The sequence below is a fragment of the Budorcas taxicolor genome, chromosome 18 (genome assembly GCF_023091745.1).
Source record: "Budorcas taxicolor isolate Tak-1 chromosome 18, Takin1.1, whole genome shotgun sequence".
Classification (NCBI taxonomy): domain Eukaryota; kingdom Metazoa; phylum Chordata; class Mammalia; order Artiodactyla; family Bovidae; genus Budorcas; species Budorcas taxicolor.
In genome coordinates this window covers 58,286,465-58,356,319 of record NC_068927.1, presented here as the reverse complement: position 1 = coordinate 58,356,319, position 69,855 = coordinate 58,286,465, and the positions used below count along the sequence as shown (strand labels likewise).

The window sequence follows — 69,855 nt, the reverse complement described above, 5'->3', positions numbered from 1 at the left end:
CTTCTTGCTATTCTTTGGAACTCTGCATTCAGATGCTTATATCTTTCCTTTTTTCCTTTGCTTTTCACCCCTCTTCTTTTCACAGCTATTTGTAAGGCCTCCCCAGACAGCCATTTTGCTTTTTTGCATTTCTTTTCCATGGGGATGGTCTTGATCCCTGTCTCCTGTACAATGTCACGAACCTCATTCCATAGTTCATCAGGCACTCTATCTATCAGATCTAGGCCCTTAAATCTATTTCTCACTTAGAGTGAGAACTTACAGTTAGAGATGTATTTAAAACTCAGGTTTATCTTTCTCCACAGCAACTTTTGAGAGTATAGAAATTATATAAACTCCTCACATTCTTTGGCCAACTGGCACTATTTGTACTGTACAAATTACTATTAAATGTTTATACAGGCTCACCCTCAACTCAGATCTTCCCATGTGGCTCAGTGGTAAAGCATCTGCCTGCAGATGCAGGAGATGTGGGTTCGATCCTTGGGTCAGGAAGCTCTCCTGGAGAAAAAAATGGCAACCCACTCCAGTATTCTTGCCAGGATAATCCCATGGACAGAGGGGCCTGGTGGGCTACAGTTCATAGGGTCACAAAGAGTCGGACAAGACTGAGTGCACACGCAGCAATGCAGCCCCCATCTCGCGCAGAAAAGGAAAAAGTGAATCACTTAAAATTTAGGAAACGTCTCTAAATCAAATAAAATCATGTTCAGGAGGAAATCAAGAATCAAGACCTCAGAGTTTGTTGCCCTAAAGGTCGGGGAGCAAGTAAGGAGAATGAAAACAGAACGTGAAATCTGGTGCAATGGGTCAGGGGACCTACAGCCTCTATTGGACTGGGGTGCAGAGTCCACTCTGAGTCCAGCTTTTATTCCTGATTGCAGACTACAAGACTTTCTTTGATCTATCTTTCCTAAGACACTATACTGACATAGTCCAGCTCTCCTTGTTTTTACCCCAGGCCATTCCCTTCTGGGATAGTCTCGGGAGCATGCAGCAAGTGCGTAGGCAGTGTTCCTACCTAATGCCAACCCGGCGTTCCAAGGTCCGTGCTTTCATGATGCCAGTCACACTCCCTTCTGGGTCTGGCCTTGGGGTCTGTAACAAGGCTATTATTCTAAGAAAACCATGAAAAAAAAATCATCAACACAGCTTCTTGATATATGCTGTTCTTCCAGGTGCTATTTCTATGAAATTTCTCAAGGCTGTGAAAGTACCTTGTTAGGAATTCTCCCTACAAGAGTCCACCTTGACTATTCTTCTATATGTCAGAAAACCCTGTTGGTGCCGTTTTCCAAAATATATTCAAAGTCTGGCCACTTCTAACCAGCTGTCCTGCTGCCACCCTGGCCCAAACCACCACCCTGTCACCTCTCACTCTGCTTGGCCAACTCCTGCTTTTCCCTTAATCCCCAATGTCCTTCTGGATAAGAGCCTCATCACACTGTGTTTTAAACAGGTTATATATTTCTGTTCCTTCTCCAACCCTTACCCCGTGAACTTGAACTCCTTTGAGACAGAAACTGTATCTTTCTTCTCTCAGTTATTCTTAGCGTTTCATGCACACTGGGAGAGACAGCAACCAAAAAAAGTTTGGGGAACAAAGGAATGAGGAGGCAGTGTAAAAACTTCCCAAGACTCCCCTCCTGAACGCAAGGCAAAGGAAAGGAACTGAAATACACTTCATGGTTTTGAAACTGACCAGGAATAAAGAAATGGTGCTTGCGGTGACTTTAAAAAAGAAGAACTGGGGAAAGTTTGCAGTTCCATTGTGAAAGCAGAGAAGGGAGACTGTAACCCACTGGGTCTCAGCTGGGGGTCGGGGCTTTCCGCTCTCCCAGGGGCATTTGCTAATGGGCATTTTTGGTTGTTGAAACCGGACATCGAAAGTTCCTGACATCTCATGGGTAGAGAGCAGAGATGTTCACTGATGTTCTGCAGTGCACAAGACCCACCCCATCAACAAAGAATCATCCAGCCCCAAATGCCCACGTATCAACAGTGCAGAGGCTGACAAACCAAGCTCTTATCCACCCGTGGGCAACTGCAGGGGTGGGAACAGTGTAAGACAGGGAACGTAGCTTGTCTGAGGGAACGTGGACCCCAGTCTCAAAGGATAAGCATGCATCACAAAGATGGAGACAGGGGGCAATACTATAGTGGGGTGGAACCATGTGAACCAGGGTTGGAGAGACAGGAAGAGGTGCAAAGTCCTTAGAAAGTGGCAGCGATGTGGCTGAGGCATGTGAGGGGGTGGCTGAGAGCTGGGGAAGGGCAGATGATGGTGAGAGTGTGAACGCTCTTGGATAACTGTCACTGAGGTTGATGCTTCATCTTGAGGGAAAGGGGCAGGCGTGGAAGGACACTGAGGAGGGGAGGGACAGGGTTGGAGCTGGGTGTTTGCTCCCTCTGCTGCTGGTGGTGGGGATGGGCTGGAGGGAGTGAGACTGGAGCTCAGGCTTTGAGGAGAGGAGGTGTTTTAAGGCTCAGGGGAGAGAGGTCACGCTGGGATAGAGACAAGGGGACAGATCTGGGAGTTGGTGACTCAGTGGAAACTGGCGATGGGGGAGGAGGGAACTGAAACAGAAGCCTGCAGTGAAGAGTTGAGATAAGCCTCATACTTCTCCTTTGCTAACTCATGTGTCAACATCCTTTCCCCATAACCATGCAAACACCCACCTGGTCAGAGTGCCCCGGCTTTATAGCCTCGAGTCTAATGGTTACCTGGGCAGTGTTTGGCTGTGTGGTGCACTCTGATCGGCCACCGGGAGCTGACTGTCTCTGTGGGCTCACTGAGCGCAGAGCACCGTGCCTATGGACGCGAATTCACTGAATCCACAAAACAACCAAACGAGCCAAGAAACGCTGTCATCCCCGTTGGATGCAGGAGCAAGCGGCAGTAGCAAGAGCTTACGTGGTGAAACAGGTGCCTGAATCCTGGCGGAGTGACTTTGAGCTTCAATTATTATTATTTTAATGAAAATCCTCATGACATAAAATTAACCAATAAATTACTTTTTTATCTTTTGGCTTTGCCGCATAGTGTGCGGATCTTAGTTCCCCAACCAGGGATGGAACCCTCATCCCTGCCTTAGCTGTGAGAGTTTCAAGCACTGGACCACCAGGGAAATCCCCTTGTTTTTTTTATCTAACTGTAATCAAATTAACCATTTTTAAATGAACGGTTTAGTGGCATTTAGTATATGCACAATGTTGTGTAACCAGTACCTCTATCTAGTTTCAAAACATTTTTCCTCACCCCAAAAAGAAGTTCTGCACCCATTAAACAGTTACTGTCCATTTCCTCCTCCCCCAAACCCCTTGTTGTTTGTTGTTCAGTCACTCAGCCATGTCACACTCTTTTTGACCCCATGGACTGAAGTACGCCAGGCTCCTGTGTCCTTCACTATCTCCTTGAGTTTGCTCAAACTCATGTTCAATAGGTTGGTGATGCCATTCAACCATCTCATCCTCTGTCACCCCCTTCTCCTCCTCCCCTCAATCTTTCCCAGCATCAGGGTCTTTTCCAATAAGTTGGCTCTTCGCATCAGGTGGCCAAGGTATTGGAGCTTCAGCTTCAGCATCAGTCCTTCTAATGAATATTCAGAATTGATTTCCTTTAGGATGGACTTGTTGGATCTCCTTGAAGTCCAAGGGACTCTTCAAGAGTCTTCTCTTTCCCAAAGCTCCTGGCAGCCCCTCATCAGCTTCCTGTCTCTGTTGAGGTAAATATCTTGGATGTTTCGTATAAATGGGAATCATACAATATGTGACCATTTCTGTCTGGTATCTTTCATTTAGCATATGTTTGAGGTTCATCCATGATGTAGTGTGTATCTGTGTTTCTACTGCTGAATGATGCGCCATTGTACTGCCTAGTCACTCAGTTGTGTCCGACTCTTTGTGGCCCCATGAACTGTAGCCTGTGTGGCTCCTCAGTCCATGGGATTCTCCAAGCAAGAACACTGGAGTGGATTGGTGCCATTGCATGGATGGATCATATTTTGTTTATCCATTCATCCACCAATAGACATTTGGATTTTTTTTTTTTTTTTTTGGCTATTAGGAAGGCACTTAAAATTTTTTTGTTTTCCATTATGGTTTATTACAAGATATTGAGTATAGTTCCCCATGCTACATGCTGCTGCTAAGTCACTTCAGTCGTGTCCGACTCTGTGTGACTCCATAGATGGCAGCCCACCAGGCTCCCCCGTCCCTGGGATTCTCCAGGCAAGAACACTGGAGTGGGTTGCCATTTCCTTCTCCAATGCATGAAAGTGGAAAGTGAAAGTGAAAGTGAAGTCGCATCCGACTCTTCACGACCCCATGGACTGCAGCCTACCAGGCTCCTCCGTCCACGGGATTTTCCAGGCAAGAGTACTGGAGTGGGGTGCCATTGCCTTCTCCTCATGCTACATAGTAGCATGTTTTTATCCATTCTATATATAATAGTTTGCATCTGCTAATCCCAAACTCCCAATCCATCCCTCTCCCTGCACTCTCTTGAAAACCACAGATCTGGTCTCTATATCTGAGTCTGTTTCTGCACAGCAGTGATTCAGCCATATATTCTTTTTAATGTCTTCCCTGGGCTCAGTGGTAAAGAATCTGCCTGCCAATGCAGGAGACCTGGGTTCGATCCCTGGGTCAGGAATATCCCCTGGAAAAGGAAATGGCAACCCACTCCAGTATTTTTGCCTGGAGAATCCCCATGGACTGAGGAGCTTGGCGTGCAACAGTCCACAAGGTCACAAAAGAGTCAGACACGACTGAGCAGCTAAACAATGACAACATTCTTTTTCATATTACTTTTCATATTCTTTTCCACTGTGGCTTATTACAAGAAACTGAATATGGTTCCCTGTGGTATACAATAGGACCTTGTCACCTGTCTTAATGTTTTTTCTTTTTTTGAAATACAATTGATTGACAACGTTGTGATCATTTCTGGTATGGTAAGGTGACTCGGTTATACATCTCTGCACATTCTTTTTTACATTCTTTTCCATAATGACTCACCCCCAGGACACTGAATACAGTTCCTTGTGCTATACAGAGGAACATGTCACCTGTCTCACTGTCGTTGGGCATTTGGGCAGGTTCCATTTTTTCAGCCATTACAACAAGCACGTTGTGAAAACTTCTGGATACATTTGGTGAACATGCATACACGCTTCTGCTGAATGCATACCTAGGAGTTGAATGGTTATCTCATGTGCTCAGTGTTAGAGTGACAAGCATTTTCCAAAGTTGGTCGTACCTACTCTCACTCCTACCAGCACTTTGGGAGAGTTCCAATTGCTCCACATCATCACCAACACTTGATATTCTTTTTTTTTTTTTTTCTTTTAAATGCTGTTTATTTTTTGGCCATGCCTTGAGACATGTGGAATCTTAGTTCCCCAACTAGGATTGAACCTGTGCCCCCTGTATTGGAAACAAAGTTTTAAACACTGGACCCCCAGGGAAGTCCCAACACTGGATATTCTTTAAGAAAGCATTTTTTTTAATTGTGATGAAGTACCCATGATATAAAATTTACCAATGTAACTATTTTCAAGTGTGCAATTAAATGGTGTTAAACATGTTCAAGTTGTATAACCATCAGCACCATCCATTTCTAGAACTTTTTCATCATCTGAAACTGGAATTCTGTACCCATTAAACATTAACTGTCCACTGACTCCTCCAGTCCCCAGCCCCTGGAATCCACTTTATAAGGCTTTTCTTTAAAAACTGTGATTTAAAAAAATTATATAAAAGTTACCATCTTAACCATTTAAAAGTGCACAATACAGTAGTGTTTATTATATGCATCTTGTTGGCCATCAAATCTCCAAGAATGTTTTCATCTTGCAAAAATGGAACTCTCCACCTATTGAATAGTAACTTCCTATCTCCCCAACCTGTGAGTATCCCCCCGGACCCCTCTGCCTTCTGTTTCACAGTTTAATTTCTTTGAATACTTCCTATAGCTGGAATCATGCAGTATTTGTCTTTCTGTACAACTGGCTTATTTCACTTCATGTAATATCCTCAACACTCAAGTTCCTTGATATTATTTTTATTATCTTGCCAATGTCACTATGCAACTGGCATACCACTGTGATTTTCATTTGTATTTCCTCGACAGCTACAGAAGTTGAATACATTTCTGTATGCTTGTCGGCCATTTGACTATCTTGCCATTCTATTTGCTTGTCTCTTTCTTATTGATTTGTGGAAGCTCTTTATATATTCCTTTAAATTTTTAAAAATTTATTATTTTTTTATTATTTTAAAATACATATTCTTTATATTCTCTGCATGTCCTTTGTTAGACACATGTATTGGGAAGTATCTTCTCCACCCAGAGAATTACATTTAGATTTACTTAAAAAAAAATAATACATGTCACACCCCACCAGAAAAGAAAAACAAAAAACTAAAATAATATATGTTGTTAAGAATAGTCAAAAACTAGTCAGGCAAAATAGAAGTATGTGGTAGAATCAAAAGGTGACATCTGCCTCCATTCTGAGGTAAATTACAAATATGGTTAACACCCACAGTGCATGTGTGTGTGCGTTAAGTCACTTCAGTCATGTCCCACAGTACATGCTTGCATGAAGAAAGCTGAGCACTGAAGAACTGATGCTTTTGAACTGTGGTGTTGGAGAAGACTTTTGAGAGTCCCTTGGACTGCAAGGAGATCCAACCAGTCCATCCTAAAGGAAATCAGTCCTGAATATTCATTGGAAGGACTGATGTTGAAGCTGAAACTCCAATACTTTAGCCACCTGATGTGAAGAGCTGACTCATTGGAAAAGACCTTGATGCTGGGAAAGATTGAAGGTGGGAGAAGGGGACAACAGAGGATGAGATGGTTGGATGGCATCACCAACTCAATGGACATGAGTTTGGGTAAACTCCAGGAGTTGGTGATGGACAGGGAGGCCTGACATGCTGCAGTCCATGGGGTCAAAAAGAACCAGACATGACTAAGTGACTTAACTGAACTGAACTGAACTAAGGAATATTATCCTCACTTTACAGAGGTGGAAACTGAGGCACAGAGAGGTAAAGTTTTTTGACTTGCTTGATATAACACCCTTAGCATTACTCAAGCTTGGATTTGAACCCAGGACTCTCTAACTGTGACCTTCAGCCACTCCAAGGAACCTCACCTTCTCACTTATAAGCTTTGGCTCAGCAGGCAGCCAAGTCTTCAAGAATCAGTATCTGACACACATGTCCCTCAGAGGTGCATATTCTGGGGGTGGAGGCAGGGTCCTATCACTTCCCAATCTTGATCTCTGAGTACTCGGTGGTATCCCGGACCTGAAAGTTGTGGGTCCTTGGTCTGTGGAAACTGAGGCTTGCATAATAGAGCTCTTGTTCCTTCTCTGAGGTGGAAGCAGCCGGAGTTGGGGTCTGGTAGTCAGAGGGGCTGTGTGACCAGGATTCATTGAAGTGACCCTGAGTGGGAAGAGAGAACAACTTGAGCTGGCCTTTGGGGTCTGGAGAAGGGAACCCAGAGCTTGAGGAGGGCATGTATTCACTTATCCATTTTCACACCCATTTCCTGAGGATTTGCTCATTCAGTCACTCCTTCATTCATTCATACCTTTAATCACAATGGTCTGTTCTTCTTATTACTCATCTCACTGAATCCTTACAACCTCCCTCCATAGATGATATAAATGCTATCCCCATTTTACAGATAGGAAAATAGAGGGAGCAAAGTGAAGTGATTCTTCCACAGACAAGGTCCCTGACCTTGGAATGTCTATCAGGACAAGGAGACAGTATGAAGTTGTCACACACTCAAAACTTAGCAAACTGCAAATTGTGTTTTGATGGACAGAAGCAGGGTGCTGTGGGCGAGAGTCACAGAGGTCTGCAGGAGACCTGCACTGCCCTCCCGGAGCTCGCGATGTTAGGGGAACAGGCCTGTGGCTATTATAGGGAAGTGTGACGACAGTCTGCCTGGTGTAGGGCAGGGGAATATTTGAATGACATAAATTGGCATGACACTTAAAAAAGAATGAAATAAAACAGAAACATACTCACAGACATAGAGAACAGATTTGTGATTGCCAAGGAGTGGGGTGGGGTGAGGGAGGGATGGATTGGGAATTTGGGATTAGCGGATGCAAACTATTATATATAGGATGGATAAACAACAAGGTCCTACTGTACAGCACAGAGAACTATTTTCAATTACCTTGACAAACCATAATGGGAAGAAATAAGGGGATAAAGAATGTATATATATTCATATGTGTATGCATAACTGAATCACTTTGCTGTACAGCAGAAATTAACATAGCATTGTAAATCAACTATACTTCAACAAAATACTTTTTTTAAAAAAAAAGAATGAAATAAAGCCATTTGTGGCAACATGGATGGATCTAGAGGTTATCATACTAAGTGAAGTAAGTCGAACAAAGACAAATTCATGATATCGCTTATATGTGAAATCTAAAAAAATGATACAAATGAACTAATTTAGACCCCAATGCTGGGAAGGACTGAGGGCAGGAGGAGAAGCAGGCAACAGAGGGTGAGATGGTTGGATGGCGTCAATATGAACTCAATGAACATGAGTTTGAGCCAAGTCAGGGAGATAGCAAAGGACAGGGAAGCCTGGCGTGCTGCCATCCACGAGGTCCAAAGAGTTGAACACGACTGAGCGACTGGACAATATTAACTTAGAAACAGCCATATGGAAGAGATGCTGAGGGCAACGTATAGGGAAAGGACACAGTTTCGCCTTCTCCAACTTGTTCACCAACCTGAAAGCTCTCTAAACCTCATCCTTTGAGGGTTTTCGGGAGGCTTCACACCATAGACATGATTGACTAAACCACTGGCCTTTGCCGACTGAAATCCTCCAGCGCCTCTCCCATCCCTGGAGGTCAGAGGGTGGGACTGAAAGTTCCAGTCCCCTCTGCTTGGTTCTCCTGGCAACCAGGCCTTATCCTTAGGTACTTTCCAAAAGTCACCCCATGAAAATAACAAGAGACCCCTTTAACACTCCCATCACTGCAAGGTTCAAGTGTTCTAGGACTCTGTGTCAGGAATAGAGGATAAAAATCAAATATATATTTTTTATTATAGATCATAATATCGTAGAATACAATAAGCTCATTTGTGGGGAGGGACAAGATGCTGGCAGGAGAACTTGGCAGGGGGACAGATTACAGAACACCAGACTGAAGAATCTGGCCTTGATTCCTTAGGCCTGTGCTGTCCAATACAGGAGCCCCTAGCCATGCATGGCTCTTGAGCCCAAGAAATGTTGTGAATCAGCCAAAAATGAATACTCGAGGTCAAAGTTTATGTAGAAAGAAAGAAAAAGAGAGAGAAAGAAAGGGAGGGGGGACAGAGGAAGGAAAGAAGGACGGGAGAAAGAGATACGGAAAGAAAGGGGAAAGAAGGAAAGGAAGAGAGAAAGAGAAAGAAAGAAAAAGGAAGGAAGGAAGAGAGGAGAAAGAAAGAAAATATCCCATTAATATTAATAATTTGTGATGACATGATGTTTGAAATGATAATACTTTGGCTACATTCAGTTAAATAAAATATTATATAAAAAGTGATCTCACGTTCCTTTCTCCTTTTTTTTTTTCTTTTAACATGGCTAGGTTTCAAGTTGTACTCATGGCTCATATCGTATTTCTGTTGGATCTAGACTGTGGGGGGCAAGCACAGGGTGACTGTAAAGAAAAGCTGTTTGGGGAACTTCTTGCTGAGAGCTTACTGGGGGAGGAGAGAGGGAGCCAGTGACCCAGGAGAGAGTGAGGGCTCAGCAGGAAAGGGGCCAAAAGGAGAAGAGCTTTGCTAAACGGAAGATGGACAGGACTCGGTGAATTCTAGGCTCCAGGGAGTGGCGGAAAGACGAGAGGGTGATTTGAGTGCAACAAGAAACTCGAGAGGAAAAGCTAACGTGGAGGCGGGTGGGGGACATCACGTTTTTCTGAGGTGATGAGTAGGCTGCTGCAGCCCCTGTGTGGGCAGTGGGGTCCAGTGGGGACACTGGACGGCAAGCCGCCCATGTCACTCACCCGGGACGTGGGACGCAACGCTGGGCAGTCGCCATCTTGGCTCGATGCTCTCTCCACCGACTTGTTCCTGTACATCTTCACGCTGAAAAAAAGAGACCAGGGTCTTTAAGAGGGCTCCTCTAGGGAGTCCAGAGGGACTTCCTGAGCGCAGGCCGGTGTCCAGCTGCAGAGACCCTGACCAGAAAGCAAGCGCCCTCCTCGCGCACGGCCAGCGCCAGGGTCCACACTGGGCCAAGATGTCAGGAGGCTGCACTCTTGATGCCACTTCAGTCAGCCACCTCTTTTTCAACACTATCACTCCACCAGTGCCCTCAACTCTGGGCTTTGAGTGTTTTGTTTTGTTTTTTAATAATTAGTTTATTTTTGGCTGTGCTGGTCTTCCTTGCTGCCTAGGGGCTTTCCCTAGTTGGGGCCAGTGGGGGCTACTCTCTAGGTGCCCTGCGTGGGCTTCTCACGGCAGTGGCTTCTCTAGTCGAAGAGCTCAGGGCTCTAGGCGAGCAAGCTTCAGTAGTTGTGGCACGTGGGCTTAGTTGTCCCATGGCCATGTGGGATCTTCCTGGACTGGGTATCGAACCCGTGTCCCCTGCACTGGCAGGCAGATTCTTAACCACTGGACCACCAGGGAAGTCCTGAGCTTTGAGTTTTGAAGATTCTTTGAGTCTTCACCCCTGTCATCCCCCCTTGCCCCCACCCCCATAGTGGTCCCCAGCTGAGGCCACCACTCACACAAAGAAGATGAGACAGAGAGCAAGCAGGGCTGTGACACCAGCTCCTCCGACAGCCCCCTGAACCATGCCGGTCCTGGGTCCTGGTCTCCCTGGAGATATGAGTCCTGGGGTGACATCCAGCCCACTTCAAGCATTCGCCTGAGCCCCCAGCCTTCTCATATCCATGACCCACGAGTGTGCCTAGTTTGCCCCAGGACTTGGTGCCGTGTCCACCATCCTTTGATAAGACTGCAGCCTCCTGTGCTCCCCTCCCCAGCTACCACAGAGGACCCTGAATGCTAGTCCCTTTTAGCCCAGAATCATGCCCATTTCTCTTCCTCTCCATGTTTTCTAGGACCCAGATGCGTGACTTCCCCTTTCCCCGGACCTGGCAGCAGCAGGATCTTCATGTTCTGTTTCCCATGGGCGTTCTGGGCCTCGCAGCTGAGTCTGAGGCCGGAGCTGAGCCCCTCGCGGAGCCTCAGGGAGCTATTAGCCCAGGGCCCGGCGGAGCTGGAGGCGACCTCAAAGGAGGCGTTACTGAAGTTCCCCTCCAGCAGCCCCTCGCCCAACCGCCAGTGCAGGGAGGGGGCCGGCCAGGCTCGGGAGGAGCAGCTGCAGCTCAGACCCTCGTCCTCCTGGGAGCAGGAGGGGCCCAGCAGCTGTAGGGGTGCTGTGGGGAGAGATGGGAGGGATCAGGGCAGCTCTCCCCTCCCATTAACCGCGGCCTCCTTCCCCCGGGTGTGTTCCAACTCACTTCTCACAACGAGGTTCAGAGATGCTTTCTTGGAGCCCAGTGGATGCTGAGCTTGGCAGACATATAACCCGTGGTCCCTCAGTTCCACCCGGGGCAGCTCAAGGACCCCAGGGTTCGAGGAATTTGAGGGGCTCAGGGTCAGGCTCTCTCGGGTCCAGCTGATCATGGCAGGAGGGTTGCTGTCAGGAACACAGTCCAGGCGCAGGGACTGGCCCTCCTGGACTGAAAGAGACTGGCTTTTGCCCAGAGTTTCAGGTCCTGGCAAGACAGAGAGAAAGCTAGCCTCACTCTGCCCGTCTCTTCCATTGCTTAGTGGCTCATATTGTCCTGGTTCGGAGCATTGTCGATTTCCTCTGTGTAAAAAATCCCATCGTGGCCAGTTTCAAACACCTCATTTGAAGCCACTGAACCCAGAAGTGGGAAAAGATGGACACAGTTGCACAACTGGCTCTTGCCGACCAGTGAGAGCCAACCCCTAAGGAGAGAGAAGGCAGGATTTGGGAGGAAGATAGAGCCCAGGCAGTGGGGACAGTTACGTCCATTTGGGAAGGAAGAGGCCAGGCGACATCCATGAGAACAGGGTCAGCAGAAGGGAGAGGCTGGTTTGTAAGCCCACGAGCCAGTGTGGAGGGGTTCCCACCCCTGCTGTTCCCACACCTTCTATCTGAGTCCTGAACCCCAGATCAGCTCAGAAGGCCAGAGACAGACCCCATTTCCATCACTGCCCCAAGAAGAGAGGTTTTGACGTATACCTGTGCCTTCTTTCCGGTACACTCTGATGGTCAGCTCCTGGGGTGCATCTGGACAGACAGACATAACTGTCCCTTTTCAGGGGCAGGAACATAGGCCCTTCCTCCCGGAAACATCAGAAATGGGAAGCAAGTGGAGTGGGGTGTCCTCATCCATCCTCCCCAGTTCCAGCAGCCCAGGCCCTGCCTCCCCCTCCCCAACACCATCGGGGACCCAGCCTCTTGCCCGTCCCCCGACCTCACTCACAGGACACATTGAGCCTGATGGTCACCTCTGTGCTCACACCAGCTCCAGGGAAGGTCACACGACACGTGAGGTTGGTGCCGTGGTCCTGGGGCCTCGGGGTGAGGGTGAGCACCGAGGAGTGGGGACTCCTGGAGTGCAGGGAGGTGAGGGCGATCCTGGTCCAGGAGAAGGTGGGGGGCGTCCCCCTCTCACAGGCCCATGGCACTACACAGGTGAGGTTGGTGGGGTGGCCGGATACTAGGGTCCCCTGGACGTGGATGTCAGGTATGTCTGTCAGAGCTGGAGAGGCGGAGACGCAGACCCAGGACTGCAGGGGGGACCTCTGTGTGCCCCTCAGAGCAGTCTGTTCCCCAGCATCCTGTACCCCTGGGTTCCCCCCAGGATGAGAAGACAGGGTTCCCCTCCCACCCTGCCCTGGGGTTCCTAAGGACCCGTATATGTATGTCCTCCACTTGGCCCCATCCTTACCCGTCACATGGATTGAGAGCGGATGCCATTTATAACTATATCTCACGGTAGGCCCTCTCTCCACCCTAAAGATGTATGTCCCTGTGTCCCTCCTCTGGGCGTCTCTGATCTCCAGGGAGCAGTCTTTGGTCCGGGGGTCTCCAACGAGGAGGAATCGGCCCTGGGTCTCACTGAGCACCGCATGCTCTGGGTTGTTTGTGGCCACTGCGAGATCTTCAGTGGTATATGCCTTTTCCCGGAACCAGTAGCTGTGAGCTGGGTCAGAGTCTTTCCAGCCTTCCCGGGGATAGGAGACGAAGCAGGCCACGCGGACACACAGGCCCTCCTGCACCGACACAGACCGTGGCACATCCAGCTGGTATCTCAGATCCTGAGCCAGGGACCCTGCGGGGAAACGAGGATTAGTCGAGCCCTCACCCCACTCACCTACCCACAGCAGTGACTGCAGCAGCAGCAGCAGCAGCATCTTTGGGGTGACACTCTTGGAGCCTTGGTGTCACAGGATTGAGAGGAAGCCCCAACAGGAAGCCCAGGGCTGAGGTCAGAAAGTGACAGACCACAAAGAGGAACTCGGCACCCACAGGCTGCCGGAGCCGCGCGAGTCCTGGAGAGGAACCGTCTAGATGAGGCCCCGCCGAGGGTCACAAGCAGCGAGCACTGCCCAGGGGAGGCTCCCAGCTCCCTGTTCGCCACCCGACCCCCCTGCACCTCTGTCCACAGCTGGAAATCAAGCTGGTCAGTCCCCGCCGGGTGTGGGAGTCAGGAGGGGCAGCTGGGGAAGCTCTAGGCGTGAAAGATGGGGATCGGCACCCACCCCCCTGGATGAAGGAGGTGGTGATTAGTTACTGAGATGAACGTGACAACGGCACACATGTGCATCTCTGCTTTCAGGGACTGGAGCCCCAGGAAGAACGGGACAGACTGTCTCATCCTGGAGAACTTCTCCGGTGCCCCAGGTCCTGTTGATACAGTATGAGCTGGGGGTAGCCAGCTCGGGGTTCAGAGGAAAAACTTGATCACTCTGTGCAGTTAGAAGGTGAGTTCCCGGGTGTAAATGGCCAGAATGGGTGGAACCAGGATGAAGGTGCTATGAGAACATGATCCCAGGGGAGCATGGGGCTTCTTGACCTAGTAACAGCCACCTGCCCTGGCCCCCCTGGTGTTGACTGCGCACGCCAGGCCTGGGAGCCGGGCACTGAGAGCAAGATGACAGCCTTTGGGGGCAGGTGGGCCTGCCCTCCTTCCCCTCCAAGCCTCAGCTTTTTCATCTGTGCTGCTGCTGCTGCTAAGTCACTTCAGTCATGTCCAACTCTGTGCAACCCCATAGATGGCAGCCCACCAGGCTCCCCCGTCTCTGGGATTCTCCAGGCAAGAACAGGCTGGAGTGGGTTGCCATTTCCTTCTCCAATGCATGAAAGTGAAAAGTGAAAGTGAAGTTGCTCAGTTGTGTCCAACTCTTAGCGACTCCATGGACAGCAGCCCACTAGGCTCCTCCGTCCATGGGATTTTCCAGGCAAGAGTACTAGAGTGGGGTGCCATTGCCTTCTCCTTTTCATCTGTACATGCAGGAATAATAATGTTCAACCCTCGTCCTGGGCATTTTCTACAGTCTGTGGTGTGGCCATCTTGCAGGTCACGTGTCTGGCCCTGGCCATTCCTCTGAGTCCCTCCTTCAGCAAGAAGCTCCTGGTGGTCAGTGGTTTCTTTGATACCAAAGATACCTAATCCTGAAGAGGGGATCCGGGGCACAGACTCTGCAGTCAGATGGCTCTGGGCTGAGCCTGGCTCCCTAATGCATGCTGTTCCACCTTGGGAAGTGGCTTAACCATTCTGTGCAGAATTGCATCCCTGTTGTTCATGGGGTGTTGGGGCTGAATTGTATCACCCCCCCCCCAAAAAAATTTTATATGTGCAAGTCCTAACCCCCCGTGCCTCTAAATGTGATTGCATTTGGAGACAGGGCCTTTAAAGAGGTTGTGTTGTCATTCAGTCACCCAGTCGTGTCCGACCTTTTGCGACCCCATGGACTGCAGCAGGCCAGGCCTCTCTGTCCTTCACCACCTCCCCAAGTTTGCCCGAGTTCATGCCCATTGCATCGGCGATACCATTCAACCCTCTCATCCTCTGACACCCTCTTCTCTCTCTGCCCTCAATCTTTCCCAGCATCAGGGACTTTTCCAATGTTCTAATCAGATGACCAAAATACTGGAGCTTCAGCTTCAACATCAGTCCTTCCAATGAGTGTTCAGGGTGGATTTTCTTTAAGATAGACTGGTTTGATCTTTTTGCTATCCAAAGGACTTTCAGGAGTCTTCTCCAGCACCACAGTGCAAAGGCATCAATTCTTTGGCACTCAGTCCAGCTCTCACAACTGTATGTGTGAGGTAATTAAGGTAAAATGAGGTCATTGAGGTTGGCCCTCATTAAGGCCCATGTCCATGTAAGAAGAAGCTGTTAGGACACAGACACATACTGAGAAGCTACCACATAGAGACACGGGGAGAAGATGACTGTCTACAAGCCAAGAAGAGAGGCCACAGAAGGCTGTATACATATGTATAACTGAATCACTTTGCTGTACAGCAGTGATTAATACAACATTGTAAAGCAACTATACTTTAATCAAAAATTGTTTTAAAACTTAGGGACTTCCCTGGTGGTCCAGTGGTTAAGAATCCACTTGCCAACTCAGGGGACACGGGTTCAATCCCTGGTTCAGGAAGTCCTGCGTGCTGCAGAGCAACTAAGTCCATGCACCACAACTACTGAGTCTGAGCTCTAGAGCACGGGAGCTGCAACTACCAAAGCCCGTGGGCCTCGAGCCCGTGCCTCTCAACAAGAGAAGCCACCACAGTGAGAAGCCTGTGCACTGCAGCGAACAGTAGCCCCCACCCGCTGCAACTAGAGAAAACCGAGATGGGCAGCATCAAAGACCCAGCGCAGTTGAAAGTAAGTTAATATTTTAAAATGTAAAAATGAAGAAAAACTAAGGAGCCAACCCTGCGGACACCTTGATCTCAGACTTCCAGCCTCCAGGTTCATGAGCAAATGAATTTCTGCTGTTCAAACCTGCCAGCCGGTGGAACTGCCTTGAAGCAGCTGTAGCGAGTGAACCCACGGGGTCTCCTGGAAGAATCAACCCTTTGGAGTGCTCAGAGTACACAGTGGCAAGGGGTCAGCCAGCAGGATGGGAGCCCTCTGAGGCTAGGAGGGGAAAAGGGAAGGAACGGTGTGGCAACCCCAGGAAACTTCTGCTTCTCCTCTCTGCCCTGGCTCTGATCCCAGCAGGCTCTTACTTCATCAGGCGGTGGTGACCTGGCCTCTGCTTGGGTTGTCCCTCTGATGGTTGAGCCAGTTGCTGCTCCTGCAGCCATCTGTCCAGCAGAGTGTCCTGGGGGTGGGGTGGGAGTGGGGCTGACACTGGGGGAGCACCAGCTGGGTGGGGGAGGGGCTGCAGGGTCAGGCGTGGCCAGGGCTGACCCAACTGGGAGGATTGGGCTGTGGGAGCCCCTAGGAGGAGGCAGAGAGGAGGTACCTGGAGGATGGGACGGGTGTGTGCATCCCTGACAATGTGGCGAAGACCCCTGACTGTCTCTCAGTCAGGCGCGAGAGGCGGTGGGTCTGAGTGGGTTGTGTTGTAGGGGCTGAAATGCCCTGACTCTGTATTGTTCCTCCATTCCTGGGGTCCTAAGCCCACTTGCCTTCTTCTTATCACTCTCCAGAATTCTCCTTGGTTGTCTCTTGCATCATTCTTAGGGTTTATAGTTGTGAACAGAGGGCAAAATCTGGGAAAAGCAACAGGAACCATACAGCTTGAAAAGCCTAAATATTTACTAAAGAAAGCTGAGCGCTGAAGAATTGATGCTTTTGAACTGTGGTGTTGGAGAAGACTCTTGAGAGTCCCTTGGACTACAGGGAGATCCAACTAGTCAAACCTAAAGGAAATCAGTCCTGAATATTCATTGGAAGGACTGATGCTGAAGCTGAAGCCCCAGTACTTTGGCCACCTGATGCGAAGAGCTGACTCACTGAAAAAGACTCTGATATTGGGAAAGATTGAAGGCAGGAGAAGGGGACGACAGAGGATGAGATGGTTGAATGGCATCAACAACTAGAGGGACATGAGTTTGGGCAAGCGCCTGGAGTTGGTGATGGACAGGGAAGCCTGGCATGCTGCAGACCATGGGGTCACAAAGAGTCAGACATGACTGAGCAACTGAACTGAACTGAAGCCCACTTGCCGCCTTCTTACCACCTTCCAGAATTCTCCTTGGTTGTCTCTTGCACCATTTTGGGGATTTATAGTTGTGAACAGAGGGCAGAAGCTGGGAAATGCAACAGGAACCATACAGCTTGAAAAGCTTAAATACTTACTATTTGTCCCTTTACCAAAAAGTCTCCTGACTGCTGACCTGGAATATCAGGTTGAGAAGCTTGCAAATTCTTCTGTTGGATTAAGGAGAGAGAACAATCTTTTGGTTATGGTCTGCTCTAAGCTTTAGGAAATTCTCTAAATGGCATTATTTGATTTTGCCTATAGCAGGAGTAGTAGGAGGTAGAGAGGATGGAAAAAGAAAATTCAGGAATGGAGAGAGATGATGCTGGAGGTCAAGTCAGGGAAGGGATCCAAGGGAGAGTTCTGAGTAAGAGAGAGGCTGACAAACGTAACCGATGTGGTACCCAGGGACAGGACCAACCCAGCTCGGGGTGAAATGTGCAAACAAAATAATAATGTTGCCCACCATCAAGCCATCATCCACAGCAGCCTGCCCTGCTGCTGTGCCCTGAAGAGAACTCAGGATGGAGAAAAACAGTACTAGCCCTAGATTATTAAAATGCATATTTAAGGAACAATTTCCAATGGACTCAGACTTTTGCATCCTCCCATACATACAAAAGCACTAAAATCATTACCTTGAGGTATCTGATTTTTGTGATTAGCAGTGATCTTTTGATGTTCAGTTACACGTTTGTTTTCAGCAAAAACGCCTATATATCCTGGCTCTTCCCTTACCTCTACAGAGCAGCTCCTTGGAGCTATCTGAAAGGCTGTCTCCCAGGCTATAGTCCTCAGTAAGATCCCCAAATAAAGCATAACTCACAACTTTCATGTTGTGTGTGTTTTTGTGTGTGTGTCTGGTTGTTTTCAGTCAAAAGTCACAATGTATCAAGACTTCTGTTGCATATTTCATACTTCCATTTAATCCTCACAACAGCCCTGTGAGGCTGGACTTCTTATGTTTGTTTCACCAAAGCAGGAAACCAAAGCATGGTGGATGAGGGTCAGGGTAGGTGAGTCACAAGATGCTACTTTCTTAATAAATGAATGAGCATGGATGTGATCCCAGGTATCTGTGATTGCAAAGCCTAAGACATATAGCAAGACACTTGCAGGCAGTAGTTCATGAACCCACTGCTGATGGGTATGTTAGGTCTCCAAGAATTAGCCTGTGGGTCCTCCTTCCTGCGGAAGATATGGACGTCCCGACGCTGAGGCTCATACTGCCTTCGGTGCCTCACTTGATCCTGATCTCTGCATATTCCGAGTGAGGGCTCTCCCGAGGCTTCTCCCCACGGAAGATGATGGAGGAATAATGCAACTCCTGCTCCAGCTCCAAAGAGGGGGTGGCCCCTGCATAACTTCTGGGGTCAGAAGATTCCTCTGACTTGGACTCCTGCTGGTGATCCTGTGCGGAGAGAAAGAAAGGGGTCACATCAAGGTAGTTTTGGGATGAGAAGGCAGAGAGGGCCCATGAAGTGAATTTGACTCTGGGACAAGCACTTATTCATTCTTCCATTCTGTTATTAAACATTTCTCCAAGTTCTGTTTATGCAATCATACAACAGATATAAGGCTACAGATTGTTTTGCAACTCTACAGAACACTCACATAGACCTTTGTAGAAAATAATATTATGTTACTGGCTCAGGGAATCCACATCTGCCTCTCCGGCACTGTAGGCAGATTCTTTACCACTGAGCCACCTGGGAAGCCCTATGTGGAAAATATTATGTTATAGGGAAACTCTTAAAGAATGATAGGGACAGAATGAGGGACAGAACAGGTGATTAAACAGTTAATCCCACTAGGGCATTGTAAGTAGAAAAATATGGGAGACTCCTGTAAGTTAATGATTACTCGAGAAAACAGATTTCAGTTCAGTTCAGTCACTCAGTCATGTCCGACTCTGCAACCCCCTGGACTGAAGCATACCAGGCCTCCCTGTCCATCACCAACTCTCGGAGATTACTCAAACTCATGTCCATTGAGTCAGTGATGCCATCCGACAATCTCATCCTCTGTTGTCCCCTTCTCCTCCTGCCTTCAATCTTTTCCAGCATCAAGGACTTTTCAAATGAGTCAGTTCTTCACATCAGGTGCCCAAAGTATTGGAGTTTCAGCTTCAGCATCAGCCCTTCCAATGAATATTCAGGACTGATTTCCTTTAGGATGGACTGGTTGGATCTCCTTGCAGTTCAAGGGACTCTCAAGAGTCTTCTCCAACACCACAGTTCAAAAGCATCAATTCTTTGGCACTCAGCTTTCTCTGTAGTCCAACTCTCACATCCATACATGACTACTGGAAAAACCATAGTTTTGACTAGACGGACCTTTGTTGGCAAAGTAAAGTCTCTGCTTTTTAATATGCTGTCTAGGTTGGTCGTAACTTTTCTTCCAAGGAGTAAGCGTCTTTTAATTTCATGGCTGCAGTCACCATCTGCAGTGATTTTGGAGCCCCCCAAAATAAAGTCTGACACTGTTTCCACTGTTTCCCCATCTATTTCCCATGAACTGATGGGACCAGATGCCATGATTTTAGTTTTCTGAATGTTGAGTTTTAAGCCAACTTTTTCACTGTCCTCTTTCACTTTCATCAAGAGGCTTCTTAGTTCCTCCTCACTTTCTGCCATAAGGGTGGTGTCATCTGCATATCTGAGGTTATTGATATTTCTCCTGGCAATCTTGATTCCAGCTTGTGCATCATCCAACCCGGTGTTTCTCATGATGTACTCTGCATATAAGTTAAATAAGCAGGGTGACAATATACAGCCTTGATGTACTCCTTTTTCTACTTGGAACCAGTCTATTGTTTCATGTCCAGTTCTAACTGCTGCTTCCTGACCTGCATACAGATTTCTCAAGAGGCAGGTCTGGTATTCCCATCTCTTTCAGAATTTTCCACAGTTTATTGTGATCCACACAGTCAAAGGCTTTGGCATAGTCAATAAAACAGAAGTAGATGTTTTTCTGGAACTCTCTAGCTTTTTCAATGATCCAAGGGATGTTGGCAATTTGATCTCTGGTTCCTCTGCCTTTTCTAAATCCACCTGAAGTTCACGGTTCATGTACTGTTGAAGCCTGGCTTGGAGAATTTTGAGCATTGTTTTGCTAGTGTGTGAGATTACTGCATTTGTGCAGTAGTTTGAACATTCTTTGGCATTATCTTTCTTTGAGATTGGAATGAAAACTGACCTTTTCCAGTCCCGTAGCCACTGCTGAGTTTTCCAAATTTGCTGGCATATTGAGTGCAACACTTTCACAGCATCATCTTTTAAAATTTAAAATAGCTCAACTGGAATTCCATCACCTCCACTAGCTTTGTTTGTAGTGATGCTTCCTAAGGTCCACGTGACTTCCCATTCCAGGATGTCTGGCTCTAGGTTGGTGATCACACCATCGTGATCATCTGAATCGTGAAGATCTTTTTTGTACAGTTCTTCTTTATATTCTTGCCACCTCTTCTTAATATCTTCTGCTTCTGTTAGGTCTGTACCATTTCTGTCCTTTACTGTGCCCACCTTTGCATGAAATGTTCCCTTGGTATCTCATAATTTTCTTGAAGAGATCTTTAGACTTTCCCATTCTATTGTTTTCCTCTATTTCCTCACATTAATCACTGAGGAAGGCTTTCTTATCTCTCCTTGCTATTCTTTGAAATTCTACATTCAAATGGGTAATATGTTTCCTTTTCTCCTTTGCCTTTAGCTTCTCTTCTATTCACAGCTACTTGTAAAGCCTCCTCAGACAACCATTTTTCCTTTTTGCATTTCTTTTCCTTGGGGATGGTGTTGATCCCTGCCTTCTGTACAATGTTAGGAACCTCCATCCATAGTTCTTCAGGCACTCTGTCTATCAAATCTAATCCCTTGAATCTATTTGTCACTTACACTGTATAATCATAAGGGATTTGATTTAGGTCGTACCTGAATGGTCTAGTGGTTTTCCCTACTTTATTCAATTTAAGTCTGAATTTGGCAATACGGTGTTCATGGCCTGTGCCAGTCAGCTACCAGTCTTGTTTTTGCTGACTGTATAGAACTTCTCCATTTTTGGCTGCAAAGAATATAATCAGTCTGATTTTGATACTGACCATCTGGTGATGTCCATGTGTAGAGTCTTCTCTTGTGTTGTTGGAAGAGGGTGTTTGCTCTGACCAATGCATTCTCTTGGCAAAACTCTATTAGCCTTTGCCCTGCTTCATTCTGTACTCCAAGGCCAAATTTGCCTGTTACTCCAGGTATTTCTTGACTTCCTATTTTTGCATTCCAATCCCCTATAAAGAAAAGGACATCTTTTTTGGGTGTTAGTTCTATAAGGTCTTGTAGGTCTTCACAGAACCATTCAACTTCAGCTTCTTCAACATTACTGGTTGGGGCATAGGCTTGGATAACTGTGATATTGAATGGTTTGCCTTGGAAATGAACAGAGATCATTCTGTCGTTTTTGAGATTGCATCCAAGTACTGCATTTCAGACTCTTTTGTTGACTATGATGGCTACTCCATTTCTTCTAAGGGATTCTTGCCCACAGTAGTAGATATAGTGGTCATCTGAGTTAAATTCACCCATTCCAGTGCATTTTAGTTCACTGATTCCTAAAATGTCCATGTTCACTCTTGCCATCTCCTGTTTGACCACTTCCAATTTGCCTTGATTCATGGACCTGACATTCCAGGTTCCTATGCAATATTGCTCTTTACAGCATCGGACCTTGCTTCCATCAACAGTCACATCCACAACTGGGAATTGTTTTTGCTTTGGCTCTGTCTCTTCATTCTTTCTGGAGTTATTTCTCCACTGATCTCCAGTAGCATACTGGGCACCCACTGACCTGGGGAGTCCATCTTTCAGTGTCCTATCTTTTTGCCTTTTCCAACTGTTCATGGGGTTCTCAAGGCAAGAATACTGAAGTGGATTGCCATTCCCTTCTCCTGCTTAACCACAAACCAAGCAGGCTTGCTTAGCAACAAAACCATGCAAAAGAAGCCCACGACCTGTCCCTCAAACGATAAAACAATGGTGTGATTGTGTGGTGTGGCATGAACCCTCCTCTTGGGAACTATAATAACTGTCTTTTCCATGGCCATCATCTCCTGATCTGTCGGCCTCACATATTTGAATAATAATGAATCCTACATTTTCAAACAAGCAAGAAGGGGAAGAGGAGGAGCTCATTTCTGGACATGCTGAAAGAAGCATGGCCATGGGCCACCCCATGCACTGGGGGGATACACAGGGCAGGCTGTGTTGCCAGGGTACCCGTGTCACTCACCAGGGAAACTGGCTCTGCGGCAGAGTAGATGTCCTCCATGTCCACTGCGGTCTTGGCTACCTTCTTCCTGTAGATCTTCACTCTGGTGAGACAGAGGGTTTGTGACACAGGGTCACTCTTTTGAGGCTGGAGTGAGTGCTTAATGCAGGTCAAGTGTAGGGCCAGACCAATATATCCAAAGAAAACCATAATTCAAAAAGATGCATGCACCCCCATGTTCGTTGAAGCATCATTTAAAATAGCCAGGACATGGAAGCAACTTAAATGTGCTTTGACAGAGGAATGGATAAAGAAGATGTGGTACCTGTATACTACGGAATATTGCATGCATGCCTGCTAAGTCACTTCAGTCGTGTCCAGCTGTTTGCAACCCTATGGACTGTAGCCCGCCTGGCTCTTCTTCCATGGGATTCTCCAGGCAAGAATACTGGAGTGGGTTGCTGTGCCCTCCTCCAGGGGATCTTCCTGACCCAGGGATTGGATCCATGTATCTTATGTCTTCTGCATTGGAAAGTGGGTTCTTTACCACTAGCGCCACCTGGGAAGCCCTACACGTGAATATTACTGGCCATAAAAAAAGAATGAAATGCCATTTTGCAGCAACATGGATGGACCTAGAGATTATCACACTAAGTGAAGTAAGTCGGACAATTATCAGTTGCTCATTCATGTCTAACTTTTTACAGCCCCTTGGATTGTAAATCACTAGGCTCCTCTGTCCATGGAATTCTCCAGGAAAGAATATTGGAGTGGGTTGCCATTTCCTTCTCCGGTGGATTTCCCTGACTCAAGGATTGAATCCAGGTCTCCTGCATTGTAGGCAGATTATTTACCATCTGAGCCACTAGGGAACCTGAAGTCAGACAGAGAAAGACAAATATCGTATGATATCACTTAAATGTGAAATCTTAAAAAAAAAAAAAAAAAAAAGGTACAAATGGACTTATTCACAGAACAGAAATAGAGTCACAGATGTAGAAAGCAAACTAATGGCTACCAGAGCAGAAACAGGGGGAGGAATAGGTTGTGAGATTGGGATTGACATATACACACTGCTATGCATAAAATGGGCTTCCCTGGTGGCCCACTGGTAAAGAATCTGCCTGCCAATGCAGGAGACGCAGCTTCGATCTTTGGGTTGGGAAGATCCCCTGGAGAAGGCAATGGTAACCCGCTCCAGTGTTCTTGCCTGGAGAACCCCATGGACAGAGGAGCCTGGCGGGCTACAGTCCATGGGGCCCCAAGGGGTTGGATATGACTTAGAGACAGCACAAGCACGATGCATAAAATAGATAAGTAATAAGAACCTTCTGTACAGGACAGGGAACTGTACTCAATACTCTGTAATGACTTATAAGGGAAAAGGATCTAAAAAAAGAGTGGATAGATGTATATGCATAATGGATTTGCTTTGATGTATACCTGAAATTAACACAGCACTATAAACCAACTATACTCCAATAAAAATTTTAAAAGGGTAGAGTAAGTCCAGGAGCCTTTATCACAAAACTGTAACAAGGCCCCCCCACCCCCACCCCACCAGGTCCTGAATGTCTAGGATCAGGGCTGGGAGCACTGTCACGCCTGGCTAGGTGGCTACTAGCTGGATTCCCATTACCCCTGCAACCCCGCCATTGCTCTGGGGCCTCGAAATCCCTCCAGGCCCCTCTTCTCCTCCACTGGCCCACACCCAGCCCAGCTCACGCGAAGAAGATGAGGCCGAAGCAGAGAACAAGCAGCATGGTGACGCCAGCTCCCACGATGGCCCCCTCAGTCACTCCTGCCCCTGTCCCTGATTCCCCTGCAGACGAGAGAGACACTTGGAGAATTCCAACCTTGACTCCTCTCCTCAGCATGCAGAGAGGGTATCCCGCCCCTCACATGCAGGGTCCAGCCGCTCAGTTCCCCTTCCCCTCTCAGAACCTCAGCCTTTTGCAGAAGGGCACAGTCTAAGCGGCACTTGCCTCTCCAGCCCACACTCTTCCAACAAACTTCAGCTCTCCTTGGAGTCAGCTACTTCGCCATCCAGGGTCTCCATGTAACAGACCCCAGACCCGGCCACAGCAGAGCCCTGAGGCTCTGAGCCCCATGGACATTCCAGACAGACAGCGAGTCTTTGGGGGATGCTGAAAGGCCTTGCACCTCCTTCCTTCCAGGGAGGGTGTCTAAATCTGCTCTCCCGGCCTCTGTTGGCACTGTCACTCAGAGTTCACAGTGGTGTTTTGAGCCTCCAGAAGGAAGTGGAAGAAGGAACCTTCTCGGACCTTCATAACAGATCCAGACGGTGCTCCTGGCCCTGCCTGGCCAAGCCTCCTGGGACCCCAACACTCAAGATGAGGTACATCTGGACATTACTTGTCAGTGATTGGATGGGCACTGCTGAGAGACTGCTGATGGGGCTCACTGTCCAGTTGTCCTGACCCGTGGGACTAGAGCAACGAGGGGAGCACTGGGCTCCAGAGAGGGGTCAGCATGAAGGCTGGGGTGGGGGGTGGTGCTGACAGTCAAAAAATGGCCCAAAATAACACTGGGGGGCAATGAAACCACTCTGAGTGACACTCTAATGGTGGGTACATGTCATTACATCTTTGTCCAAACCCATGAAGTGTACCCCAGGTGGTACAATGGTAAAGAATCAGCCTACCCATACAGAAGACACAACAGATGCAGGTTCCATCCCTGGATCAGGAAGAGCCCCTGAGGTAGGAAATGGCAACCCACTCCAGTATCCTCACCTGGAAAATTCTATGGCCAGAAGGGCCTGGGCAGCTACAGTCCAGGGGGTGGCAAAGTGCTAGACATGACTGAGCATACACGAACACATGAGACGTGCAATGCCAAGAGTGAACTCTAACATCAGTCATGGGCTTTGGTTGAAAAGGATGTGTCAGTGGAAGTTCACTGTAACATGTACCCTAGGAGTGGGGGGGATGTTGGTGAGGGAGAGGCTGTGTGTGTGTAAGAAAGTGCAGGAAGGGCAGGGGAAGTCTCTTTATCTTCTGATCAGTTCTGTTGTGAACCTCAATGTGTTCCTCAAAATAAAGTCTAATTCATAAAAAAAAAAAAAAAGCCCGCTGAGGACTTCAGTGATTGGTGAAGGATAAAGAGCATGTTTAGTCTCAATCTGTTCCTCAAGATAGAGTCTAATTTTAAAAAATGCCAGCCGAAGACTTCAGTGATTGGTGAAGGGCAAAGAGCGTGTTTAGAATGGGCAGGGAGGAGGATGTGGGTCACTTGGCAAGACCAGAATTGGAGGATGTTGGAGATGAGACCTAATGGGGGCTTCGGTTTCAACGTAGGACCCCACTCAGGCCCCATGATTTGAATGTGGGCACACCATGTGAAAGTGCAGCTCTGAGCCAAGCTGGCAGAGACCCCACTCCAATCAATGCCCCACGGGGGAGGGGGAGGGGACTCCTTCCTACCTGTGCCATCCCCTGCGCAGATATTGCTTCGGTTCTGTGAAGCACCTAGTACAGGAAGAAGGCATTTCCCTCCTCAGTTGGGGGGAGGGGGTGGGGAATGGAGTGAGGCAAGTGTAGACATCCCCTCCCCCCACACACAAACCCAGAAGCCACAAAAATCCAGGAGGGATAGGCTTTATGACTCTCTAGCCCCTTCCTCAGCAGGGCCTCCAGGACAAGAGCACCTCGCATCCCCAGCCTGGCCCCCCTGCCCGGCACACCCTCAGAGCTCCCGGGCATCCTCACCCCCCACTCACAGGTGACATTGAGCAGGATGGTCCGCTCCACCATCGCCCCGCTTGTGGGCAGCTTCACCTGACATGTGAGCCTGGTGCCGTGGTCCTGGGGCCGTGGGATGAGGGTGAGCACTGACGAAAAGGGGGTCCTGGGGCCCAGGGAGCTTGGGGCAGCTGACATCCAGGAGAAGATGGGGGGCATGGCCCGATCACAGGCCCAGGGCACAGAGCAGGTCAGGTTCCCTGGGCGGCCGGGCTCCAGGGCCCCCGGGCTGAGGACATGGGGCTGGTGGGTGAGGGCTGGTGAGCGGAGGGGGGAGATGGGAGGTCAGGAGGAGGCTTTGAGGTGTGGTCCCCCCAGAGAAGCTTCAGGCTTCAGTCCAGCCCCTCCCTCTGAGCCCCCACCTGCTTTACCCTCAGTGCCTCCCAGGAGGGGCCCCCACCAGCCCTGCCCTGGGACCCCCATGACCCCCACTCTGGCCTCTCCCAGATCCACTGCTTACCTGTCACATTCAAGACGAACCATTCAGACCTGTAGCTCCATTTCATAGTTCCTCTTTCCACACGAAAGAAGTAGGAACCTCTGTCGCTCTTCCTGGCGTCTCTGATCTCCAGGGAGCAGTTTTTGTTCCTGGGGTCCCCGAGGAGGTGGAATCGGCCCTGGCTCTCCTTCTGAACTTCACGATCTAATTTGTTTGTGGCCACGGGGGCATCCATGGATACCTCGGCCCCTTCCCGGAACCAGTAGCCGTGAGCTTGGTCAGAGTCTTTCCAGTCTTCCCTGGGATAGTAGAAGGAGCAGGGCACGCGGACACACAAGCCCTCCTGCACCGACACGGCCCGCGGCACGTGCAGCTGGAATCTCGGATCCTGAGCCAGGGACCCTGCGGGGAATCGAGGATCAGCCGAGCCCCCGCCCCGCAGACCCCCTCCCCGCCGTCCACTCACCCGCCCATAGCAGCGGCGGCAGCAGCAGCGGCAGCATGTCTGAGCAGGAGGGTGTCTGGGCGTCCTGTGTGTGAAAAGAGAAGGGAAGGGAGAGGGAGGTAGGGCTGCGGGGAGACCCGAGGGAAGCTGCGGAGGAGCAAGAGACTCTGTTCACACAAGAGGAACTTCAGAGCCGGAGCTCCTCCCCCTCCACACACAGCGGACGGGACACCCCTGGGCCCAGAGACCCCGGAGACCTGCCCAGCGAGGAGCAGACAAGCAGGGGACCCCCGTCCTGACCCCCATCTGGGGCTCATCCATCCAGCACCAGAACTCGGACCTGTGAGGACACCGAGGGCTGGGACTCAGGCGCCCTCCTAAGGTTCTCCCATCCGAGCTCCACTGTCTACACCAGGGCGCTGCTCAACTCCTCTCTTGACCTGGAGAGTCACAGCCTCACGGAGACCCTCGGGTGGTCATTCCTGCGAGACGCAGGGCTCTTTACGGTCTGTGGGAGCATCTGGAGCAGAAGACAAGAAGGGGCTCCTGGGTGGAGTGAAGGCAGCCGCCAGCCACCCATTCACGCATCCCCCCAGCAGTGAGCGTCTCTGGGTGGTGACCTGGAGGCCACAAGGGATACGACTCACCTGGTCCCGGCCGGCCAGATGCCCCCCGCCCGGGGCCCTCACTTCCTCCCCCAACACACAGCACTGCCGGGTCTAGAGCTCTGTCGCTGGTGACACGGCCATGTGTCCTGGCAGCATTCTGGGGTTTTCTAGAATTAGTGTCCTGGCAGCATTCTGGGGGTTTTCTGGAATTATGACATGGAATTTTTTAAAGAAAAAAACCTACTATGCTGATTCACAAACTTTCTATTGCATTTTCAGAATAAAACTGTATAGCATCTTGCTTCACGTAAAACAAAAAGGGCAAACACATGTTCTGTGAGTCAGTGCAGAAAAAACTTCTTTTAAATGTGCCCCAAAGGATTTATTTTTCAATTTAATATAGCTTTTATTTTGTATTAGAATATAGTTAACTTACAAGACTGTGTTAGTTTCAGTTGTACAGCAACACGATTTATTTATACACATACATATATCCATTCTTGTTTAGATTTTTTTTCCATATAGGTTATTACAGAATATTAAGTAGAATTCCTTCTGCTATACATTAAGTCCTCATTGATTATCTATTTTATATATAGTAGTATGTATATGAGGCTTCCCTGGTGGCTCAGTCAGTAAAGAGACTACCTGCAATGCAGGAGACCTGGCTTCCATCCCTGGGTCTGAAAGATCCCCTGGAGGAGGGCATGGCAACCTACTCCAGTATTCTCGCCGGGAGAATCCCATGGACAGGGAAGACTGGAAGACCATCGTCCATAGGGTCACACAGATTCAGACACCAAACTCCTAAGTTAGACCCAAACCCCTAATTTATCCCTCTCCCCACCCCCTTTCCCCTTTGGTAACCATAAATTTGTTTTCTATGTCTGCGAGTCTATGTCTGTCTTGGAAATACATTCATTTGTATTATTTTTTAGAGTCTACATATAAGTGATTTATATAATGTTTGTCTTTGACTTACTTTAATGTGATAATCTCTGGGCCCATCCATGTTGCCGCAAATGGCATTATTTCTTTTCATTTTAGTAATATTTCTGAGTAATATTCCATTATATACATAGACCATTATCTTTTTTATCCCTTTATCTATTGATAGACACTTAGATTGCTTCCACTTCTTGGCTATTGTGAATAGTGTTGCTATGAACATGGGGCTGCATGTATCTTTTTGAATTAGAGCTTTCTCTGGATAAATGCCCAGGAGTGGGATTGCTGGATCATATGGTGACTCTATTTTTGTTTTTTAAGGAACCTCCATTGTGTTCTCCATAGTGGCCGCACTAGTTTACATTCCCATTAACAGTGTAGGAAGGCTCCCTTTTCTCCACACCTTCTCCAGCATTTACCACTTGTAGACTTTTGGGTGACTCTGATCGGTGGCCATTGAACCTCATTGCGGTTTTCATTTGCATTTTCATGAAGATCTTTTTCAAATGAAAGTTCAATCATATGACTGCTCTCCTCAAAGACTTCTGGCAACTGCCTTGGCCTGAAGCCTTCCCAAAGTCTGTGCCGCCTCGGGGTCTGTAGTATCCCCCCAGCTTCTCCGAACGTCCCCTTGCTTCCCTATGCAGTCACACACCAGCCTCTGGTTGCTTCCGCAGCACAACACAGCTGCATTAGAGCTTTAACGCCCCGTTTCCCCTCCCTCACACCCACCGTCTTGGGATAACTCTCTCAGGTGAACACAGAACCTGCTTTCTTACCATCATCAAGTCTTGGCTCAAACCTCACCTCTCAAATATACAAAATTGTCCCCCTAAATGTCATGTGGTCTTCCCCTGGATGATGCTTGTCTAAACACATATTACCATCAAACAGTCTCAAATTTCCCCCTTATTTCCTTCTGTGTGTATCTTTGTTTCCAGAAGGACAGCTTCTTCATGATAGAGCTGTAAAAAAGAAACTTTTTTATTGACATGTTCGACCCCTGTGTCAGGAAGATCCTCTGGAGGAGGCCATGGCAACCCACTCCAGTATTCTTGCTTGGGAAATCCCATGGACAGAGGAGCCTGGCGGGCTATAGTCCATGGGGTCACAAAAGAGTTGGAAACGATGGAGCATGCATGCCACGCCACGCCATAGTTGATTTGCAATTTACAAAATGTGTTAATTTCCGCTGTCCAGCAAAGTGATTCAGTCATGTCAGAGGAGTGTGTAATTTCCACAGTTCTGTCTCGTCACCACAAAAATTTGAAGCAACGTACGTTAAAGCCCTCAGACAGACCATGTCTTAGCTCTCGGGCAGATCAGTGTTACAGCTCCGTGTTACAGCTCAGCTTTATTTAGAAAATAAAGGAAAATACATCCTCGAGGCATGAGGGCATGCCGACCCAAAAGACGCGAAGAGAAGAGCGAGTGTGAGAGAGAGAGAGAGAGAGAGTACGCACAGACGCATGTGCAGAAGAGAACTCCCCGCCCCTGGCCCTTTGGCTCCTCTTTTTATATGCTTTTTCCTCCCGGGCCTGCCCTGTGTAAACTGGGCTTAGCCAGGAGTGCCGTTTGTTCTACCGGAGGTCCTCACTCTGGTCCTCGGACTTTCCTTCGTTCTATTTTCATGGGCTTTTCCCTTCCTTGTCTTTTAGTCTCCGCCATTCTGGACTCCTTTTTCCTATTCTAACTACCTAACAGTTATACATACATATACATTCTTTTTCCTATTCTTTTCCATAATAGTTTATCACAGGATGTTGAATATAATTCCCCGTGCTATGCAGTAGAATGAGGGTCTTGCTGTTTATCCATTCTACATACCACAGTTTGCATCTGCTAACCGCAAAATCCCAGTCCATCCCTCCCTCACCACCCCTTCCCCTAGGCAACCACAAATCTGTGCCCTATGCTTGATGACAGATTTTAAAATATATTTATTTATTTACTTTTTTCAATCTAGCTGTCTTAGTTGCCCCATGCAGGATTTCTGGTTGCAACATGTGAACACTTAGTTTCAGCATGTGGGATCTAGTTCCCTGATCCAGGATCGAACCCAGCTCACCTGCCCTGAGAGGGCAGTCTTAGCCACTGAACCATCAGGGAAGTCCCAATGACACAGAATTTTGATGTTGTATTCACTGATGCCCACTGGGCACCTACAACAAGATGGCTTAGAGTAGATACGCAGTAATACTTCATGAATAGTCTATAATTAAACCTATGTCGCTCTTCCAACCAAAACCAGACAATGAAGTGCACACATACACGCACACACAGTGATGTTGAAGACTGAGCCTGAAGGTTGCTCATAATTCTGAGAGGCAGGGATGGGGAGGAAAGGGCGTTTCAGGAGAAGAAACTGCACATACAGTCTCAGAGTCACAGATTCTGACCAGGCTGGGTGTGGAGATGTTGGGAGATGCAGACAGACGGGTGATCTGTGCGGAGAGTCAGCACGGGAGAGCCCCCCAGGGCTTCGAATCCAGCCTGCAGTGTGGGCCCCTCCGTCCCCTGGGTGGGGAGGAAACAGAGCTGCTCCGACTGTGCGGAAAGTGGACGGGAACTGTCTCTGGCGAGTCCTCTGACCCGAGGGCCGTGTTTCCCAGTGAGAGGAAGCAGGAGATGCCTGGGTTCAGTGACTCAGGGAAGAGATGAGGCTGCTGGAAGGACCAGGGTCAGGACCGGGAGGATACAGACTTCTAGATGAACTGTGCTTAGGAGGAAGAATGGACAGCATTTAGTGAATTGTTGGATCCCAGAGGAGGGAAGAGGGTGATGAAAGAGGGGAAAGCCTGCGCCCTTCCCAACATCTGGCCTTAGAGGCTGCCTTGTCATCAGTGTGACAGGGAGCCAAGCAGAGAAGTGAGTTTGGGGAGGAAGATGGCAGCTCTTCTTTGGCCACGCTGAGCCGGGCAATCCCGAAGGCCATCCTGGGGGAGGTGTGCAGTGTGATGCTGGGCAGTGAGATGCCTGCATCGCTCACCTGAAGGGTTAACCTGGGATGGCGGTTGCATCTGAGGTGCCCCCTGCCAGCCTGGCTGTTTTCCTCCTGCAGGACCTCACACTGAGAGAAGAGACCAGGCTGTTTCACTCTGGCCAGAACAGGGTGCAACTGGGCAGCAGACTCACCCATCCCCCGTTCCTTGTTCAGTGGCAGGAGGGGTGATAGGTGGAAGACATCATTTGACCCCACAGACCGTCCAGAGTACAGCAGGTGCTGTGACAGAGGACAGCCCATACCAACCTTGACATCGGACAGAGGACAGCCCACACCCCAAGAGAAGCCTAAGCACTGCCAACCCCAACCCCACCCCTTCCCATCAGCCTCCTGCTGGCCCTGCCCCACCCCCGGTGGTGCTGGTTCAAGGCTGCAGCCCCCTGCGCCCTGCCCTGCCCACCCCTCCCCTCGCCCAGGGCAGTGCTCACAGGAGGGCCAGAAGGCAGAAGAAGAGGAGTGGGATCTTGACAGCCGCTTCCAAGATGGCCACCAGGACTGGCAGGGACAGAGTAAACGAACAAAGTAGGTGATTAAATCGTTTAAGCCCACTAGGGGATCGTAGGTAAAGAAAAAGGTATGAGAGACCCTGCAAGTTAATGGTCACTCAAGAGAGCAGTCTTGCTTAGCAACAAAACCAAGCAGCTGCAGCATGAGACGTGGCCCCAATAAAAGGACCACAACATGAGACCCCACACCCTGCCCAGTGAGCTCGGTGAGTTAATGAGCCCTAGGACATGCAGTCCATGCACATAAAAAAATAATAATTTATGGACAGAGGACCCTTCAAAGTGAAAGACCCTCATTGTACTGAGACGCGAATTTTCCATGATGCCTCGGCAGCCCCAGCTTGACCATGTGGGAACAAGAAGACTCCCCAGCATGATGTGCAACGGGAGCCAGTGAGGAAATGTGACGCCTACTCAAGAATTAAGAAGGAGGTGATCTTCTCCCTGTTTCCACCTTGCCTTTCTTTATGAGACTGTAAACCTCTGAGATCTCGGGGCATGGCACTCTCTGGAAAATTGTAAGCCTCCTCAGTGTCCTGTTTTAATAAATCACTTCTTATCTGTGACTTAGCCTCTTGATGAATCCTTTCTGTGCTGAGTCATAAAGAACCAGAGCTCACTGGAGCCCCCCTAAGAGGCCATCTAGTGATTTCAGCACCACCTTGCCACACGCCTTGACTGGCCTGCAGGAAGGTGGGACCAGGACAAATTCACCAGCTAGACCTTATCTTGGGTCCTTCCTCTCCCACGAGGACTCCAGACCTTCTTGACTCACTGGATGCCAGACCCCATGTGCCCGCGCCTCACCCCATCCCCATGCCCTTACCTTCCAGCAGTTGAATGAGGGGGGATTGGGTGCGGAGTGTGGAAAATGCATGAGTTGCACTTCATGAAAATGAAAAATTCTGCCTATCAGTTGACACTACTGAGAAAGTGAAAAGCCAACCCATTTAATGGGAGAAAATATTTGCACATCATAGATCTGATATGTATGTAGTATCCAGCCTGTATTTAAAAAAACTTACAATTCAACAACAAAAAGACAAACACTGCAATTTTAAAAATGGAAAAATGGATAAAAATATTTCTCCAAATGACCAATAATTTCATTTTAAAAAAGGAATGGCATCATTACTCATTCCATAAACATAATTGAAATCATGATGAGATATTTCTTCACACCCAAATTTCTTTTGCAGTTTTAAAGGAAAATAACAACATCAACAAGGATTTGGAGAAATCGGAACCCACATATATTGATGGTGGGAACGTAAAATGGTCTCGTCAGTGTGGAAAACAGCTGACATTTCCTCAGAAGTTTAAATGTAGAATCTACCATTTGACCCAGAAATCTCACTCCAAGGTATATGCCTGAGAAAACTGCAGTCAATGATCAAAAAACAAAAAAGTATAGCAACACTCATAGCAGCATTGTAATAGCCCCAGAGTAGAAACAACGCAGATGCCCAACCGCTGCTAAACAGATAAACAGAAGCTGGTCCATCCATGCAATGAAATATTATTCAGACAAAAAGAAATTGATACTGATACACGCTTAATGAATGATCCTGGAAAATGGTTTTATATGCAAAAGGAGCCACATGGAAAAGGCCACAGTCTTGTAACATTCCACTTGTATGAAATGTCCCCCATAGGCAGATCCATAGACACGGACAGCAGGTCAGTGGTTGCCCAGGGCTGGGGAGGACAGTGTGGTGAGTGACTACTTCGTGGGCACCAGGCTTCTCTCTGGGATGATGAAAATCTGAGATGGATGGGTTTAGGGAGTAGTGAGACTTGTGCAGCATCGTGAATGTTCTTGAAGCCAACTATCGTCTATTTTAAACTGGCTAAAACGGTTGATTTTATTTTATCTGATTTTTCCTCAATAAAAATAATGCGTTTAAATAAGCAACGCCATGTAGAGATGCCAGCTTTCATCTGGTACGGGCAAAGATCAAAAGCTGTCACATATACGGCCTTGGTGAAAACAAAAAGCTTTCAAAATATATGATCCATCAAAACATGCATAAGTTACAACCTATGGGGAGGAAAAAAACTGCAGAGCTGAAGGAGTCAGGTCGTGGGTGGTGAGGGGCTTTGAGGGGTGGGCTCTGCCCTGTGGATGTCACCCTGCTCTTGGGGAGCAGAGGAGGAAGTGGACAAGTCCCAGGGGAGTGAGGGGAGGTGGGTACAGCTGGGCACAGCCGCCATGGGGACAGGGGAGGGGCAGGGACCACTGGGTTCACCCACTAGGGGGCTCTGGTCACTGGGGTGGGTCCAGAGTGAGGCAGGGACCAGCAGAGAGCAGCCCAGCCCTGAGCCGGAAGCAGCCTCGCTCCTGACAGCCCAGGAGGGGACGTCCTTCCTACCTGTGCTGTTTCCTTGAAAGCCTCTGGTCACTGGGCTCTGTGGAGCACCTGGGACTGGAAGAGAGGATCTCCTTCCTCAGCGGGAGGACCAGGGTGACGGAAGTGTAGTCATTCCCTCCCCGCCCCACCCAGATCTGCAGAACCCAGGCACGACAGGCCTTATGTCCCTCTGGCCCCCTCCCCAGCCGGGCCTCCAGGACAAGAGCACCACAAATCCCCAGCCTGGCCCCCCTGCCCGGCACACCCTCAGAGCCCCCGGGCATCCTCACCCCCCACTCACAGGTGACATTGAGCAGGATGGTCCGCTCCACCATCGCCCCGCTTGTGGGCAGCTTCACCTGACAGGTGAGCCTGGTGCCGTGGTCCTGGGGCCGTGGGGTGAGGGTGAGCACCGATGAGAAGGGGGTCCTGGGGCCCAGGGAGCTGGGGGCAGCTGACGTCCAGGAGAAGATGGGGGGCGTGGCCCGCTCACAGGCCCAGGGCACAGAGCAGGTCAGGTTCCCTGGGCGGCCGGGCTCCAGGGCGCCCGGGCTGAGGATATGGGGCTGGTGGGTGAGGGCTGGTGAGAGGAGCGGGGAGATGGGAGGTCAGGAGAAGGCTTTGAGGTGTGCCCCCCCCAGAGAAGCTTCAGGCTTCAGTCCAGCCCCTCCCTCTGAGCCCCCACCTGCTTTACCCTCAGTGCCTCCCAGGAGGGGCCCCCACCAGCCCTGCCCTGGGACCCCCATGACCCCCACTCTGGCCTCTCCCAGATCCACTGCTTACCTGTCACATTCAAGACGAACCATTCAGACCTGTAGCTCCATTTCATAGTTCCTCTTTTCACATGAAAAAAGTAGGAACCTCCGTCTCTCTTCCTGGCGTCTCTGATCTCCAGGGAGCAGTTTTTGTTCCTGGGGTCCCCGAGGAGGTGGAATCGGCCCTGGCTCTCCTTCTGAACTTCACGATCTAATTCGTTTGTGGCCACGGGGGCATCCATGGGTACCTCGGCCCCTTCCCGGAACCAGTAGCCGTGAGCTTGGTCAGAGTCTTTCCAGTCTTCCCTGGGATAGTAGAAGGAGCAGGGCACGCGGACACACAAGCCCTCCTGCACCGACACGGCCCGCGGCACGTGCAGCTGGAATCTCGGATCCTGAGCCAGGGACCCTGCGGGGGAATCGAGGATCAGCCGAGCCCCCGCCCCGCCGACCCCCTCCCCGCCGTCCACTCACCCGCCCATAGCAGCGGCGGCAGCAGCGGCGGCAGCATCAGCGGCAGCATGTCTGAGCAGGAGGGTGTCTGGGCGTCCTGTGTGTGAAAAGAGAAGGGAAGGGAGAGGGAGACGTGAGGGGAGCTGCGGAGGAGCAAGAGACTCTGTTCACAGAAGAGGAACTTCAGAGCCGGAGCTCCTCCCCCTCCACACACAGCGGACGGGAAACCCCTGGGCCCAGAGACTCCGGAGACCTGCCCAGAGAGGAGCAGACAAGCAGGGGCCCCCTGTCCTGACCCCATCTGGGGCTCATCCATCCAGCAGTGCAGTGGGGATGAGGAATGTGGCTTATGAACCTTCAGGCCTCTGGACCTTGGTGGAGGCGCCCCCTGACCTGTCACGGGTGCACCAGGGGCGTGTGCAGACCTCAGAGGCATGTGGGGAGGGAGGATGTGGTAGATGTCTCAATGGCTGGGTCCTGCTGCCCTGGCCAGGGAGGGTCACCCTGTTGTCCAGACTGGTGATTCTTACCCCTGCCCCAACACACCAAGGGACATTTGGATATTGGGTGAAACTGGCATGTGATGGGTCTGGACAGAGGCCAGGGAAGCTTCTTAACATGCTATATTCCACCCCCAGCCCTTATTCCTGTGACAGAAATCATCCAGCCCCAAAGTCAACAGTGCTGGGACTGAGAACCCAGTGACTGGGACCTAGTCCCGACCCTCGAGGTCCTCAGTTCTCCCAGGTGTGGAGCTGACATTGAGTAAGACCCTAAAGGCCTTTCCCAGAGACAGACCACCCCACAGCCCCTGCCTCTCGTTTGTAAAAGAAAGCTTTAGCCTCCTAAAGTGAACGTGAAACTGTTAGTCACTCAGTCGTGTCTGATTTTGCACCCCATGGACTGTAGCACGCCAGACTTCCCTGTCCTTCACCATCTCTTTGAGGTTGCTCAAACTCATGGCCATGGAGTCGGTGATGCCATCCAACCATCTCATCCTCTGTCGTCCCCTTCTCCTCCTGCCCTCAGTCTTTCCCAGCATCAGGGTCTTTTCCAAGGAGTCAATTCTTTTCATCAGGCGGGCACAGTAGAGGGAATGGCAAGGGCCAAGCTCTTTTCTAGGATTGTCTGATGTCTAGGTTCCCTCTTTCAAGGAACCAATAGCCCTGTGAAGCAAGAGGAAGTCCTGACAGAAGTGTATGTGTGTGCATGCGTGCATGCAGAAGAGGAACCTCAGACCTTCTCTTATCACAGCTTTGCAGTCTTGAAAGATGGTGCTCATTTACCCATCTTTCAGAGAGATGCTGCAGTCCAGAGAGGGCAACTGTCAACCCAAGGCACTTGAGAAGCCGGGACCTGCTGCCGCCTCTCCTGGCTCTGCATCCTGTCCTTTGGAACCTGCTCTGGTACCGGGGGCTTCCCTCATAGCTCAGTAGGTAAAGAATCTGCCTGCAATACAGGAGATCTGGGTTTGATTCCTGGGTCGGGAAGATCCCCTGGAGAAGGAAAGAGCAACCCACTCCAGTATCTTGCCTAGAGAATCCCATGGACAGAGGAAACTGCTGGGCTACAGTCCCTGGGGTCACAGTGTTGTAGCCACGCGTTTGAGAATCAAACTCGCTTAGAAGGACATCGCAGATAGTGGAGTGTGCAGTTTATTACACCGGCGGATACAAGGCAGAGTCTCCTCTTAGCCAAGGACCCCAACCAGTTTTTGTGAAAACCTTATATACTCTAAGTGTACATCCCCAAACCCACCTCTCCAAATTCCCTGAAACTAGTCTGAACAAAAGAAAAGGAATATACAATCAAAGTTAACTCTTGATTCATATGCCTTGAGCGTAGGTAGTTAACAGTGGACAATTATCAATAGTGGTCATACTCCAATAAGCATAATAGATGTATGATTCTATTTGGTTATACAAATAATTAGGGTATTCTTTTAGGGGACGGGGAGCCCTGGGGCTCTTCCTTCCCGGGGCCTGGTTTTCTAGTTGGTATGTCGTTTCCATAGATGCTGGGCAGATAGCTCAAAGTCCACAGTCCGGCCCAAGATGGAGTCCTGCTTTCAAGATAGAACCTGTTCTGTTTCTTCATTCAACAAGAGTTGGACACGACTTAGCAACTAAACCACACCCCCCTGCATACCGGGGAGCAAGGCACTCCGGGGCATGTATCGGAGTTACTACTCTTCATCACTTGCCTGCGTGCTCGGTCACTTCAGTCGTGTCCAACTCTCTGCGACCCCATGGACTGTAGCCTGTGAGGCTCCTCAGTCCATGGCATTTCCCAGGCAAGAAGACTGGAGTGGGTTACCATGTTGACCAAGATCAGGGTGGTCGAGTTTCACAACTCCACGGCTTCCCCTGCTAGTCCGATGCACTTGGGGTGATGGGGCTTTGCCTAGCAGGTCTAGGAGGACAGCGGCTGGAAGTTATTGGGGCTCCACCTGTTTGCAGTTGCACAAAGGGCCCAGGTTAATATTCCTGGTACTCTCCAGGCCTAATAAATAGGCGGGGATGGAAATTTATTAAGTAAAGAATCTGTTCTCAATGCAGGAGACCCAGATTCGATCCCTGGATCAGGAAGATCCCATGGAGAAGGGCATGACAACCCACTCCAGTATCCTTGCCTGAAGAATCCCATGGACAGAGAAGCCTGGTGGGCTACAGTCCATGGGGTCGCAAAGAGTTGGACAAGATTGTAGTGACTTAGCATGCACACATGCTGATTGCACATGGTAGAAATTTGCCCTGGGCGGGGCTGTGATGTTTTGCTCTTCCGATAAGAACAAAGCTGAGCTCTAGAAAGAGATTAAGGACTCTATGAGACAGCTTCCCTGGTTGCCACCTGCCCCCAGGTGAGCTCTGGGACTGGCTAAGAGGAGCCACATCCAATACTGTTGCAGGGAAAAGCTAATTCTGATTCCAGGCTGGGACTGTCTCTTTGACTAGCTTTTCGTTACTTTTGTTATTATAATCATACATAATTGCCTGCCTCAGAGAACCTGCCCCTCTGCCTAACTGGTAAAGCTGAAGAGCCCTTGTTCAGGACTCTGTCCACTTGTGGATGGCTACAGGAAGGAAGAAATTAACACATCCCCTGCCTGAGGCTTGCCATTCTAGGAGATATTTGCAAGATCAATGACCGTTTTACTTTCCTCACCTCCCCCTGCCCCACTTCCTGATCTGTAAAAGATCCCGGCATCCAGACTCCAATAAGAGGGTTATTTTTACACTTAAGTCTGCCATCCTCTCGGTCAGCAGGCTTTCCGAATAAAGCTGTATCCCTTGCCTCAGCAGGCTTGTCTCCGATTCACTGGCCTGTCATGTGGTTAGCAGAGCGAGCTTGGACTCAGTAGTAGTATTAGTAGGTCTTTCTGGAGGGAATCATTTCCCCAGTATCATCAGATGTCTCTGATTCAGAGTCTGATGAGGTAGGAAACCTCAGGCTCCTGGCTAGGGTTCAAACAAGATGCTCCAAATTATAGGGAATCCAGGACGGAATGGATCAGTCCAGCTCTGGGTCTGCTTGAGGGCAAGAGAGCGAGTCTCAGGAGGCTGGAATGAATTCCAAACCTGTAGGCACCTCCGAAGGGGAAGGGGCCTCCTGAGGGTCTCCTTGCTTTTAACTCTTATGTTCTTGCATGCGTGCATGCTGTCCAACTTCAGTCATGTCTGACTCTCTGCGACCCCATGGACTGTAGCCCACCAGGCTCCTCTGTCCATAGGATTCTTCTGTCAAGAGTGCTGGAGTGGGTTGCCCTTTCCTCCTCCAGGGGATCTTCCAGACCTAGGGATCGAACTCTCATCTCTTATATCTCCCACATCAGCAGGCAGGTTTTTTGCCATTAGCGCCACCTAGGAAGCCCCTTAACTCCTGTAGTGAACTGGAATTGGGCTCTGAATGAAACCAGTTCTAGCTGAGCTACCAGGAAAGCCCACTAAAGATTATACTCATAAATCAATTACAGTAAAGAATTTACTTATGGTTGGAAGGGATGCCCACAACATGTGAGCATTAGGAATAACAGTGTCAAAGTTCAGCAGTTCTGTTTATCCCTTGAAGACCTGGGACAGACTTTCATCCTCAGTGCCAAAATGGCAGTGTTAACAGGAACTGTTCCAAGGGCTTTGAGCCTTGTAAACTTCTAAGGTCTTTAAGCCTTGAAGGACTTCTTGTGCATGTGTGCCAAGGTTCTTGAGTTGTGTCCAACTCTCTGCAACTCTGTGGGCCATAGCCCACCAGGCTCTTGTGTCCAAGGGATTCTCCAGGCAAGAATACTGGAGTGCGTTGCCATGCCCCACTCCTGGGGAATCTTCCCAACCTAGGGATCGAACGTGCCACCTGGGAAGCACTGAAGATCTTCTTACTCATAGGATATTAACTCTGAAAAGCGATTTTGAGAGATCTGTTTGAGTTTTTAAAGTCTTTATCTATTTTTAACTTTATTTATTTATTTGGCTGTGCTGGGTCTTCACTGCTGCATGGGCTTTCCTCCAGTTGCGGTGAGTGGGGGCTTCTCCAGCTGTGGGGCACTGGCTTCTCATTGAGCGGCCTTCTCGTTGCAGAACACAGGCTCAGTACTTGCGACTCTTGTGCTTAGCTGCTCCCCAGCATGTGGCATCTTCCCAGATCAGGGATCGAACCAGTGTCTCCTACATCGGCAGGTGGATTCTTTACCCCTGAGCCACCAGGGAGGCCCTAAAAGTCTTTAATGAATTTGTTACAGCATTGCTTCCGTTTCATGGTTTTTTTGTTTTTTTTTTTTTGACTGTCGAGGCGTGTGGGATTCCAGCTCCCTGACTGGGGATTGAAGCTGCATCTCCTGCTTTAGAAGGTGAAGTCTTAACCACTGGACTACCAGGGAAGTTCACTGGATTTTGGTGGGAGGTGTACTGTGACTTACCAGTTGGATATTTTGCCCGTAAGGAGGGTAGCTGATTCCGTAGAGATAATTGATCAGTGTTTCCAGGTTCAGCTTTAGCTTTGTCAGAGATGGAACAAAGAAAAGATGTCAAAGGGTCATTTAATTCACTTGGTTGGCTGCTGTCAAATTCTAGAATTATTTTCCTCTTTGGGAGAAAGATAGGACAGAATGATACTTCTTTAAGGAGTCTCAGCCTGATAAATCCAGAAGGGTGATCAAAGGAGAAAGGGTAAGCACCTCAAAGGTCTAAACAGAGGGAGCAGGTTCAGAGGCAAGAATCTTTGGGGTGTTGTGCCCAAAGTCTGAGTCCCCAGAACTGAGAGAATAAGACATCCACAGCAATGCAAAAGCATAAAGGGGTTTATTGCTAGCTCGAGCTAGGGCCCAGGTCTCATCCAGCACAGTGGAATCTGACAAGAGCCCCAGGCTCTGAATCACATCTACTTTTATACAGAGGGTTCTTTGTTCCTGTAACAGCATAGCTGATTGGCTAAGCCGTAAGTGCGCGCAGGACTATTAAACCTTGCATCCCTATCCAGATTGGCTCTGGTCTGGCGCAGGTGGGGGGCTACGGGGATTTTTCTGATAGGTCGAGCTACACTGCCTGTGGGAGTTTCCAGTGCCTCAGCTTTTCTAGAGACTAAACCTCAGGCCTAGCCTGCCCCTTAGAGCCTGCCCTGGCTCCAGTTTGGTCCTAACAGGAGGTTCACTGGAGATCCCCACTGTTTGGATGATTTTAGTGCTCAAGGCAAGGGCGGTTTTATGGTAGTGGGTTGAGCTCCAGAAGTGTGTCTACTGCATGAATTAGGACCAGAGAGATTTACTCCCAATCTAGAGAAATATTTCTCAAACCAGTGAAGCGGGAGAAAGGGGGAAGAGGCCATATAGCTCCTCAGAGCTCCATCATTGAGAACTGGGAGGAAAAAGGCACCTTAAGACCTTTACTTTATGACAATCCTTTCCAATGTCCTGTTTTTGTTTTTGTTTTGTAATAAGAGCAGAAACAAGGAGGGTCTTGCTTTCATTGAGGGGTTTTCAATGGTTGGAGTTAAAGAAGAAAAATTTGGGGGGGGGGGGTCTTCCTTTTAGGTAACTCCTCTAGAGAGTGAGAGAGCTGTTTTTCCAGGTTAGCTAAATCTTCAACAGCACTTACCACCCCATCCTGGTCCTTTTTATGACAAAGGTCCGGTTCAGCCCATTAGCAAACATAGAGTTAAAAGCTACCTGGTTGGAATCAACATCTGAAGGAAGATCAGAATATCCTTTAAAATAACCTGAAGCTGATTGTGATAGTCATAAATGTAAGGCAAGTGCAAAGAAAGAGAGATCAAGCCGGACAGTCAGGCAAGAAAAGTAAATTTATTAGAGGGAAAAGAGAGGGTGACTGGCTCTTAAGGAGAACCAGCATCCTCCCTTTCTGACAGAGTCCTTCTTATACCCTGCCAATGAAAAATTCCCTGAAGGGATAGTCACATAGCCAGAGGTCTGGAATCTGGTGGTCTCACAGTTTTGAGAAGATAGGCGCCAGTGAGATAACAGGATGCCATTTGGACAATTTGGTCAGTCTCACAGATCACTGTGATTTTATTCTTTGTTTGGGAGGTCGACATAATGAGCCATCTTATCAGTGAGACCCCATGTGGGCCCTATCATTCCAGCCTTTTTGATTTAGGATAAGGGCCAAAGGTCAGTCTTCTGTAACTGCTTCCTGTGAGACAGGGGCATCATGGGGGTGAGATAAGAAAAGGCTGGAATGAGGGTTAAGGGGATTTGTGTGGGGTCGAAATTTTTGATAATCTAAGTGAGTTAGAAGTAGCTCGTAGATAGTTCAGTGGGTGAAGGCTTTTAAGCGATCCTGAAGAAATTTTGAAAGAAAGATGCATTAAACACGGGCTGTAAGTTGTAATAAGGGTAAGCAGAAGGTGAGGGCCTAGGAAAGGTAGGACCCAGGGCATCCAATTCCAATTGCTTACCCAATTTTCCCATGAATAACTGAGGTGTTGGCGTATTCTCGAGGCCCTGTTTGTCAGATTTCTTGCTGCTTCCTTTATAATGCCTGATATATTGGCATAGAAACAGCAGGCTTCCTGCAAAAATAGACATAGGCCTCCTTTTTCTGCTGTGAGGAAGTCTAATCCTCTTCTGTTTGGAGGACCATGGCTGCCAGGGAATCTGGCTGGTTTGGGATAGTGATAAGGCTGTTAGCTATTTCTTCTAGGCTGTCAGTGAGGTCTTTCAGTTCAGTTCAATTCAGTCGCTCAGTTGTGTCTGACTCTTTGTGACCCCATGAATCGCAGCACGCCAGGCCTCCCTGTCCATCACCAACTCCCAGAGTTCACTCAGACTCGCGTCCCTCGAGTCAGTGACGCCATCCAGCCATCTCGTCCTTGGTTGTCCCCTTCTTCTCCTGCCCCCAATCCCTCCCAGCATCAGAGTCTTTTCCAATGAGTCAACTCTTCGCATGAGGTGGCCAAAGTACTGGAGTTTCAGCTTTAGCATCATTCCTTCCAAAGAAATCCCAGGGTTGATCTCCTTCAGAATGGACTGGTTGGATCTCCTTGCAGTCCAAGGGACTCTCAAGAGTATTCTCCAACACCACAGTTCAAAAGCATCAATTCTTCAGCACTCAGCCTTCTTCACAGTCCAACTCTCACATCCATACATGACTACTGGAAAAACCATAGCCTTGACTAGAGGGACCTGAGTCGGCAAAGTAATGTCTCTGCTTTTGAATATGCTATCTAGGTTGCTCATAACTTTTCTTCCAAGGCATAAGCGTCTTTTAATTTCATGGCTGCAATCACCATCTGCAGTGATTTTGGAGCCCAAAAAAATAAAGTCTGACACTGTTTCCAGTTTCCCCATCTATTTCCCATGGAGTGATGGGACCGGATGCCATGATCTTCGTTTTCTGAATGTTGAGCTTTAAGCCAACTTTTTCGCTCTCCTCTTTCACTTTCATCAAGAGGCTTTTTAGTTCCCCTTCACTTTCTGCCATAAGGGTGGTGGTGTCATCTGCATATCTGAGGTGATTGATATTTCTCCCGGCAATCTTGATTCCAGCTTGTGTTTCTTCCAGTCCAGCGTTTCTCATGATGTACTCTGCATAGAAGTTAAATAAGCAGGGTGACAATATACAGCCTTGACGTACTCCTTTTCCTATTTGGAACCAGTCTGTTGTTCCATGTCCAGTTCTAACTGTTGCTTCCTGACCTGCGTACAGACTTCTGAAGAGGCAGGTCAGGTGGTCTCGTATTCCCATCTCTTTCAGAATTTTCCACAGTTTCTTGTGATCCACACACTCAAAGGCTTTGGCATAGTCAATAAAGCAGAAATAGATGTTTTTGTGGAACTCTCTTGCTCTTGCCATGATCCAGCGGATGTTGGCAATTTGATCTCTGGTTCCTCTGCCTTTTCTAAAACCAGCTTGAACATCAGGAAGTTCACGGTTCACGTACTGCTGAAGCCTGGCTTGGAGAATTTAGAAAGACTTTGATAGTAATATAAAGAGGTTGTGAGTTCTGCGGTCCCTGTCCCAATCCCAGCAGCTCTTCCTAAACTGACTAATAGAGGAATGAACTGAACTGCCCGTCTGGGTCAGTTATGAGTTAGTGGGATAGGGAGCATCTGATTGTTAGGAGCAATAGAAATATCTGGGGCAGATATACCCAGGGTGCATGTTCTTGTCAGTTAGTGGGAAGACATAAACAGGTGCTGGTTTCACATAAGAAAAATATTCCAGGAGTAAGAAGACAACAGCTGAAATCAATAACAAATAGGAGTCTTTCTGGGAACTCGTTAGGAGTCTCTGAGACAGGCAGTGAACTCAGCCAGTGTAGCCCCTACAAGAGGAGTATTTTCACCATAGGCAGAAGGGAGCCTCCCTGAGAAAGTAAGAGAATGTCCTGCAGTTCCTGAGACATGATAGATGGGCCTGAAGGGAAGGAGAGATGTGAACTGTGATTGCAGAGGTGTGATGGTATAGTTCCTAGTTGGGGGGTAAGAATTGTTTATAGAGTTTTGTCTGGAAACAGAAAGGAGCCTGTTGTGGAGGAATGTCAGAAGTGGTGGGTGTTAAGGAGCACTAACCAGGCTAGATCAGAGGGTGGGCTTGCGATAGTAATAGAGGCTTTGAATTTTGAGAGAAGGTCTCTCCCCAGAATAGGAGTAGGACATTTTGGGAGTATGAGGAAAGAATGGGAAAATGGGGTATCTTGAAGTGTGCAAGGCAGAGGCTCGGTTATTCGTGGTGTAGATATTAAACCGTCAACCAACCAGAATGCAAGGCAAGTGCAGAGAAAGAGAGAGCAAGCCAGGCAGTCAGGCAAGAAAAGGGAAATTTATTTCCTATTTATTTCCCAAAAGGGAAATTTATTAGAGGAAAAAGAGGGGGTAAATGAGAACCTTAAAGAGAACCAGCATCCTCCCTTTCTGATAGAGTCCTTCTTATACCCCACCAATGAAAAATTCTCTGAAGGGATGGTCCATAGCCAGAGGTCTGGAATCTGGTGGTCTCACAGTTTTGAGAAGATAGGCACCAGTGAGATAACAGGATGCCATTTGGGCAATTTGGTCAGTCTCAAGGATCACTGTGGTTTATTCTTTGTTTGTTCTTTGTTTGGGAGGTCGACATAATGAGCCATCTTATCAGTGAGACCCCATGTGGGCCCTATCAATAAACAGGTTCATCAGATTTTTGTGTGCAAGCCTAAATTTTGTCGAATCAACAGGCTTTGGAAAACCCCTAGGAATCACATGAAGAAGTGGCCCAGTGATTGCCCAAGCCTGACCACATATTAAATTAACAGGCTGGCCTCCTCACAGTAATCCTAGAGACCTTTCAGGCTTTTCCCAGTTAGTGGCTTTCACCCGATGGTGGAGTCACTGGCAAGCGTTCACTTGTAAGCATATGAATGAACTGATGAGTTGGTGAAACCAGGGTGATAAGTTAGGCTGACTGTATTGAAGGGTGTCCACTTAAAGCAAAACACAGAGCATCTAAGTTTTATTCAGGGTCTTCCTGAAGACTGTAGCCTGGGAGACAGCTCTGAGGAACTGCTCCAAAGAAGAAGGGGAGGAGCCAGTGTGTACTTGCATTTGGGGGGCAGGGAAAATGTGTCATCAAGCACACATCTTAGTAACTGATCACTGCTCATCACAAAGAACAGATATACCAAGTTAATGATTTTAGAGCTTTTTATGAGTATGACTGATGCTGGAGTCTGGGGTCATTGAAATTCTTCCTGAGCTATGCATCTTGGGGCCTGATTATCCTGAAATCCTCTCAGGGTGCACTGTTGGTGGGAAACTGCAGCAGGCAGTGACTGAACCCTTGTACACTAGGTGTACACTAGGTGATGAGTGACGCTGTTTGTTCTCTTTTTGGTCACAGGTGGGCCAATTCTGTTTTAAGACAAGTAGGTTGGGATATCAAAAATTCCACATGATGGTCATTGATATTCTAAACTGCCACATGTCCCAGGTCCTTCCTTGTGGGTATCAAGTCCTAAAGATAATCAGCCACTCAGAAAAGTGTCTCCTCCGCAGCCTCCCCCGCCCCACCACATGGTTCAGAGTCCATCTCTGAGCAGAAAAGGGGTGGAGACCAACGCTCAGGGCCTGAGATGATGCAAGTCTATAACAGGGCACAGGAAGCGGCCGAGTCCCTAGAGAGATCCCTCCAGCAGGAGGGCCAGAGTGACTCATGGACCATTCCAGACCCAGGTGCAGACTCTGGAGAAAACTAGTCCTTGTGGGTAAGAGAGTCGGGCTAGCATGATGGTGGGGCAGGGGGAGAAGGGGAGTGACCCAGGACCCTCAGTAGAACTTTCATGAACTCACACACCTGGGCTCAGCTTGCCCAAGACACACACACACAGATAGCATTCATCTCTACCCACCATAAAGTGTGATGAAATTGAACCCTAGCGCACAACTCCCAGCAACCACTTCCTCTGGGTTCACCTCCTCTGCCCTCATCCCCTCCACCACCTCTCTGGCAGGACCCCACCCAATCCCTCACTTTCCCCAAAAACACTCTGCTTCCGCCTGCTACTGACCACTCTCGTGTTTCCCTGGTGGCCACGTATACTGTCCTCTAAAACCTCTAGGGTCCACACCTGGAGCTCTAGGGGAGGGGATCTTCGCTATCTTTGCCTCCTCCATGGAGGAGGTTCCCAGAGCAGCAGACGCCTGCCTAGATAACAGATCCCCACCACCATTCATTTTCATGCCACTGAATCTATATGGTAAATCAAGACAGTGTAGATCCTCTTGGGGGAGTTTAATCCACCCAGATAACCATTCTGAGCCCTCCTGCTGGGCTCCACCCTGACCTCTGGGGAGCTGGGGACACAGAAGTGAGTCAACAAGGAAGATGGACAAGGGGAGAGAGAGCTAGGGTGCCAGGGATCTAGAAATGGGGACGAGCATGTGCAAAAACCCAAGTCAGAAGAAAGTGAAGTTGGTCAAGAGAGACCTGTATGTGTGACTGGGACACACAGCCTGGATGCTGTGTCTTCTGATGAATGAATGAATACATGAGTGAATGAATGAAGGTGGTAAAGTAGGGTAGATGTGACTCAAAAAGAGCCTACATTGGGTCCTAGAGACCAGTTTGCTCTCTAAGAGTGTGACAGCACTGGGGAGCATGGAAGATACATAAGCAGAGAGAGAGAGCAGGGTCACCTGTGGGGCTTCGTAAGGATCCACAAAACTGACCTGTGAGGATGGGCTGGAGGCTGAGTATCCAGGGAGGAGGCCAGCCTGGAAAAGGATGATGAAAGAATGGACCAGGGCAGGGGCTGAGGTGACAGGGAGAAGGAGACAGGGTCAGGGGTCCTTCAGAGCTAGAAACCCATTCACCAGTGTCTCTGTGGATCATCGCCTGTGGGTATAAACCTGTGTGTGTGTGTCTTTTTCTGTTTGTCTTCCTCAGCCAGTCTGCTGGCCTGTGGGATCACCAAGGCCTCCAGCCAAATGTACATCAGCCCAGACCCATTCACAGGTTTGAAGGGATACTGGAGCCTCCTGATTGTCAACAACGCCCCTAAAGATGTTCAGGAATATAGTTGGCGCAACGGTGCAAATGACACTGAGGAAAATCTGATTATCAGCTACAACACCACATCTCATTCCCAGCAGAATGGGCCCACATACAGTGGCCGGGAAAGAGTGCCCCCTACAGGCGTCCTGCTGATTGCTACTGCTGCTAAGTCACTTCAGTTGTGTCCAACTCTGTGCGACCCCATAGACGGCAGCCCACCAGGCTCCTCCGTCCCTGGGATTCTCCAGGCAAGAACACTGGAGTGGGTTGCCATTTCCTTCTCCAATGCATGAAAGTGAAAAGTGAAAGTGAAGTTGCTCAGTCGTGTCCAACTCTTAGCGACCTCATGGACTGCAGCCTACCAGACTCCTCCATCCATGGGATTTAAGGAGTCTCAATTAAATGATACAGGGAACTACACCGTGAGGGTGGACGCTATCAATGACACCCAGAGAGCAAGTGTCTGGCTCGAGATTCAAGGTGAGTGGGCAGCTGCCCCACTGCCCAACTGCACTGAGTTGAATCTGGAGGTTTGGGGAGTGGTGTTCCTTGGAGCTCACAGTGTCTTAGTCTCCACCTGCCCTCAGATGACATTGGGAGTCTTGGTGGATGGTAGTCTAGCTTCTCCCCAGAGAAGGGACCCTCACTATGTTCAAACACTCCAGGTTCCCTCTATCCCCTGCTGTGTTACAAATAGGACAAATAGCCACAAGCTTAGTAGCTTAAAAGAACACTCATTTCTGGGAGTCAGAAGTCTGGGCATGGCTCGGCCATCTCCAGTACTGAGACTCACAAAGCGTCAGCCGGGGCTATATTCTTATGTGACTCTGTCCATAGCATTTCACCTCATGGCTCTTTGTCTCTTCAAGGTCAAAAACAGTATCTCTCTCTAGACTGCTGAGAAGGAACCTTATATAACAATGGGTAAAGAATACACCTGAATCCAGGAAACTTAGGAGATGTGGGTTCAATCCCTGGGTCAGGCACATCCCCTGGATGAGGGCATGGCAACCTACTCCAGTATTCTTGCCTGGGAAGTCCCATGGACAGGGGACCCTGGCGGGCTAGAGTCGGACACGGTTCAGTGACTGAGCACTCACAGGCATACAGTGATGGGAGTGACAGCCCATCCCCTTCGCCATCTTCTATAGGCTACAAGAAAGTCACAAGTTCTACCAGCATTGAGGGGATGGGATTATACAGGGGTTATAGTAGGGAGTGGAGATCATGGAGTCATCTTGGAATTCTGTCTACTCCACCGACCTCCAGGGGGCTCCACAGGGCTAGGGCAGGACAGTGTGGATTTTGAAGACTGAAAGACTTCTGCTTACCTCTGACTCTGTATATACCAAATCGCCCTAGTCTTCCTTCCCTGATCCTCTTGTCAGTAGAATCAGAGACAGTGTGGTCTGTTGGTTAGAGGAAGTATTTGTAAAGGGAATGGGACTCAGATAGTAGGAGGAATTGTTATGGAGAGCACAGACTATTTCCCAGTCCATACGACCCGTGGTTCCATGGATGGAGGATCCAAGTTTTATAGAAAGAACCACATGACAACATGCTTATGGGAAGAACTCACCGTTATTGCAATGAACGGCTATAGGGGTGGCTCGGCCCATAGGACCACGAGCTCAGGGGGTCGCCTGCATCTCGACTACCTCGTGCCCACTTCTTGCTTCCCTGTCTGTCTCAGCCCCGAGATCCTAGATCCCATCTTACAATTCTGGGCTTCTTCCCAGCCTGCTCTGAAAGCCCCTGTGGAGAGGAACAGAGCTTGGACAGGCAGATCCAACCCCTAATCTTCTCCTTCCTGCTTCACCCAGTGTTTGAAATTCCAGGCATCTCAGTCAACACCAGCTGCGCAGGGCTGAATGTAGACTCGGTGGCTGCCATCTGCCAGACCAACGACGCGACTGTCTAGTGGTTTGTAGGCTACGCACAGGTGTCCAGCTCTGAACACGTGACCACCTCTCCAGACACCAAGACCCTCATCATCAAAAGGGTCAGGAGCAACGACTCACCACTGTAGTGTGGGATCCAAGTCTTGGGATCCAATGGGACTTGGGATCCAAGTCCCATTATTAGGAAAAGTGAACCGGTCTCTCTGACGGTGACCTGTGAGTGTCTTGGGGTCATGGGAGGGAAGCCAAGCTGGTCTCAGGGTCTCCCAGGGACATCATGACAAAACAGGCAGAGAGTGTGGCATGAGACACCGTGAAGACAGCTGTGCTGGCTTCAGATCCCAGCTCTGGCTGTTTGAAGCTTTAGACTTCAGAATTATCCCCAATGCTCACAACCCCGGTCCACTCAATTTAAACTGAGGGCCCTAATCCCTACTTCTCAGACAAGAAACACTATGAGTGCACGCACATCCAGCTTTTGTGTAAAGAAGGGACTGAGTGCATGCTCAGTCACGTCATACTCTTTGCGACCCCATGGAATCCATGGGATTCTCCAGGCAAGACTACTGGAGCGGGTTATCATTCCCTCCTCCAGGAGATCTTCCCAATGCAGGAATCGAACCTGGGTCTCCTGCATTGCAGGTGGATTCTTTACATTCTGAACCACCAGAGAAGCCTGTCTGCTTCTACTCTACACCTATTTTATTGTGACATGAAGGGCAGCCAGACAGCTGGCCTGTAGTAAGTCTCCATAACAAAAGACACTGTGATGACTCTCATTGTTCTTGGCCCAGCTGCCTTCATGGGGTGGGTCTGAGGATCCACTTAGGGCACAGAGTGGGGACACCCTTGGTAGGAGGGAGACTTCCTGTGGCTTGAGAGGAGACAGGACCCCCAGCGGTCAGAAGCATAGTCCGGGCATCCTGCCCTGTCTCTGCAGATGGACCCTCCTATGCAACAATCTTCAGCACATCTGTTAACTACCAGGGCATCTTGCCTGCTGGGATCAGCTCCCAAGTGAAGATGGAGTGTCTTTCTGATGGCATACTGCAAATCAAGTACCACTGGATCCACAATATCTCTGTCCTGAGCTTCTCAGAGAAGAACACCACGCTCCCAAGTCTGACCTGGGACCAGATGGGCAGGTACAGGTGCATCACGGAGAACTCCGCCACTCACGAGATCTTGTACAATGAAGTCCAGGTCCAGGCCCACGTGCCCAGTGAGTGCAGCAGCTGCCCCTTGCTCTCTCCAAATCCCGCCATTCTCATGCCTCTGCCTAGGCAGTGCTTGTCATCAGAAATGCCCTCTTCATTGTGTGTTGCCAACCTCACAATGGTCAAATGAGGCCCCCCGCAACCTCCCAGGTCCAAGTCCAAACTGCCTCCTTTATGAGCCCCCCGGAGTCCTCAGGTCAGAGTTGGAGTGAATTCCAGGGATGTAGGATCAGCCAACACTGACTGAGCATTTACACTAGCAGCCACCATTCTCACCTGAGTGATTCTAACCGGGGTGACCCTCCAGTCTCCCTACAGTGTAAGTGACCATTATTAGCATCACCTCCACTCTACTGGTGAGCAAATGGAGCTGCAGAAATTTTGGATGCTTTGTTCCAGGCTCCAGTTCTAATAGGCAGAGGATGCAGGATTCAAACCCTGGCCATCTGACCTCACAGCCTCTGCCCTCCACAGATCCGTGGGGCTGCTCTGCGATGAGGAAGAAGGAACATGCCAGGGGAGGTGGCGGGGGGACATGGGGAGCTTTCCATGGTGTGGCCTCTGGAGCAGGTTAGGAAGGAGTCTGCACGTAGGGGAGGCACCTATTCAGGAACCCCACGTCCGATCCTCCACACCACAGAGAGAGTCATCTACCCACGACTCTCCTATATTCTTACAGTTTCCTGTGGATCCCAGATTTGACTTCTTCCCTAATTCCTCTCCGTAGGGCCAATCGGTCTGTATGTCTGTCCACCTCAGACATGGAGGACACGACCTGATGGGCAAGGAGGTGAGAGGTGAGTCAGAGACCTCATAGAGACGGGCTAGGCTGGAAGGGGCCCAGGGACTGGCTGGAACAGACAGTCAAGCAAAGGACTCAGGCCAGTCACTCTGGAATTGGAGGTGGAGGCTCCTATAGAAAGTCTACAATCTGCTCCTAGGACCGAGGGGTGGTGGGAGGGTGGGGAACCCCAAGAGCACATGGCTACTGACGACGCCATCTGCCAATCAGAACCAGCCAATGGGATGTAGACTGGGGCGGGGCTCTAATTCCCACGCCTCTTCCCCACCAGTAAATAGGATTCCAACTTCTCCACTTCCTTAACCTGACCCTGTGGGACAATCAGAGAGGCTGCAAAGGTGCCCCATCTCAGCATCGCTAGTGACAGAGAGACGGAACCACCTACACATGTCCAACAGTCGGGAACTGCTTAAATGGGGCACAGCGCATGTCAGGTGAACCTGTCATGGTTAGAAACTTCGCTGGGCAAGAAGACTCACTGGTGTGCGAAAGGTTCAAACCTGATGCCGAGTTAGAAACGCACAATACAGACCACGTTATGAAAAGTATAGATTAGCTAGTGGATATGGGTAAAATTTTACAGTTTGTATGCCTGTCTCCACAGTTTTACATACGTATGTATGTATGATGTACATATAATAAATATACAGATCTGTGCAAAAATTATGGAAAATGCTAACTATCCGCAGTTCTGTCTCAGTTTCCTTCTTTGCACTTTACTGTATATTCTGGGTGTGGTTTTTTCATCACAAAATGTATAATTTGTTCTCATAGTTAGAAAAGACAACGCAATACTTTGGCAAAAACCAACACAATTCTGCAAAGCAATTATCCTTCAGTTTTAAAAAATATTTTTTTAAAAATCTGAAAGAAAAAGAGAAAATACAACCCAATAAATTTAAAACATCATGGAGTTAGTTCAGACCCCATAATGCCATTTCTGAAACTTTTTTCTGAACTTTCTTCATGGGTGTGTCCAAAAATATATAAGCAAATTTGTTCATCACCATGGCAGTTAGAATGAAAGGAAGGAAAGGGCAAACAAGGAGGGAGGGAGGAAGAAACAGATTAGCTAAATCTCTAGCAGAGTTTCCCAGCCCATCCTGGTCCTTCTTATGAGATAGAGAGGTTCCAGTTCAGCCTATTAACAGCCATAGAGTTACAAGCTACCTGGCTGGAAGCAACATTTGAAGGAAGATCAGAACATTCTTTCAAATCTGAGGCTGATTGTGATAGTCTTGAATAGGTTCATCAGGTTTTTCTGTGCAAGCCTGAATTTTGTCCAATCAACAGGCTTTGGAAAAACCCTAGAAAGCACACAATAAAGTCATCTAGTGATTGCCCAACCCTGACTGTACAATAAATCAGTTGGCTGGTCTCTGGGTTCCTAGAGACCTCTCAGGCATTTCCCAGTTAGTGGCTTTCACTTTGGTGCTGGAGTCACTGGGAAGTCTTCACTGATAAGCATATGAACTAACTGATAAGTTGGAGAAACCAGGGTGATAAGTTAGGCTGACTCTATTAAAGGGTGTCCACTTAAAGCAAAGCACAGAGCATCTAAGTTTTATTCAGGGTCTTCCTGAGGACTGTAGCCTGGGAGACAGCTCTGAGGAACTGCTCCAAAAAGGCAGGGCAGAAGCCAGTGTGTATTTGAATCTGGGGGCTGGGAAAACTGTGTCATCAAGCATACATGTTGGTAACTGATCACAGCTCATCACAAAGAACAGATAAACCAAGTTAATGATTTTAGTGCTTTTTTTTTTTTTTTGCATATGACTGATGCAGAAGTCATCAGTCAGAATTTATGAAATTCATCCTGAGTCATGCATATGGGGGCCTGATTACCCAAATCACAGAGTGCTTCATCCTGTTTTTTCACCCCGAAATCCTCTCAGGGTGCACTGTTGCTGGGAGATTGAAGCAGATAGTGACTGAACCCTTGTACAACTAGGGGATGAGTGAGCTGTTTGTTCTCTTTTTGTTCTCTGTGGTCCAATTCAGTTTTAAGGAAAGTCAGTTGGGGATATCAAAAGTTCCTCATAATGATTATTGACATTCTAAATTGCCATGGGTCTAAGGTCCTTCCTTGCGGGTATCAAGTCCTAAAGATAATCACCCACTCAGCAGAGTGTCTCTTCCCCAGCCCCTCCCACCTTGCAGTTCAGAGTCCATCCCTGAGCAGGAAGTGGGGGGAGACTACATCTGGGGCCTGAGGGGACACAGGTCTGTAAAAGGGCACAGGAGGTGGCTGGGTCCCTGGAGAGATCCCTCCAGCAGGAGGACCGGAGGGGCTCATGGACCTTTCCAGACCCAGGTTCAGACTCTGGAGGGAACTGGTCCTTGTGGGTAAGACAGCAGGGCCAGCAGGATGGAGGTGGGGGAAAAGGGAGTGATCCAGGACCCTCAGCAGAACTTTCATGAACTCACACACCTGGGCACAGCTTGCCTGAGACACACACACACACACACACACACGGGTAGCATTCGTCTCTACCCACCACAAGGCATGATGAAATTGAACCCCAACACACAATTCCCAGCAACCACTTCCTCTGGGTTCACCTCCTCTGCCCTGATCCCTTCCACCACCTCTCTGGCAGGACCCCTCCCAATCCCTCACTTTCCCCCAAAACACTCTGCTTCCTCCTGATACTGACCACTCTCATGTTTCCCTGATGGCCACATACACTGTCCTTCAAAACCTCTAGGGCCCACACCTGGAGCCCTGGAGCAGGGGGTCTCAGCTGTCTTTGCCTCCTCCATGGAGGCAAGCCTTAGGGTTCCTATAGCAGCAGACACCTCCCTCCACTTAGGAGATAACAGATACACACCCCCATTGGTGTTTGTGCCACTGAACATAAACGGTAAGTCAAAGACAGTGTAGATCCTCTTGGGGGAGCTTAATCCCCCCAGATAACCATTCTGAGCCTTCCAGCTGGGCTCCACCCTGATCTCCAGGGAGCTGGGGACACAGACGTGAGTCAACAAGGAAGATGGACATGGGGAGGAGAGAGCAGGGATCAGGGTGCAAGAAGTGGGGAAGAGTATGTGTGGTGGGTCAAGAAGAGCTGTGTGTGTGACTGGGGCACACAGTCTGGATGCTGTGTCTTCTGATGAATGAATGAAGGTGGTAAAGTAGGGTAGATGTGACTCAAAAAGAGCCTACCCTGGGTCCTAGAGACCGGTTCTCTCTACATGTTTCACAAGCTATGCTAAGGGTTGAACCTTTTGTGAGAGCACTGGGGAGCCATGGAAGATATGTGAGCAGAAGGAGGGCAGGGTCACCTGTGGGGCTTCATAAGGATCCACAAAACTGACCTGTGAGGATGGGCTGGAGTTCAGGGAGGAGGCCATCCTGGAACAGGATGATAAAGGAATGGACGGAGGCAGGGGCTGAGGTGACGGAGAGCGGGGGAACAGACTGCCAAGTCCTTCAGGAACTAGAGCCCTTGACCCATTTTCCAAGGTCTCTGTGGATCATGGTCTGTGGTGTAAACCTGTGTGCATGTATGTATGTGTGTGTGTCTTTTTCTGTTTGTCTTCCTCAGCCAGTCTGCTGGCCTGTGGGATCCGCCAGGCCTCCAGCCAAATCTACATCGCCCCAGATTCACTCATTGGAGTGGAAAGATATTCAAGCTCACTGGCCATCGAGAACACCCCTGAAGATGTTCAGGAATACAGCTGGCACTGGGGTGCAAATGACACTGAGGAAAATCTGATTATCAGCTACAATGCCATATCTCATTCCAGGCGGGATGGGCCCATGTACAGTGGCCGGGAAAGTGTGTCCGTTAGAGGTACCCTGAGGATCAGGGGGTCACAGTTAAATGACACAGGGAACTATACAGTGAGGGTGGACACCATCAATGACACCCAGAGAGCAACTGGCTGGCTCGAGATTCTAGGTGAGTTGGCAGCTGCCCCACCACCTAACTGCAGCTGAGTTGGACTGGAGATTTAGGGAATGGTGTCCCTTGAAACTCACACTGTCCTGTCTCCACCCACCTCCAGATGATGGGAACCTTGGTGGATGGTAGCCCAGATTCTCCCCAGAAATGGGACCCTCACTACCTTCAAGGGCTCCAGGTTCAATGTATTAGTTATCTCCTGCTGCGTGACAAATAGCCTCAAACTTAGTAGCTTAAAAGAACACCGCTCCTGTGAGTCAGAAGTCCCGATGTGGCTCAGCCATTTCCAGCACTGAGACTCAAGGGTGTTGGCCGGGGCCATGTTCTCACATGTGACTCTGTCCACAGGATTTCACATCCTGGCTCTTTGCCTCTTCAAGGCCAACAACATTTTTCTATCTAGAGAGGAATCTAATATAGCAAAGCTAATGATGGGAGTGACAGACAGCCCATCACCTTAGCCATATTCAATAGGCGACAACAGAGTCAGGAGCTCCACTCACATTGAGGGGATGGGATTATAGAGGGGTTATACCATGGAGTGGAGATCATGGGGCCATCTTGGAATTCTGTCTACTCTAGTGAGCTCCTGGTGCTCCACAGGGCTAGGGCAGGACAATGTGGATTTTGAAGGCTGGGAGAACTTAGTTCACCTCTGACTCTTTATATATCATGTCACCTTTTAAGCCTCAGTTTTCTCATCTGTAAAATGGCTGTGGTCTGTCTTAAGGTTAGAGGCAGAAATTTGTAAAGAGAATGGGAAAAGCTAATGAGAGGAATTGTTATGGAGAACAAACACCATCGGTTACTTTGAGTTCTATCTGCACTTCCTTTGATGGGGGTGTCCTGGTTTGGGGGTGCAAAAGCAACCATCAGGCCACTGGACGATAGTAAGAACTCACGGTTATTATAATGGAGCCATAGAGATGGCCCAGAGCATTGGAAGACAGGCTCAGTAGAGGACTCCCATCTCCACTGCCTCATGCCCACCCCTGTTTCCCTGTCCCTCTCAGCCCCAGGGATGCTCTCTTGCCAGGATCCTAGATCCTATCTTAGAATTCTGGGCTTCTCCCCCAACGTACCCTGAAACCCCCACTGGAGAGGAGCAGAGCGTGGAGAGACAGATCCAACCCCTCACCTTCTCCTCCTGCTTCACCCAGAGTTGGAAATCCCGCAAATCTCGGTCAACACCACCTCCGTCGTAGATGGCGAGGATGCGGTGGCTGCCACTTGCTACACCAATGACAGCCACGTCCACTGGTATGTGAATTATGCGCCGGTGTCCAGAAATTACCGGATGACCATCTCCCCGGACAACAAGACCCTCGTCATCCGAATGTTCAGCCGCTTCGACTCACCACTTCAGTGCGGGATAGAAATTCTCCCAGAGCTCATTCAGAAAAGTGACCTCGTCTATGTGACAGTGGCCCGTGAGTGTTCTGGGGTCGTGTTCTGGGCCCGTGAAGCTGGGGGTGGGGCTCAGGGTTTTCACACAGCATAGCAATAAGACCGGCAGAACTGGAGAGAGCGGCATGAGCCGCCTTGCAGACAGCTGCCCTGGGTTCAAATCCCAGGTTTGACCATATAACCCCTAGGCTTCAGGACCCTACTCGCTGCTCAGAACCCTGGTCTCCACTCAGTTTAAAATGGGGGCCCTAATCCCTACCTCTCAGATTAGAAATAGTGTCAATTTGTGACACCTGTCTTTTGTGTCATACGGGGACTGCTTACAACCAATTGTTTGAAACATCATTTTATTGATTTGTTTTTGACTGTGCTGGGTCCTCACTGCTTCGTGCAGGCTTTTCTGTAGGTGCATCGAGTGGGCTCTGCTCTTTGCTGTGGTAGCTTCTCCTGCTGCTGAGCACGAGCTCTAGGGTGGGTGGGTGTCAGTAGTTGTGGCTCCCAGGCTCTATAACGCAGGCTCAATAGCTGTGGGCTCGGGCTTAATTGCTCTGAGGCTTGTGGGATCCTCCCTGATCGAGGATGGACCCCACGTCTCCTGCATTGGCAGGTGGATTCTTTACCACTAAGCCACCAGGGAAGCCCCTACAACCGTTCTTAAAATGACATTTAATTTCTTAATTTTTCAAAACCCAACTGTTCACGAGCCTTCAAATTCAGCTCACTGATCATTTTATTCAGTTCTTCTAAATTTAATAAAATCACGTTCACTTTTGCTGTTCCTGGGATGGGATTGATCATACTCCCCTAAAGAGTTTGGTTTTCAAACTAAATTATGCATTTTATAGACACTCTGTTAAAGTCCTCTGCTGCCCATCAACACAAGTTGGTATCCCACTAAGACCTGCTCAAATTCTCAAACAAGTCTTGTAAATCCAAGACCCTGAACTTAGAAAGGCAGTGAAACTCAGATTCTTTGAAACATTCCAGGACTGTTCACACTGATTCAACTCTTTCATCTCTTTCAACTGGGAAACGCACTAAGTCTAGCGTCGTCATCACATTTAAATCTGGAACCACTCTTGCAGTGTCTCAGATTCCCTAACCCAAGAGCTGTGGACAAAGGGGTCATCATTTCTGACCTTCCCACACTGCTCACTGGCCAGAGGTTCAGAACCAAAGCCAAAGACACAGGGGTTGCAAATGTTCAGGGAAATTCCTCCCAGGTCATAAGGGTACTTGCCTGGTCCTTTTGTAGGTCAACAGGGGACTCATGAATCCCTAAACCTCTCCTCTGAGTCTCGTTATCCTCAGGCATGAAATGGATCAAAAGTGGCTGTGGTCACATGGGTTGGGTGGGAATTAAGTGAGTGTGTGAATGTGTGACATGTTTAAAACAGTGCCCAGAGTGCAGTAGGTGTGATGCCTGCTTCTACTTTTACTTTTCTATTTTATTACGAAGTGAAGGGCAGCCAGGGAGCTGGGCTGTAGTACCTCTTGGCAACAGAAGATGCTATGGTTACTATCATTGTTGTTGGCTCAGCTGCCCTGGCTGGGATGGGTCTGGGGGTCTGCTTGGGGTACAGAGTGGGGGCATCTTGGGGCTGGGGGAGGACTTGTGTGGACTGAGAGAAGGAGTCAGGACCTCAGGTGTCAGAAGAATGGTTCCGGGGATCCTTCTCTGTCTCTGCAGATGGGCCCTACAGTCTGCAGCTCAGCAGCAGTCCCACTGACTTCGGTGGCATCCTGTCTGCTGAGATCGGCTCCCAGGTGGAGATGGAGTGTACCTCCTATTCCAGACCAGAATCCAAGTACCGCTGGATGCACAATGGCTCCTTCCTGAGCTTCTCAGAGAAGAACATCACCCTCCCAAGTCTGACCTGGGACCAGATGGGCAGATACAGGTGCATCGCAGAGAACTCCGCCACCCAGCTGACCTTGTATGATGAAGTCCAAGTCCAGGCACCCTGTGAGTGCAGGAGAGGCCCGTCGCTCTCTCCAAATCTCCCCACTTCTATGCCTCTGCCTGGGGGATGCCTGTCATCAGAAATGTCCTCTTCACCGTATGTTGCCATGCTCACAATAGTCAGATGAAGTCCCCCCAACCTCCCAAGTCCAAGTCCAAACTGCCTCTTTTATGAAGCCCCCAGAGTCCTCAGGTCAGAGTTGGAGTGAATTCCAGGGATGCAGGATCAGCCAACACTGACTGAGCATTTACGCTAGCAGCCACCATTCTCACCTGGGTGATTCTAACCTGGGTGACCCTCCAGTCTCTTTACAGAGAAAGTGACCATTATTAGCATCACCTCCACTCTACTGGTGAGCAAATGGAGCCGCAGAGAGTTTGGGTGCTTTGTTCAAGGCTCCAGTTCTCACGGGCAGAGGATGCAGGATTCAAACCCTGGCCGTCTGACCTCACAGCCCCTGCCCTCCACAGATCCGCGGGGCTGCTCTGAGATGAGGAAGCAGGAACACACCAGGGGAGGTGGTGGGGGGATGTGGGGAGCTTTCCATGGTGTGGCCTCTGGAGCAGGTTAGGAAGGAGTCTGCACGTAGGGGAGGCACCTATTCAGGAACCCCACGTCCGATCCTTTACACCACAGAGAGAGATGGACAGGCTTGGGGAGAGAGCAGGCATGCAGGGCCGTGAAGAGCAAGAGCTCTGGAGCCTAGCGACCTGAGATGAAATCCCAGCTCTGCCGCTGCCCCTCTGTGTGAACAGGGGCAGCAGTGTCACCTCTGTGAGCCTGTTTGCCCCTTTGCAATTTGATAGTGAGGGTTCTAGTCGATGGGGTTGCTGCATGAGGGAAATCAGACAGGGCACGAGAAGCCATCAGCCTGGCCCAGGATGACGTGAGTGGACACTGAATGGGGGCTGGAGACATTTATTTCAGTTACCTCTCACTATTTACTAAGCATCGAACGATACAACTTTTGTGTGTGAATGATGCTTCAATTCATGCCATTTGACATTCATTGGACTATTAAACTTCAGAAGGTCAGAGAAAGGCTGCACAAGCACTTTGATCATCATTTATCCCCAGTTTTTAACATGGTGCCTGGCACACAGTCGGAGCTCAGTGAATGAATCCCTGTGGAATGAGTTCATGACCCTTTGTATCCAGCATACCCTGCCCTGCCGCCCTCTCTCCCCTTACTTGGGCTCATGCTTTTCCAGAGCACTTCTCACTACCTGTGATGAAGTGGGATGTTTCTTGGCTTAATTGCTGACTGCTCGACTTCCCAGCTAGAACATCAGCCCCATCAAGTCAAGAAGTTTCTTTTGTTCACTGCTGAGCCCCCAGCACCCAGAACAGTGCTTCACACATAGAAGAAGGTGCTGAGAAATCGTCAAAGAGCAGATGTGTGAGTGCACGAAGGGATGAGCGAATGATGCTCTTGACCTCTTCTCCTCCTAGGGCGCCGGCCTGTTGTCAGCAGAACTTTCACCATCTCAGGATCCTTGTTGGTGTTTCTCATCATATTCACAGTTCTGGGCCTCACCCACTTCCTTGTGGTCCTGATCCGTGCCCTGTTCAGACATTACTCTACCAGGTTGGTACCTACTGCATTGGGCCCAGGGTGGGACACTGGCCAGGGACTCAAACTCAAGGGACAGCACATCCTTGAGATGGGAGGCAGAGCCAGAAAGGGGAAGGGACCAACCAGGAACTGAGTATTCAGGGATCCTCTGGGCAAACAAATAGATAACAAGGACATGAGGCTCCATCTGCTCACCTGTAAAGTGGAGGTGATGAAAGGACTGATGCTGAAGCTGAAGCTCCAATACTTTGGTCACCTGAGGCGAAGAGCCGACTCATTGGAAAAGACCCTGATGCTGGGGAAGATTGAGGGCAGAAGGAGAAGGGGGAGACAGAGGATGAGGTGGTTGCATAGCATCACCAACCAGGTGGACATGAGTTTGACTGAACTCCAGGATATAGTGAAGGACAGGGGGGCCTGGTGTGCTACAGTCCATGGGATCGCAAAGAGTCAGACACAATGTAGCGACTAAACAGAGACAATAACAACAAAATGGAGGTGATGCTGATAACAATCACTTACTCTGTGCGGAGACTGGTAGTGCCATCCAGGTTACAGTGGTGGGCGCTGGCGTGGAGGAAGTGCTCAGAAAATGTGAGCTCTCCTTATCTCCCTGGAACTTACCCCAACTCTGATCTTAGGACTCTGCTGCTGCTGCTGCTAAGTCACTTCAGTCATGTCCAACTCTGTGTGATCCCATACACGGCAGCCCACCAGGCTCCTCTGTCCCTGGGATTCTCCAGACAAGAACACTGAATTGGGTTGCCATTTCCTTCTCCAATGCATGGAAGTGAAAAGTGAAAGTGAAGTCGCTCTAGGGGCTTCATAAAAGGAGGCGGTTTAGACTTGAACCTAGGAAGTTGTGTGACTTTGGGCAAGTGACTACTCAGGAACCTCTGCAAACACCTGTTCTTTCAGCCACAAAATATATCTTATGTATCTGTTTGGTGAGTTCAGGACAATTTCTATACATGATCTACCATAGGGCCTGGCATAAAACAGGTGTGAAATTCATCATCATCAATAATCAAGCCAGGTAGTACCTATATCTTTTCCAGGAACACCCGGTCTGTTTTCCCTCTCCCCTGCCCCACAGCATTGCTCTCTAGCGAACTTAAGACTTCAGAAATATTAAACTGTGCAAATGTTGGAGATACTCATTGTAAGGGGTAAGCCCCCAGATTCATTATCTCTCTTAGGAGTACGGGGCCTTGGAAAGAAGAAGCTGATCCCTCATCTTCCCAGGACTCTCACAGTTTCCTATGGATCCCAGATCTGACTTCTTCCCTAATTTCTCTCCATAGGGCAAATTGGTCTATATGACTGTCTGCCTCAGACCTGGAGGATAAAACCGGACAGGCAAGGAGGTGAAGCGGGCGTGAGAGTACCCATAGGGACAGGCTAGGGTGGAAGGGGCCCAGGGACTGGCTGGAGGGGACAGTCAAGCAAGGAACTCTGGCCAGTCCCGCTGGGACTGGAGGTGGAGGCTCCCAGAGAACGTCTACAGTCTGCTCCTAGGACCCAGTGGTGGGAGGGTGGGGAACCCCAGGAGCACATGGCCACTGACCACTCCATCTGCCAATCAGAACCAGCCAATGGGATGCAGACTGGGGCGGGGCATGCGCGGAGCTCGGGGGTTCTAATTCCCACGCCTCTTCCCTACCAGTAAATTGGATTCCAACTTCTCTACTTCCTTAACCAGACCCTGTGGGACCATTAGAGAGGCTGCAAAGATGCCCCATCTCAGCATCGCGAGTGACAGAGAGATGCAGCCACAGCGCCTGTCGGGTGAATGTCATGGTTAGAAACTGCTGGGCAACGAGATCTCACTGGTGTGTGAAATGTTCACAATTTGATGCCGAGTTGGAATTGCACAATACAGACCGGCATCTGATAGGACCATGTTGTGAAAAGTATAGATTAGTTAACTGATATAGATACAATAGCACAGTATGTGGACACACACACCTATATGCTATATATATCCAGTGAGATGGTTGGATGGCATCGTCGACTCGATGGACATGAGTTTGCACAAACTCCGAGAGATAGTGAAAGACGGGGAGCCTGGTGTGCTGCAGTCCATGGCGCAAAGAGTGGGACATGACTTAGCAAGTGAACAACAATATCGACATATAGATATACCATATGTATCTCCATATATGTATGAATATCTGTGCACAAATTGTAGAAACTGTTAACTCTTAATGGTGCTATCTAAATTTCCCTTTTTGCACTTTACTGTATTCTCTGAAGTGTTTTTTTCCCCCTTCTCAAAGTATATACATTGTTTTCATATTTAGTATAAGAACCAATAAAATTAAAACAACATATGGTTTATTGAGACCTCATAATGCCATTTCTGGAACTTCTTCTTGAGCTCTCTTCATGCACGTGTCCAAAAATATCTAAGTAAATTTGCTCATCCCCATAACAAAATAGAAAGAAAGGAGGGAGGGAGAAAGAAAAAGAGAGACTCTAGACTCTAGAGCCAGATCTAGGGGAGTGTGGAAGCCCAGGCGAGTCCCTGTGGTGGTCGCTGCTCTCAAGAAATACCTGACTGTTTGAAGGTTCATGAAGCAGTTAGGGCCATTTCTGGACACAAGGCAGTCTCCTGGGCCCATTGCTTAAGACCTCTTCCGTCTTGGGGTCCTCTAGCCTTCATCTCCTCATCTGTATCTGCCTGTCCCCAAGTCACTAGGTCCTTCACTGCTGTTTCTTCAATAAAAATCAAAAGTCCTCACAGGAGGTTATTTCATGCAAACACATGGCCAAGAGGTCTGCTGGTTGCCTGACCCAACAAGAGTCCATGAGGAAGAGACCCTCAGAACCCTGGAGGGGCATGAGTCCCAACGCTGCCCTGAGTAGCTGGGTGACCCTGAGGCAGCCGCCTAACCTCTCTGAGCCTGGTTCCTCTTCTCCATAACCTGAGCGACACTTTGCTTTCCTCAGGATCCTTCAGCACACCTGGCACAGAGCCTCACACCGGCCAGGTGCTTGGCAAATGTCCCAGGAAGCCATACGTGTGTCTGATAGTTTTTTAGAAGAAAGCCACTGTCAGACTCCACCGCCCAGCTGGGACCCAGCAAGGGCACAGACAACCTTCCACACCCCAGTTCATTCCCCAGCCTGATTCAGAAGTGACAACGCCTCGGGGAACTTTGAATTAATGCCTGATCTCAACTGGGGAGTGTGGGGTTATGGATAGTGCTGTTCAAACCCGGAAGGCGTCCTGGGTGGGGCAGGACAGTGGCCGAGCCATGTCATATAAACAAGGACCTTCCTCTGGGAGGAGCGATGAGGTTTTTTTCTTTTTTTCATCCTGAGCGCAGGAAGGGAGAAGGAAAAGAGTGGGCGGGGCTTTCTGCCTGTCACTGCTTGGATCCACCCACCGGGGACAGGTCATTCCAGGATTGCATCTGAGCGGCTCAGAAAAAGCTGGGAGGGTTGTTATGAAGAGTGATTCAGGAGGAGGAGGAGGCAACAGGGATCCCGCTCCTTGTTAGGAGAGATTCGGGACTGTGAGCTGCCACGAAAAATTCTTTCGGATGTAAACTGTCAAGATTTGAGAGGGGAATCATCTGCCCCGTCCCAGGCTCCCAGCTCCCTCCCCTGTGGAGTCCGATTGGAAAGAAGTGCCTGCTATTGCATCTAGTTGCCATGTCTGGATGCTCTCCCTACACATCCCAACCCCTTTTATGCGGCCTCTGTGCTCCATTATTTAACCGCCATTGTTGTTGTTTAGGCACTAAGTCATGTCCAACATTTTTGCACTCCCATGCACCGCAGCCTGTCATATCTATGCATTAAGATGCATTAGATTCACAGGTATTTCCAAAAATCGCCTGATGCAAATAATAAAAAACTAAACACATCCCTCACAGGCTTCCCTCATAGCTCAGTCGGTAAAGAATCCGCCTGTAAGATGCAAGAGACCTGGTTTGATTCCTGGGTTGGGAAGAGCCGCTGGAGAAGGAAAGGGCTACCCACTTCAGTATTCTGGCCTGGAGAATTCCATGAAGTATACAGTCCATGGGGTCGCAAAGAGTCTGATACGACTGAGTGACTTTCACTTTCACGATACAGACTTCCCTGTAGTTCAAACGGTAAAGAATCTGCCTGCAGTGCAGAAGACGGGGATTTGTTCCCTGGGTTGGGAAATTCCTCTGGAGAAGGGAATGGCAATCCATTCCAGTATTCTTGCCTGGAGCATTCAATGGACAGAGAAGCCTGGTGAGCTACAGAGTCTGTGAGGTCACAGAGAGTTGGACACTACAGTGACTAACACACACAAACACATCCCAAGTTAACCATTGTGTATTCCCATTGACAGAGATGGGCACGTGTTCTACGTCTATATCTAAACCTATATCTCCATTAAAAAAGTCAAATCACTCTATTGTACACTTGAAACTGATATAATATTGTAAGTCAGTTGTGGGTGCTCAGTTGTGTCTGACTATTTGCAGCCACGTGGACAGGAGTCCACCAGGCTCCTCTGTCCACGAAATTTTCCAGGCAAGATTACTGGAGGGGGTTGGCATTTCCTTTTCCAGTGGATCACGTTTTGCCAGAACTCTTCACTATGACTTGTCCATCTTGGGTGGCCCTGAGCTGTGGCTCATAGCTTCATTGAGTTATGCAAACCCCTTCACCAGGACAAGGCTGTGATCCATGAAGGAGGAATTTCTGCTACTACACATTAATTTTACCTATTCCTGAGCTTCATATCAATGGAATGATAAGGTATGTATTCTTTTGCATCTGGTTTCTTTCATTCAACATGTATTCAAAATTCATTCTCATTACATGTGTTGTTGTTGTTATTGTTGTTTTTGAGGACTAGTATTCCATTGTATGGATATATCATACTTTGGTTATTCATTCTCTTCTACTATTTGGGTTATTTCCACATTTGGGCCGTTATAAATAATGCTGCTATAAACAGGCACATATAAGTGTTTGTGTGGATATTTGCTTTTATTCTTCCAGAGTAAATTTCTAGGAGTAGAATTGTTGGGTTATAGAACGGATGTATTATGCTTAACTGTACACAAAACGGCCACATCATCTTCCAAAGCAGTTGTACTATTTACATTCCTCCCGCCCCCGCCCCCACAGAAATGTGTAGCTTCCCAGGTGATGTAAGTTGTCAAGAATCCGCCTGCCAAGGCAGGAAACACGGGTTCAATCCCTGGTTTGGGAAGATCTCGGGAGTAGGAAATGGCAACCTACTCCAATATTCTTGCTTGGAAAATTCCGCGGCCAGAGGAACCTTGTGGGCTACAGTCCATGGGGTCACAGAGAGTCTGACATGACTGAGAGTCTGAGCACACTCAGAAATGTACAAGAGTTCCAGTTCCTCCACATCCCCTCTAACATTTGGTATGCTTAGGTTTTAAAATTTTAGCCACTGTAATAGTTCTGATAGAACATCTATCGTGATTACAATTTTCATTTCTCTGGCATCTTTTCAGCATTTTTTCATGTGTCATTTGGATCTCTTCTCTTACAAAAATATATAAACAAGTCATTTTTCCCAATTTAAAAATTAGCTTGTCATCGGTGTAAAAAGTAAAAGTCAACTGAGCAGATTTAAATATTTAATTAGATATTTGCTTATTCATGAATCAGGCAACATCTCACTGAACAAGTAGAAAGATGTACAAAATGGAAGTCTTTTATATCAGAAGGGTGCAGGGACCAGGGAAGAATGAATTACCTCATCTTTCTTTGGGAGATAGAGATCTATATGGAACATCATCTCATTAGTGCTGACCAGAAAATTACAAACTGACTGGTTAAAGGTCATATCCTTGGGAGGCTGAAATTGCAATTAAGTTAGGTAATAAGTGTTGTTTGCTGATATGGGGCTTAGCAGGTATGACTCCATTTGGGGCCCAGCTTCTTTTTTGAAAACATTAATTCTTTATATGTAAGTTCAACCTGTCTTTCAGGGATCTCTCGATAGATAGAAGATATAGATAGATAGATATGATTTTCTCCTACATTATAGCTTCCCTTTTATATTCTTAATTCTGTCTTTGATGAACAGAAGTGTTTATGAAGTCTAATTTATATATTTTTATGCTTAGTATTTTGGATGTCCTTTAAGAATTCTTTGCACATCCACAGATATTTTTCTAAGTTTTCTTCTAGAGTAATGCTGTCCAAAATAAATAGAATACAAGCCATGTATGTAATTTTAAAAGTCTTAATAGCCACCATAGAAAAACAACTTGGTGAAATTACTTTTAAATTTTATTTATTTACATATTTTTGGCTACACTGAGTCTTCGTTGCTGCATGCAGGCTTTTTCTAGTTGTGGTGAGCGGGGGCTACTCTTCTCTGCTGTGCATAGGATTCTCATTGCGGTGGCTTCTCTTGTTGCAAAGCATGGGTTCTAGGGTGTGGGGGCTTCCGTAGTTGTGGCTCAAGGGCTCTTGAGACTCAGGAGTTGTGGTGCATGGGTTTAGTTGTCCCACGGCATGTGGGATCTTAGTTTCCCGAGTGGAAATCTTAGTTTCCCGAGGGATCAAACCCATGTCCCCAGCATTGGCAGGACTCTTAACCACTGGACCACTAAGGAAGTCTGAAATTACTTTAAATTGTATTATATTTAACCCACCATATCAAAAATATTTAAACATGCCATTGTCAACTGAAAAAAATTCACAATGTGAGAGTTGTGAGTTAAGCTTTATTCAGGGCAAAATGAGGACTATAGCCCCGGAGACAGCCTTTCTAGGTCTAAGAAACTGCTCCAAAGAGATAGGGCAAAAGGTCAGTATATATGTAACTTAGGAACATGCAAGCAAGCTTTTTTTTTTTTTTTTTGCCACTTCATTTATTTTTTTAATTAATCACATTTTTTTTTGAAGAAGGTTTCTGCTTGCCTTGTGAAGGTTACTGCTAGTCACGAGGAGCAGACGTCACCAGGAAGGAACTGGGTGCTTTTCATAAGGAGATGCATGAATTGGGCTCATAAAATCATCTCCTGAAGATATCTAACTGTCTGAAGACCTGTCCTGCCAGTTTTTCCTACAGCACAGATACCTCATTCCTGATCTCCACCCTGAACCCTTTTCAGAGGGTAACGAAGGTCAGCAGCTACAGCAGCTCAGGATTTTATCTTTGTCGAGGTAGATGGCAAGTGCCAATTTGTAAGGGACAGATCTTGCCTGGCAAATCCCATAGACGGAGGAGCCTGGTGGGCTGCAGTCCATGGGGTCGCTAGGAGTCGGACATGACTGAGCGACTTCACTTTCACTTTTCACTTTCATTCATTGGAGAAGGCAATGGCAGCCCACTCCAGTGTTCTTGCCTGGAGAATCCCAGGGACAACGGAGCCTGGTGGGCTGCAGTCCATGGGGTCACACAGAGTCGGACACAACTGAAGCGATTCAACAGCAGCAGCAGCAGAATCAATATTAACAAGTATGAATGAGACTCTCCTTCAGAAATGGGGGTTGGGGTAAAGCAGGAGGGGGGCCTAAGGAAGGTGATGGACCAAAGCCTGAGGTTGTCTGGGGGTCACACCTCGAACCCCCTTTTAATCCCTCCATCTCCCCCTGTCCTCACCAGCCCTAAACCACACACCCCACATCCTTATTTCTGGGACGCTGGAGCCCGGCCGCCCCAGGAACCTGACCTGCTCTGTGCCCTGGGTCTGTGAGGTGGGCACACCCCCCATCTTCTCCTGGACGTCAGTTGCTGCCACCTCCCTGGGCCCCAGGACCCCCCTCTCATTGGTGTTCACCCCATGGCACCAAGCTCCCCTGTCAGGTGACCTCACCTGGAGCTGAAGTGAGCACAACGAGGATCATCCACCTCAACGTGTCCTGTGAGAGCTGGGCCAGGACGCCCAGGTCCCTGAAGGGGTCTGGAGGGCAGCCATTACCCATAACCAGGGGTCATGGGCCTCAAACATCGGGCCCCAGAATTTGGCCTGGGAGGGGGTCAGGAGGACCCCTGCCCCATCCTTTCCCCATTTATGCAGCTTCTGAGGACACAGGGCCCACGTCCACTGAGGCCTCACTACTGACATGGGTCCCCCATGTCTCTCTGTCACAGACTTTCCACTGAACTTGACCGTGACCATTGTCCAAGAAAACGGCACAGGTAGGAAGGAGGCCTCTCCCAGGCTGTGGGAAAGGGCTGCTTCCAGCCCAGGGCCCCATCTCAGTGACCCGAGACCCTCTTGTGGATGAACCCAGTAGTCCCTCCCACTTCTCTGCCCCCATGACCACTGTGCCATCCAAGAAACAGAATGCTGCTGACCCCTCAGGATCTCCTTCTTGTTTCTCCTCCCCACTGCACACCCACTTCCCTCAATAAGCCCCAAGTGAAAAAAAAGGGAAAGTGTTAGCTCAACCGTGTCCTACTCTTTCCCACCCCATGGACTCTAGCCCACCAGGCTCCTCTGTTCATGGGATTCTCCAAGCGAGAATACTGGAGTAGGTTGCCATGCCCTTTTGCAGAGGTTCTTCCCGACCCAGGGATCAAACCAACATCTCCCGCATTGCAGGCAGATTCTTTACCTGATTTCTGAGCCACTAGGAAAGCCCCAATAAGCCCCTAGCCTCACTTTAATGCCAACTGGTTCCTTGCTTTTCTCTGTAGTTTTATCATCCGAGCGTGCTGCCTTTGGTACTAAGCTTTGCACTTGTTTTTCTTAAGACTTGGTATAAAGAGAAAAAAAAATTCATCTGTTTTCTTCCATTCAGCTTCATGCATCTGCCCATCTTAGACCCCTCACCCCTCTCGTGGAACCATTACCCATAACCTGGGGTAGGGCTGGTGCTGTGATCACTGAGAAGGGAAGATGCAGGGGATACGCATACATGGGCATGCCCACACCATCAACTCTTGCATTTTCAGCTGATATCTCATCTTGTAGCCCCATTCCCCTCTTGGGCCCCCTCTGTCCTGACCGACTCACTGTCTCCTAGCAGGGGCAGTTATAGTATCTCAGTGCTCAGAAGGGCTGTTTCCCATGGTCCCTAATTTGCAAACAAAAACAGACAAATCAGAGAAGAGACAGAGGGAAGTCACAGAGAATCCAATGGTGGGTGAAAGAGGAACTTTTGACCACAAGCCATCAGAGTTTAGGAGGACTTTTAACCCCACTTATTCAATTTGCTGAAGAAGACACTGAGGTCCAGAGTGGGCAAGTAAATTGCACAGGAAGTCAGTTCATCAGTTGATGGCTTAGGGTTCATTGGGCTGGGTGATAGGAAGTGTATGTTAATGTGAGAGGAAAGAATTGTCGACGCTTACCATGAGGTGAGGGAAGAAATTTCATTCATTCATCAACCATCTA

At 48.8% G+C, this 69,855-nt stretch overlaps 4 protein-coding genes across 4 annotated transcripts; 1 reads left to right on the top strand and 3 right to left on the bottom strand.

Moving 5' to 3' along the window:
- Positions 1-5,661: 5,661 nt before the first annotated feature.
- LOC128063360 (sialic acid-binding Ig-like lectin 5) lies at positions 5,662-13,443 on the bottom strand. Its single transcript, XM_052656093.1, has 9 exons — positions 12,978-13,443; positions 12,510-12,788; positions 12,266-12,313; positions 11,514-11,771; positions 11,145-11,429; positions 10,776-10,866; positions 10,050-10,131; positions 7,321-7,458; positions 5,662-5,736 (listed from the first exon to the last, which is right to left on the bottom strand). Exons 1-9 carry the CDS (start codon positions 13,441-13,443, stop codon positions 5,662-5,664), a joined length of 1,722 nt encoding a protein of 573 aa, XP_052512053.1.
- A 5,050-nt stretch (positions 13,444-18,493) lies between these two features.
- LOC128063367 (myeloid cell surface antigen CD33-like) lies at positions 18,494-27,215 on the bottom strand. Its single transcript, XM_052656101.1, has 7 exons — positions 27,179-27,215; positions 26,734-27,114; positions 26,252-26,530; positions 25,956-26,000; positions 24,235-24,331; positions 22,531-22,612; positions 18,494-18,664 (listed from the first exon to the last, which is right to left on the bottom strand). The coding sequence occupies exons 1-7, from the start codon at positions 27,213-27,215 to the stop codon at positions 18,494-18,496; spliced, it is 1,092 nt and encodes a 363-aa protein (XP_052512061.1).
- A 5,624-nt stretch (positions 27,216-32,839) lies between these two features.
- Positions 32,840-35,852, bottom strand: LOC128064007 (myeloid cell surface antigen CD33-like). Its single transcript, XM_052656829.1, has 5 exons — positions 35,804-35,852; positions 35,351-35,738; positions 34,865-35,126; positions 34,596-34,729; positions 32,840-32,906 (listed from the first exon to the last, which is right to left on the bottom strand). The coding sequence occupies exons 1-5, from the start codon at positions 35,850-35,852 to the stop codon at positions 32,840-32,842; spliced, it is 900 nt and encodes a 299-aa protein (XP_052512789.1).
- Positions 35,853-53,971: 18,119 nt separating this feature from the next.
- On the top strand, positions 53,972-61,855 carry CEACAM18 (CEA cell adhesion molecule 18). The gene is made up of 6 exons (XM_052656100.1): positions 53,972-53,991; positions 55,230-55,582; positions 56,746-57,015; positions 58,683-58,958; positions 60,409-60,544; positions 61,837-61,855. Exons 1-6 carry the CDS (start codon positions 53,972-53,974, stop codon positions 61,853-61,855), a joined length of 1,074 nt encoding a protein of 357 aa, XP_052512060.1.
- Positions 61,856-69,855: the final 8,000 nt, after the last annotated feature.

Excerpts from the sequence above, each read along its gene's own strand:
- LOC128063360 (XM_052656093.1), bottom strand. The coding sequence starts at position 13,443 with ATGCTGCTGCTGCTGCTGCTGCAGTCACTGCTGTGGGTAGGTGAGTGG. Across the intron at positions 11,772-12,265 it reads GTACCGGAAAGAAGGCACAG|GACCTGAAACTCTGGGCAAA; the intron begins GTATACGTCAAA and ends CTGTCTTGCCAG. Across the intron at positions 5,737-7,320 it reads CAAGGACCCACAACTTTCAG|TTTTTAAAGAAAAGCCTTAT; the intron begins GTCCGGGATACC and ends TTTAAATCACAG.
- LOC128064007 (XM_052656829.1), bottom strand. The coding sequence starts at position 35,852 with ATGCTGCCGCTGATGCTGCCGCCGCTGCTGCCGCCGCTGCTATGGGCG. Across the intron at positions 35,739-35,803 it reads GCCGCCGCTGCTATGGGCGG|GGTCCCTGGCTCAGGATCCG; the intron begins GTGAGTGGACGG and ends ATTCCCCCGCAG. Across the intron at positions 32,907-34,595 it reads CTTTCAAGGAAACAGCACAG|GCCAGTCAAGGCGTGTGGCA; the intron begins GTAGGAAGGACG and ends ACCTTCCTGCAG.
- LOC128063367 (XM_052656101.1), bottom strand. The coding sequence starts at position 27,215 with ATGCTGCCGCTGCTGCTGCCGCCGCTGCTATGGGCGG. Across the intron at positions 27,115-27,178 it reads GCCGCCGCTGCTATGGGCGG|GGTCCCTGGCTCAGGATCCG; the intron begins GTGAGTGGACGG and ends GATTCCCCGCAG. Across the intron at positions 24,332-25,955 it reads CTGCGCAGGGGATGGCACAG|GGGAATCAGGGACAGGGGCA; the intron begins GTAGGAAGGAGT and ends TCTCGTCTGCAG.
- CEACAM18 (XM_052656100.1), top strand. The coding sequence starts at position 53,972 with ATGGACCTTTCCAGACCCAG. Across the intron at positions 53,992-55,229 it reads ATGGACCTTTCCAGACCCAG|TCTGCTGGCCTGTGGGATCC; the intron begins GTTCAGACTCTG and ends TTCCTCAGCCAG. Across the intron at positions 57,016-58,682 it reads CGTCTATGTGACAGTGGCCC|ATGGGCCCTACAGTCTGCAG; the intron begins GTGAGTGTTCTG and ends CTGTCTCTGCAG.